This window comes from Nicotiana tomentosiformis, chromosome 11 (assembly GCF_000390325.3).
Source record: "Nicotiana tomentosiformis chromosome 11, ASM39032v3, whole genome shotgun sequence".
Classification (NCBI taxonomy): domain Eukaryota; kingdom Viridiplantae; phylum Streptophyta; class Magnoliopsida; order Solanales; family Solanaceae; genus Nicotiana; species Nicotiana tomentosiformis.
The window spans coordinates 61,874,187-61,946,275 of record NC_090822.1 but is presented as its reverse complement, the minus strand read 5'-3'; the positions used below and the strand labels follow the sequence as shown (position 1 = coordinate 61,946,275).

General features: G+C 40.3%; 3 protein-coding genes and 2 non-coding genes across 5 annotated transcripts; 2 read left to right on the top strand and 3 right to left on the bottom strand.

Annotated features, from left to right (window-relative positions):
* Positions 1-341: 341 nt before the first annotated feature.
* On the bottom strand, positions 342-448 carry LOC117281774 (small nucleolar RNA R71). The gene has a single exon (XR_004512404.1). It is a non-coding gene; the product is annotated as a small nucleolar RNA R71 (small nucleolar RNA).
* A 561-nt stretch (positions 449-1,009) lies between these two features.
* LOC138901551 (uncharacterized) lies at positions 1,010-2,072 on the top strand. The gene is made up of 4 exons (XM_070189323.1): positions 1,010-1,105; positions 1,190-1,415; positions 1,467-1,527; positions 1,676-2,072. The coding sequence occupies exons 1-4, from the start codon at positions 1,010-1,012 to the stop codon at positions 2,070-2,072; spliced, it is 780 nt and encodes a 259-aa protein (XP_070045424.1).
* A 7,957-nt stretch (positions 2,073-10,029) lies between these two features.
* On the bottom strand, positions 10,030-14,016 carry LOC138901550 (uncharacterized). Its single transcript, XM_070189322.1, has 2 exons — positions 13,626-14,016; positions 10,030-10,034 (listed from the first exon to the last, which is right to left on the bottom strand). The coding sequence occupies exons 1-2, from the start codon at positions 14,014-14,016 to the stop codon at positions 10,030-10,032; spliced, it is 396 nt and encodes a 131-aa protein (XP_070045423.1).
* A 34,606-nt stretch (positions 14,017-48,622) lies between these two features.
* On the top strand, positions 48,623-48,997 carry LOC138901549 (uncharacterized). Its single transcript, XM_070189321.1, has one exon. It carries the CDS (start codon positions 48,623-48,625, stop codon positions 48,995-48,997), a length of 375 nt encoding a protein of 124 aa, XP_070045422.1.
* Positions 48,998-52,843: 3,846 nt separating this feature from the next.
* On the bottom strand, positions 52,844-52,950 carry LOC117277593 (small nucleolar RNA R71). Its single transcript, XR_004507902.1, has one exon. It is a non-coding gene; the product is annotated as a small nucleolar RNA R71 (small nucleolar RNA).
* Between the last annotated feature and the right edge of the window lie 19,139 nt (positions 52,951-72,089).

The window sequence follows — 72,089 nt, the reverse complement described above, 5'->3', positions numbered from 1 at the left end:
AATATAGCTCCCGGGCCTAAGAGATCACTTGGTTATTATGCTAGACTAGTATACAATCAAGGATTATCAAGTGTTAGACCACCCCCATTCAGAATTGTTGTGTTTTCAGAGGAAAGATGAACGAAGATCCAAACACACATCTAATGGACTTTGAGGAGATCATGAACATCTTTCAATATAATGGGGTGTCACAAGATGCAGTGTACTTAAGGGCATTCCCCTTTTCACTTAAAGATGATGCAAAGTAGTGGCTTCGAAGCTTGACCACGTGATCGATTAGAGCATGGGATGGGATGAACAGAAAATTTCTTGATAAATATTTCGCCTCAGCTAGGTCGGGCAAGTTTATAAGTGAAATCCATAACTTCTGACAGAAAGAGACTGAAACTGTTTTTGAAGCATAGGAGAGGTTTAAGGAGATAGTTAGAAAGTGTCAACGTAGTGGAATTGAACTCTGGATGCAATTTTAGGACTTTTGGGATAGTTTGACACCGGCCTCGCATAAAATATTGAGCAATGCAGTCGGAGGCCCGTTGATGAAGAAGACTTCAGAGGAGATAGTTACAATTCTTGATGAGTTATCTGAAGATACAAATCAGTGGCCCTCTGAGAGTGCTGAAAGAAGAAGATCAACTGGTATTCACCAAGTTGATGCTAATACATTTGTGCAGGTATAACTTGATGCTATGGCTATGCTAATAAAAGCTGATCTTAGCTGCAATACAAAGTGATCCTCACGCAGCTTGTGATATATGTGGATGAGGACACCCTAATGGGTCAGAAGCACCCTATTTTTTCAAGGAGTTCACGTGGGGTTTCCACAAATGCATGGCAACAAAGCAACCCCAGATTTCAGGGACAAGGAGCTCCTGGATTTATGAATTAGCCAAGACAGCAATTTCAACCTCAACAGCCCAATCAGCCGGGTCTTGAAGATCTCATGAAGGCCCTCATTGTGAAAACTGCTAAATGATTTGAAGTACAAAGGGCATCAATTCGAAATTTAGAGATGCAAGTGGGAAAGATTGCAACAATATTATCTGATAGGGTTCCAGGAACTCTCCCCGCTGATACTGAAAGAAACTCCAATGAAACAGTGAATGATGTAACCTTGAGAAGTGGGCAAGTGTTGAAAGACCCCACCCCGATCTAGAATTTTGTGATACTTAAAAAGGAAAGTGGGGAGCAGCTGAAGAATGATGTTGATAAAAAGAAGAAAGGCCAGAAGAAAGCTGAGAATAAGAGGAGAAAAGAAAATTCGAGAAGGGAGGAACCCGAGTGGAGCGAGCATATGCCTGCTTTACCTTTTTCCCAAATTCCATATAGTGAAAAGATGGACAAGCAGTTTGAGAGATTTCTGGACGTGCTGAAACAAGTTCATGTAAACTTGCTATTCACGGAAGTTGCTGAAACAGGTTCATGTAAACTTGCTCTCACAAATTTCGGCTTATGCTAAATTCTTGAAGGAGATCCTGACAAAGATGAGGAAAATAGAGGAGACCTCAGTGGTCAAGCTCATAGAGCATTGTAGCGCGATATTTCAAAATAAAATCCCACAAAAGTGTGGAGATCCAGGGAGTTTTACTATACCTTGCTCTTTAGGAAATATTAATTTCGATAAGTCATTATGTGATTCTGGTGCCTCAATTAATTTAATGCCTCTAACTATTTACAGGAAGTTGGAGAAGGAGATTGGAAAGATAAGGTCTGCACCAATATCGTTGCAGCTGGCTGACCAAACGACTCTAATACCTGAGGGGATAGTTGAAGATGTGTTAGTTCGGGTGGATAAGTTCGTATTTCCTAAGGATTTTATAGTGGTAAAAATGGAGGAAAACAAGGAGGTCCCCCTCATCCTAGGAAGACCATTCTTAGCGGCGGGCAGAGCTATATTAGATATACAAGAGATAAAACTCATGCTTAGAGTGAGTAAGGAAACTGTAACTTTCAAGATGGAGGTAGAAAAGGGGGTGCAAAAGGACAAATCAGCTGCAAGTGTTGAGTGGAAAGTAAAGGGCGCAAAAGAGAAGGCTGCAGTGAGTGAGAAATATAAGTATGGGGTGTACCCCTAGAAGGCTGAGAAGAAGCTGTCTGCATGGATATGTGCATTAGTCCGGGCGCGAGGAATGGAGCACGACTTTGACTCAGACCCCGACGAGATATTCAGGGAAGTTTCCTTTACCTTATGCTTTTTAATTGTGTGTCATGGGGACATGCCACAACTTAAAGTGTGGGGTGGGGGATATTTGTATGTATGTTTGTATATGTGTTTCTTTTTCGAAGTTTTAGTAGTTAGAGATAGAACATTTTTTTTTAAATTTTTCGATATTTTCCGATGATGGATATTATCGATAGGTTTCTTGAGGGATTAAAATCGAAAGAAAAAAAGGCAAAAAGATTTTCTTTTGTTAGGTAGTGTAATAATTTCCCCTTAGTTTTTCTTTGTTCGACAATTCTTTTTTAAGGGTTTTGTTTGAACCGGGTGTAGTTAGTTTTTCTTTTTGTTAGGAGTAGGAAACCTTGTGCTCTGGTTTGAATGGAAGGCAATATCTCTTGACTTTATTATGCCTTGAGAATAGTGAGTGCTTTAGTTGTGACGCTTAGGCTCAGTATTGACTCTTGTATAAGTACCTTAAATTCTATGATCTTAACTATTTTGACTAGAGTGTCTTGATAATTACGATTTTGAGTGAGCTATATGCCATGTGTGTGTGAGATTTTTGTGTTATTCTGTGCATTGTATTTGATGTCTAGAACTTGCCCCGTGTGTTTGCAAAGCGAAATAGTAGTTTTATTCAGTCTTGGAAGTGATATAGGCCAATTATATGCTTTTACCCACCTAATTGTTATGTATCTTAGTTCACCCCTTTGAGCCTCTAATCATATTTATTTGGCAATCACATTATAAGCCTTATCCATTTGTTTGAATTGACCATCTATTTGAACCTTTTACCTCTTATGAGCACTTGAATTTGTTATGAACTTTGTAAAAGTTAAAGTGTGGGGTGTTGGGTTGGCTTTTGAGTGGAACTATTGAAATAGGAGAAATGTGCTTTGTTTTGAAAAAGTAAGAGCCACTTGAATTGAATAAGAAAAGAAAAAGAAAAATAGTTACATTGTTGTGAAAAATATTTCTTGATAGTGGTAACTCTTGATATATCCGATCTTAATGAAGTTGGGAGTTGACGTATATTGATGTGAAGGTGGAGTTATGGTTTGACATAAGTGTGGGGTTTTGAATGGTTAATTGTATGTATAAAAGTGCTTAGGGAGGTGTAGTCACTCTTATATCTAAATGTATCCTACCCGTCCCACAGCCTACATTACAACCAATTAAAGTTCTACTTGATCCTTGACTGAATGAGCTCAATTAGTAGAGTAGTACACTACGGGCCAGCCTATGATACGTCTTTTGTGGAATATGAATGCTGTTTATGAGAGTGAGCGAATTCTTTCTATCATGAGTTCCTAATTATTTTTAAATTTTATTGTATGTGGAACTACTCTCTATTGTTGTGTGAGGGCACTTGATTAACAAAGGAAAAGTAATGTCGTTGACCTCTGTGTAGAGTAAGTGAGCGGGTTGTGATAATTGCGTGGTGTTTTTTAGTCAAATCTTGAGGCGAGGATGTTACGTTAGAGTGCTTAGTCTGTTTTAATTATTCTTGGTGTGATGAGTTAGGCGAGCTGTTTAAAAATGCCGTGTCTATATGAAGTGTAGTTTGATTGCTCGAGGACGAGCAATGGTTTAAGTGTGGGGTATTGATGACAGTCTATAATCTCGTGTATTAGTTGCTTATTGCACTCTAATTCACTGTACTTTACTTGTGTTGAGCTTTAATTTGTAGTATTTTGCACTTATTGCGTAGTTTATGCCGTGTAGGAATGATTCTGAGTTATGTAGATATTGTGGAGCTAAATCAAATAATAGGAGCTTTGAAGTTTGAGTAAAAGCCAAAGGGAATAGCCGGGATCGTGTTCGGGGGGGCCGAGGATCACTTCTGGACGTCAAAAATCAAGAAAGAAGAAACACTCTAAGGAAATGCACTAATGCGACGCACCATGCGTAGCACAGTGCGACGTATCAGTGCAAATGTGCGTCAGAAATTTGAGAAGTTCAAAGAGTTGTAATTTTTGGGTCTGACAGAAAAATACACTAATGCTAGGCATAGTGCGTGGAATAGTGGTAGCATCAGTACAAAATTTTGTCAAACAAGCTATGTTCAGAGAGTTTACAACCGAGAAAATTACACTAATACTACGCACCCTGCGTAGCTTAGTACGACGCATGAAAAGTAATAAGTTTGCAAGTTTTTCTATTTCGGCTAGGAAAGGGAGGTTTCATCTGGGCCCGACCCTACTTGGTATAAATACATAAAAAAATATTATTTTCTAGACTTTTGACATATTTTGGACCTAAGGAGGCTAAGGAGGAGTTGGAAGGAATAGATTCCAATTTGAGAGAGTTGAAAAAGCACTATCTCGTTGAAAGGTTCTATACATCTGCCGTTTCTCAATGCATTTCTATAGACAAAGACTCCATTTTTTCCTCTTTTCGGATGATAAATCTTTTTCAGAATATGGAGTGTGAATCAAACTCATATTTGAATTGAAATTGAGATACTGATACAAGTTCTCCCCTTCTGAATCAGATAAATTCATATCTGAAAGAGTTTGACAATAAGTTCTTTCAAAATTGACTATTTGCCCCTCTGTTAGTAGAAATATTTGCGATCGAGTAAATAGCTCTACGAATGAATGGATCAGATCGACTTGGAAAATGGAAAGATTTGTACAAGTTATACCTTTCGTCACCGCTTTGTGAAAAATCGTTAGGTATGAATATGTTGGATAAATATGACTCGATTGGTGAAATAGTATCGAACACAAGCACAAGAATTTCATCATTCCTTCCTCACTCAAGACCCGAGTTTGGATCGAATCTATGTTTTCTTACACTTTTATTATATTACTCCATGATTATGGAGTAGTATTTCCATTAAGGTTTGATGGATTTGATGTATTGATGATTTTTTGTGGATTATAACTCTAGTTTTATGTATTGAAGTATTTTTGGATGATTTAGTTGTTTCATCTATATTCACTTGTTCATGTAATCGAGAGAGGCATAACTTGTGATATCTTTGTATTAAATTGTTGGTTGACTTCATTAATTATTTTTAGTAATGAAAAGAAGCTAGTTGAATCATTGATTAAACCTAGTTAGAAGGATAATCGAGAGAGGTTCTTCTAAATACCAATCCATTACGCATTCTTTTATATCTTCACATAGCTTAAATTGGTTCATATCGTGAGATTGAGACTTAATCGAGAGAGGAGTTTCTGTTGAACGTATAAACTAATAATTTAGTGAATTCGAGAGACTCACTTAAACATTAGAAGTGAATTATTTATAGTTAGATCCCAAATAATTATCTTGCACCTATCCTATCAAAATCCTATTTTCTCTTACTGATAACTTTCTTTGCTTATGTGTTTCGATTGTCATTAGTCAATCGCTTTAGACTCTTAGTTAATTTTAGTTAGAAATTATATAAATCTCAATTGTTGATCCTCTTGGATAGCAATCAAGCTAGAAACTATGAGAATACTGTTTAAATCCAATCCATATGGATACGATATTATACTATACTATATTTGATTAGCGAGCATCATTTAAGTGTGTGTTTTGAGCTCGTCAAAATGTATTATGCATAGTTCATATTATATAGTTTTGAAATAACATAGGGAGAACTTTAGTTATGTTCTTTTGTTCATAACTCTTGTCAGGTTATATAATACGATGATAAATTCTTATAACTAAACACAAATTAATAATCAACATGGTTTCTGTTTAAACTACATAATAACGTCGGCACTTTTTGTGTGAAAATCCTATATACATATTGAGGGGTCTCAAGCAAAAAGAATTTTAGTCGGATATGATAAGGAATGTTTTAGTTACAAAAGGACAAAGTTATCATAGAGATATTGTAAAATGAAATGTATTATGTACGTACTTTAGGTTTTTTTACTTATTTATTTTTCTGATTAGGATGGTGAAAAGTTTCGTTGTTCTTTATTATTCAGATTTTGGTATTCCTTTCGTTTTTACTTACTTCTACGATAGTTAAGTTACATAGTTGGAAAGGATTTTTATAAATTTTAATTGATTTTAGAGTCTAAATATTAGAAATTCATACATTATTCTAATAAGAAAATATTTTAACAAACAATATTTTAGTTGATTTCAAAGTCCTAAAATTTAGAAAAAAATTAATGTCACGCCCCAAAACCGAAGAGCGCGGCCGACGCTCAACCGAGTGAACCCGGTCGAGCAAGCCTATTAGATTTCCTTCTACCCAAACTCATTCATGAATAAAGTGAATATATATATATATATATATATATATATATATATATCTTCGTTAATTAAACAATAAAGTGATCACATCTGCAATACCAATTTCTTACCATTAGTTACTTCATTTTTAAAGTCTCAGTTCCACACATTTTTCATAATCTAAAGTGGAAATAGTAATTCAAATACAACATAACGAGTTTTACTTCCCAGCACCAATATACAACCCACACTATGTCTACGGAGCCTCTATAGATAAAGAAGAGTACAATGATAATGCTGGCAATAAGGACCCGGCTATACCTCAAACAGAATACACAAAGTACAAAAGATTCATGACCCCGGGATGAAGTGGGGCTCACCAAGTGAGTTGGGAAGAAGGTGTACTGCTATCACTGATCAATATCTCATGCTGTGGAATCACCTGCATCCATTTAAAGATGCAGCGCCCCCGGCAAAAGGGACGTTAGTACTGTCGAATAGCACTAGTATGTATAACTAAATACCCTCTCAATAGAATGATAAATAATACAAACAAGATTATCATAATGTTAATTGAAGCCTTAATCAACATCAAACCTCAATTTAGGATCAAGACAGTGTTTCAATTAATTTTCATATCTCACATTGGGAGATTTTTAGTATCGATATACCATTGTCCACAATACCATTATTATTCACAATACCAGTACCACCGTACTCTCAGTACGGAGTCTGATCACGACCCGATCGGCTAGACTATCTCATTAGAGACATCAACCATAATTACTCTCAATATCAATACCACCATCTTTAACACAGAGTCCGATCATGACCCGATCGGCTCGGCTATCCATTAGGGACATCGACCACAATCACAATTTCAATTACAATTTCTAGCACAATCACCACCATGTGTGCGGCATGGTGTCCGATCACGACCCGACCGACTAGGTTGTTTATTCGAGACAACCTTTTATATCAATCATCGCATTTCATATTACTATCACATATTTTCATTTCATTGGCACTAACGGCCATAATTATAAGATCATTCTTTGCACGTTGGCCATATTTAATATTTTATGCTCACCTTTTCACTTTCTAACATCAACATCATTAACAACAACAACAACAACAATTCAAATCAAGGAATGTAGTACACATGTGAGCAATTAAGAGTTTAAGACACATAGAGATTCTTCACAAAATTTGGCATAATAGCCTTCGTTTGAAATTAACTTGAAGTAGAACATTTCTAATGCACAACCCAAATTTTTAACACATCCTCAATTGATAACATAACATAAATAATGCATTTGGAATACTTGTTGAACATAAATCTTTCAACCCAATATTACTTGGAATAGCCAATTTTATAATGAACCATTCGGGACTTACATAATTCACATGAATATCGTGGGATCCAATTCTAAGAGAAGAGTTTAGTCAACATACCTTACTTGAGCTTCCTTACACTCTAAATATTCTGGAATTCCTAGAAACTTCAATCTATTTTAGAAATATAACAAGTTGAACCAAAATTAGGATGATGATAATGGTTCTAGCTCATTTGAGCATTTTATCAAATACTAGGTGTGCATTAAGGTTTCAAGGTCCTTTTATGGAGGATTCCATCATCCCACAACCCAATTCTTTTACCATTTTTAGCACAACAATCTTCCTACACCCTTTGATAACACATACATGTAAAATAAACAAATCTCATGCCCAAAAAGTATCTTGCTAATTACCCATTTCTAGACAAAATTAGAAATTGAGGGTTAGGGTGTAGAATCTTACCTCTAGGATGAAGACCTAGTGAGTTTCCCTTCTTAATCTTCCAAAACTTAGGCAAGAGTTGAAGAACAATTATTGAAGAACACCTTCTCACTCTAGGGCAGTCTCTCTCACTCTAAAATGTCAGATTATAGCTCAAAAATGGCGAGACACTAGGTCTAATGAACCCCTTATCAAGCAAATCTTGCAACTGCTCCTTCAATTCTTTCAACTCTGGAGGGGCCATGCCATATGGAAGAATGGAAATAGGGTGAGTGCCCAGAGCCAAATCAATGCAGAAATCAATATCCCTGTCGAGTGGCATCCTCGGCAGGTCTGCAGGAAACACCTCTGGAAACTCACGAACAACCGGCACCGAATCTATGGAAGGAACCTCCGCACTAGAATCGTGGACATAAGCCAAATAAGCTAGACACCCCTTCTCGGCCATATGCCGAGCCTTCACATAAGAGATAACCCTGTTGGAAGAATGGCCAAGATTTCCCCTCCACTCTAATTGAGGAAACCCCTGCAAGGCTAAGGTCACCGTCTTGGCGTGACAATCTAATATAGCATGATAAGGTGACAGCCAATCCATACCCAGTATGACATCAAAATCAACCATGTCAAGAAGTAGAAGATATACACGAGTGTATTTAAGAAACTAGGGTCGGGTTTTAAAAACCCAAAAATGGAGCTCCGGAACAAGGTCAGCGATCACATATGCGATCGCATAATCGATATGCGAGTATATCGGTCGCATAATTGGTGTCCAAAACTGGCAAACATCTGTCTGTGCTTGCGGTCACTATGCAGCCCACCGACCTGTTCTGCGGTCGCATAATGAACCACAGAACAGTTATGCGGTCGCATAGTCGACCGCCGAATTGCATCCAAATTGGCCCTCTCCTGCCTCACTTCTGCGGCCATTATGGGGCCCATAGAGTGATTCTTCAGTCGCATAATGGACCGTAGAAATGCGTTTTTCTTCCAAAAACCTTCCTTTACTTTCCGTTGCATTGTTCAACTCAACAAGTTCGAGTCGTGGCGAGCTTGAAACATTAATTTCTTTTGCAAAATTTTACGGGGCCTTACAATTAAATAACTATTTGGTCTAATGTAAAATTGATTTCTAAAAGGTAAAAAAGGCGAACGATATTTCGCTAACGGCTTTCATGCTATTAATATAACTAATCTTTAGGTACACGCTTTTGTGACGAGCCAATAGATCTTTTTGAGCACTAGGTCTTTTTTCTATGTTTCGAGACCTTCCGTAGTTTCATTTGATTTATGACTTGTGTCCGTGGTTCGTGTCATTTTCCGCAAAGTTTATTTGTGAAATGTTAAAGAAAACGTGATTTTTGACTTAAAATGAGGCTTGAGAACGATCAATGTTCTCAGTAAACAACTGTCATGACCCAAAATTTCCCTCCGACGGGACCGTGATGGCGCCTAACATTTCACTTGCTAGGCAAGCCAACGTTAGAGAATCATTAACCAATTCCTTATTCCCATGCAGTAATTAACAATAATTAACTAAGATGAAATATAATAAGTACGGAATATCATAAAACTGTATTAAATACTACCACCCGGATCTGGAGTCATAATTCACGAACATTCTAGAATTTACTACAAGTAATAGTATGAAAGAAATACAACTATCTAAATAAAAGAAAACAGTAGGACATAAAAGATAGACGGGGACTTCAACGTCAGTGAACGCCGACAGATCTACCTTGAGTCTCCGGACAGCGGACCAGTAGCAAATCTCGATCAACCTGAGCCGGTATCAAAATCTGCACAGAAAGTGCAGAGTGCAGCATCAGTACAACCGACCCCATGTACGGGTAAGTGTCGAGCCTAACCTCGACGAAGTAGTGACGAGGCTAAGGCAAGGCACCTACAAATCAACCTGTACAATTTAACAGTGCATATGCAAATATCAAAAATAAAGAACTAAACAGGAAATGCCGGGAGGGGAACATACTGAGGGGAATACAAGCTAAAGAACTACAACAGAGTGATCACCAGAGCACTTAATATACCATGAATCAATAGGAATATGAATACAGTAAGGAAAAATGTACGGCATCACCCTTCGTACTTTTACTCTCAATCTCACCATAAAATAAATAGAAATGGCACGACATCACCCTTCGTGCATTAACTCTCATATCATGGCACGACATCACCCTTCATGCATTAACACTCACAATATGACACGGCATCACCCTTCGTGCATTAATACTCACAATATGGCATGGCATCACCCTACGTGCATTAACACTCACAATATGGCACGGCATCACCCTTCATGCATTAACACCCTCCCTTACCATAATGCAATATATAAATATCAACAGGGAGATAGAATAACAAGTACAAACCTTACCTCAACATTTGGTTCCATAACATCAATCTCAACTTTAAAATAAAAACTCAATTATCACCAAAAAATACGTAAACATGATAAGAACGATAAATTGAACAACACTAGTATAACACATCGCAATTAGGCATAGGAATGAGACAATATAAGAAAAACTGAGAAACATGGAAAACAGGTAAATTTGGCAGCGCATAAGTACTCATCACCTCACATATACGCCGCTCACATGAATTTCACTTAGTAAGTAATCTAAGGTTTCTAATTCCCTCAAGTCAAGGTTAGACACAACACTTACCTCGCTCCGAAAACCACTTAATTCTCAAGCACAGCTTTTCCTTTGGAATTCACCTTCAAACCACTCGTATCTATTTAAAAAATGACTCAATAATATCAGATATTGCTAAAGGAATCAAATATATTGCATAAATTAAATTTCCCAAACTTTTCTCCAAAAAGTCGAAAAATCGACCCCGGGTCCGCTTGGTCAAAACCCGAGGTTCGGACCAAAATCCTCTTACCCATTCACCCCTGAGCCCGAATATGTAATTAGTTTTGGAATCCCACCTCAAATTGAGGTCTAAATCCCCAAATTCCCGAAATCCCTAGTTTCTACCCTAACCCCTAATTTTACCATGAAAACTCTATATTTTAGGTTGAAAATTCAAGAAATGTAATGGGTAATTGAAAGAAAATGGTTTAGAATCACTTACCAACAATTTGCCTAAAATCCCGTTTTTGGATTCTGTTAAGTGCTGGGCGATAGTGTTCATCGCGTTCGCAAGAGCACTGTCGCGTTCGCGAAGGGTAATGGCTGCCAAGACTTCGCGTTCGCAAGACCCAGCTCGCGATGATTACTCCCCCTGGCCTTCGCGTTCTCGAGACATGGCTCACGTTCACGATGAAGCAACGACCAACCCCCCCCCCCCCCATGTCCCCACATGCTTCGCGTTCGCGAAGGGTAAGTCCCCCATCACTTCACGTTCATGACCAGGCCTTCGCGTTCGCGAAGAAGAAAACTTCAGCTGCCTAGTTTACTCTTCGCGTTCGTGAGAGTATCTTCGCGAACGCGAAGAAGGACATGCCAGAACACAGACTCTCCAGAAAAAACAGATTTCCAAAGTCCAAAACAACTTGTGGCCTATCCGAAACTCACCCAAGCCCTCGGGGCTCCAAACTAAACATGCACACAAGTATAAAAACATCATACGGACCTGCTCGCGCAATCAAATCGCCAAAATAACACCTAGAGCTATGAATTTAGCACCAATTCAAATGAAATTCTCAAGAACACTTTAAAATTTCTATTTTCTCAACTGGACGTCCAAATCATGTCAAATCAATTCCGTTTCTCACCAAATTTCACATACAGGTCTTAAATATCATAACGAACCTGTATCAAAATACGGACCCGATACTAACAATGTCAAATATCAATCAATTCTTAAAACAAATAAATTTCCAAACTTTTAATTTTTATCAAAAATCATAACTTGAGCTAGGGACCTCCGAATTCGATTCCGGGCATACGCCCAGATCCCATAATTCGATACGGACCCACCGGGACTGTCAAAACACGGATACGGGACCGTTTACCAAAAATATTGACCGAAGTCAACTAAAATCAACTTTTAAGGCAAACATTCTTATTTTTATTAGTTTTCAACATAAAAGCTTTTTGGAAACCTGCCCGGACTGTGCACACAAATCGAGGAGGGTAAAAATGAGATTTTAAGGCTTAAGAGCACAGATTCGAGTTCTAAAACATAAAATGACCTTTTGGGTCATCACAATCTCCACCTCTAAAACAATCGTTCGTCCTCGAACGGACATAGAAAAGTGCCTGGGCTGGTGAAAAGATGGGGATATCTACTCCGCATATCGGACTCGGACTCCCAAGTAGCTGCCTAAGTAGGCTGACCTCTCCACTATACTCGAACTGAAGGGTAACTCTGTGATCTTAACTGGCGAACTTGCCGGGCTAGAATTGCCACCGGTGTCTCCTCGTAAGTCAAATCCTTGTCCAACTGGACAGAGCTGAAATCTAACACATGGGATGGATCGCCATGATACTTTTGAAGCATGGATACATGGAATACCGGATGAACAACTGCTAAACTAGGTGGTAACGCAAGCTTGTAAGCCACCTCTCCCACTCTCTCCAGAATCTCAAAAGGTCCGATATACCTAGGGCTCTACTTGCCCTTCTTTCCGAACCTCATTACACCCTTCATGGGTGATACCCGAAGTAACACTCTCTCACCGACCATGAATGCAACATCATGAACTCTACAGTCGGCATAACTCTTCTGCTTGGACTGAGCTGTGCAAAGTTGATCCTGAATAATCTTGACCTTATCCAAGGCATCCTATACTAAGTCTATGCCCAATAACCGAGCATCCCCCGGCTCGAACCACCCAACTGGCGACCAACACCGCCTACCATATAATGCCTCATAGGGAGCCATCTGAATGCTCGACTAGTAGCTGTTGTTGTAGGCTAACTCAGCAAAGGGCAAGAACTGATCCCATGATCCTCCGAAGTCTATAACAAAATCGCGGAGCATATCCTCCAAGATCTGAATAGTACGCTCGAACTGCCCTCCGTCTGGGGATGAAATGTTGTGCTCAACTCAACCCGCGTACCCAACTCACGCTGAACTGCCCTCCAAAAGTGCGAGGTAAACTGCGTACCTCGATCAGAAATGATAGACACGGGCACACCGTGAAGACGGACGATCTCAAGAATATAAATCTCTGCTAACCGCTCCGAGGAATAGGTAACTGCCACAGGAATGAAGTGCGCTGACTTAGTCAGCCTATCCACAATAACCCATACGGCGTTGAACTTCCTCTGAGTCCGTGGGAGTCCAACAACAAAGTCCATAGTGATATGCTCCCATTTCCACTCAGGAATCTCCATCTGCTGACGCAAACCACCGGGTCTCTGATGCTCATATTTTGCCTGCTGACAATTTAGGCACCGACCTACATAAGCAACTATATCTTTCTTCATACTCCTCCACCAATAATGCTGCCGCAGGTCCTGGTACATCTTGGCAGCGCCCGGGTGAATAGAATACCGAGAACTGTGAGCCTCCTTAAGGATCAACTCACGAAGTCCATCCACATTAGGCACACAAATACGACCATGCATCCTCAAAACTCCGTCATATCCAACAGTAACCTTCTTGGTACCACCATGCCGTAGTGTGTCTCTAAGGACAAGTAAATGAGGATCGTCATCCTGCCAATCTCTGATGCGCTCAAACAAAGAAGGCCGAGCAACTGTACAAGCTAGAACACGGCTAGGCTCAGAAACATCAAACCTCACAAACTGGTTGGCCAAGGCCTGACCATCCAATGCAAGCGGTCTCTCACCCACTGGAATATATGCAAGGCTACCCATACTAGCTGATTTTTTACTCAAAGCACCGGCCACCACATTGGCCTTCCCAGGATGATACAATATGGTGATATCATAGTCTTTCAATAGCTCCAACCACATCCTCTGCCTCAAATTGAGTTCCTTCTGCTTGAACAAATACTGCAAGCTCCGATGATCAGTGAATACCTCACATGGCACACCGTAAAGGTAGTGCCTCCAAATCTTCAGCGAGTGAACAATGGCTGCCAGCTCTAGATCATGAATAAGGTAATTCTTCTCCTGAACCTTCAGCTGCTATGAAGCATATGCAATAACCTTGCCACCTTTCATCAATACCGCACCCAGACCAATACGAGATGCGTCACAATATACTGTATAAGATCCAGAACTTGTGGGTCACACCAATACCGGTACCGTGGTCAAAGAAGTCTTGAGCTTCTGAAAGCTCGCTTCACACTCGTCTGACCACCTAAACGGGACACCCTTCTGGGTCAATCTGGTCAACGGGGCTGCTATGGATGAAAACCCCTCAACAAATCGATGGTAATAGCCCGCAAAACCTAGGAAACTACGGATCTCTGTAGCTGATATGGGTCTAGGCCAATTCTTGACTGCCTCAATCTTCTTAGAATCCACCTGAGTACTCTCTGCTGATACAATGTGACCCAAGAAAGCAACTAAACTCAACCAAAACTCGCATTTTGAGAACTTAGCATATAACTGGATGTCTTTCAGAGTCTGAAGAACGATCCGAAGGTGCTGCTCATGCTCCTCTCGACTGTGGGAGTAGATCAAGATATTATCAATAAACAAAACCACAAAGAAATCCAAGTAGGGTTTGAACATCCGGTTCATCAAATACATGAATGCTGCTGGGACATTTGTTAGCCCAAATGACATCACTAGAAACTCATAATGCCCATACCGAATCCGAAAAGCTGTCTTAGGAACATCGGATGCCCTAATCCTAAACTGATGGTAGCCAGATCTCAAATCAATCTTCGAAAACACCTTGGCACCCTGAAGCTGATCAAATAAATCATCAATCCTTGGCAATGGATATTTGTTCTTGATGGTGACTTTGTTCAACTGCCGATAATCTATACACATCCTCATCGATCCATATTTCTTCTTCACGAACAATACAGGTGCACCCCATGGCGAGACACTAGGTCTAATGAACCCCTTATCAAGCAAATCTTGCAACTGCTCCTTCAATTCTTTCAACTCTGGAGGGGCCATGCGATATGGCAGAATGGAAATAGGGTGAGTGCCCAGAGCCAAATCAATGCAGAAATCAATATCCCTATCGAGTGGCATCCTCGGCAGGTCTGCAGGAAACACCTCTGGAAACTCACGAACAACCGGCACTGAATCTATGGAAGGAACCTCCGCACTAGAATCGCGGACATAAGCCAAATAAGCTAGACACGCCTTCTCGGCCATATGCCGAGCCTTCACATAAGAGATAACCCTTTTGGAAGAATGGCCAAGATTTCCCCTCCACTCTAATTGAGGAAACCCCTGCAAGGCTAAGGTCACCATCTTGGCGTGACAATCTAATATAGCATGATAAGGTGACAGCCAATCCATACCTAGTATGACATCAAAATCAACCATGTTAAGAAGTAGAAGATATACACGAGTCTCAAGACTCCCAATGGTGACCACAAAAGAACGATAAATAGAATCTACAATAATAGCATCTCCCACTGGTGTGGACACATACATAGGAGCACTCAAAGAATCACGGGGCACAACCAAATAGGAAGCAAAATAGGATGACACACAGGAGTCAGTAGATCCCGGATCAAATAGAACTGAAGCATCTCTACTGCAAACTGAAACAATATCTGTGATAACAACGTTAGATGACTCAGCCTCAGGCCTGGCAGGGAAAGCATAACACCGGGGCTGGGCCCCACCACTCTCAACTATGTCCCTGGGACGACCTCTAGCTGGCTGGTCTCCACCTCTAACGGCCTGACCTCCACCTCTGGCTGCGTGAACCCTGCCTCTGGCTTGCTGAGCAGGTGGTGCAGCAACTGGTGCCGGAACCATGGTATGAGAACTCTGCTGTTGTGAGTTGCCCGTTGCCCGAGGGTAAAATCTAGCAATGTGCCTCGGATCACCACAAGTATAACATAACCTCGACTGTTGTGCCTGCTGACCCTAAAACTGACCCTATCGACCCGAATAACCACCCTGATAACTCTGGAATGGAGGTGCACTAATAGGAGTTGGTGGTGCACCGTAGGCTAACTGGTCGGAATAATGCATTTGAGGGCCACGACCACCTGAGGCACCGTTGGATGCCTGGAGCGATGAATGAAACGGTCTGGGAGGATGGCCTCTACCAAAAGTTCTCCTGTCTCTAGATGAGGCACTGCTGAACTCACCGGAATGACGAGGCCTCTTGTCAGACCCCTGACCTCCCTGAGTAAGAACCATTTTGATTCGTCTGGCGACATTAGCAGCCGCCTGAAAAGAAATCTCACTCCCAGTCTCCTTAGCCATCTACAATCTGATAGGCTGAGCAAATCCATCAATAAACCTCCTCACCCTCTCTCTCTCGGTGGGAAGCAGAAGAATGGCATGACGGGCCAAATCCACAAAACAGATCTCATACCGAGTAACAGTCATACTGCCCTGCTGAAGACGCTCAAACTGACGGCGACGCTCCTCTCTCAATGTAATAGGCAGAAACTTCTCTATGAAGAGCTGAGAGAACTGGTCCCAAGTAAGAGCAGGCGACCCAGCTGGTCTGGTCAACAAGTAATCTCTCCACCATTTCTTGGCAGAACCAGTCATCTAAAATGCAGCAAAATCGACCCCATTGGTCTCCACTAGTGGCAGCTGTCTCGATACTCTTGGGGATCCTCTGAAGGAGCACCACTGAAGTGAACAGGAAAGAGCTTGGTAAACCTGTCCAATCTCCATAAAGCCTCAGAAGACATAGCTGGCCCATCTCCGACCTGTGTCACAATAACCGGCTGAACTAATCCGACTAGCTGAGCTGCCGGAGCCTGATACTAGGGAGCTATCTATTCCGGAGCGGGAGTGGTGGGAGTCAGGGCTTCTCCTCCAGCCTGAGAGACTATTGGTGCCATGGGAAATGCGCTAGTCTGGGCCACACTCTCCATAAGGCCCACCAAACAGACCAAAGCGTCCTGAAGTACTGGGGTGGCAATGAACCCCTCCGGAACTTGAGCTGGTCCGGCAAGAACAGTCTGGGCTGGAATCTTTTCGTCAAGCTCTATCTGAGCCTCCACTGCTGGGGCTGCTGCTCAAGCCCCGCCCCTGCCTTGGCCTCTGGCACGGCCTCGACCTCTGCCCTGGAGTTGTCAATGGAGGCTCTAGCTGCTACTCAGCTGAGGAAGCGATACGTGTTCTGGCCATCTGCGATAGAATAAGAGTAGAAGAGTTCATTCAGTATTGAGAAAGTAAAATCGCACGACAGAAAAGAAAAGAAGTGAAACTTATTCCTAACTTCATAGCCTCTGGAAGATAAGCACAGACATCTCCGTACCGACCCTCCAGACTCTACTAAGCTTGCTTGTGAATCGTGAGACCTAGGCAACCTAGTGCTCTGATACCAACTGTAACGACCCAAAATTTCCACCGACGGGACCGTGATGGCGCCTAACATTTCACTTGCTAGGCAAGCCAACGTTAGAGAATCATTAACCAATTCCTTATTCCCATTCAGTAATTAACAATAATTAACTAAGATGAAATATAATAAGTGTGAAATATCATAAAATTGTATTAACTACTACCATCCGGATCTGGAGTCACAATTCACGAGCATTCTAGAATTTACTATAAGTAATAGTCTGAAAGAAATACAATTGTTTGAATGAAAGAAAAAAGTAGGACATAAAAGATAGACGGGGACTTCAAGGTCAGTGAACTCCGACAGATCTACCTTGAGTCTCCGGATAGCAGACCAGTAGCAAATCTCGATCAACCTGAGACAGTATCAAAATCTGCACAGAAAGTGCAAAGTGCAGCATCAGTACAACAGACCCCATGTACTGATAAGTGTCGAGCCTAACCTCGACAAAGTAGTGACGAGGCTAATCCAAGGCACCTACAAATCAACATGTACAATTTAACAGTGTATATGATAATAACAGAAATGAAGAACTAAAAAGGGAAATGTCGGGAGGGGAACATACTGAGGGAAATACAAGATAAAGAACTATAACAGAGTGATCACCGGAGCAGTCAATATACCATGAATCAACAGGAATAGTGAATACAATAAGGAAAAATGCACGGTATCACCCTTTGTTCTTTTACTCTCAATCTCACCATAAAATAAATAGAAACGGCACGGCATCACCCTTCGTGCATTAACTCTCATATCATGGCACGGCATCACCCTTCGTGCATTAACACTCACAATATGGCACGGCATCACCCTTCGTGCATTAACACTCACAATATGGCATGACATCACCCTTCATGCATTAACACTCTCCCTTACCATAATGCAATGCATAAATATCAACAGGGAGATAGAATAACAAGTACAAACCTTACCTCAACATTTGGTTCCATAAGGTCAATCTCAACTTTGAAATAAAAACTCAATTTTCACCAGAAAATCCATAAACATGATAAGAACGATAAATTGAACAACACTAGTATAACACATCACAATTAGGCATAGGAATGAGACAATATAAGAAAAACTGAGAAACATGGAAAACAGGTAAATTTGGCGGCGCATTAGTACTCATCACCTCACATATACGCAGCTCACATGAATTTCACTTAGCAAGTAATCTAAGGTTCCTAATTTCCTCAAGTCAGGGTTAGACACAACACTTACCTCGCTCCGAAGGCCACTTAATTCTCAATCACAGCCTTTCCTTTTGAATTCACCTCCAAACCACTCGTATCTATTCAAAATATGACTCAATAATATCAAATATTTCTAAAGGAATCAATTATATTGCATAAATTAAATTTCCCAAATTTTCCTCCAAAAAGTCAAAAAATCAACCCCGGGCTCGCTTAGTCAAAACTCGAGGTTCGGACCAAAATTATTTTACCCATTCACCCCGCGAGCCTGAATATATAATTAGTTTTTGAATCTGACCTCAAATTGAAGTCTAAATCCCCAAATTCCTGAAATTTCTAGTTTCTACCCTAACCCCTAATTCTATCATGAAAACTCAAGATTTTAGGTTGAAAAATCAAGAAATGTAATGGGTAATTGAAAGAAAATGGTTTAGAATCACTTACCAACAATTTGGGGAAGGAATGGCTCTTGAAAATTCGCCTCTCACCATTTGGTTTTTGAGAGAAATGAGTTTTTGGCTAAAATCCCGTTTTTGGATTCTGTTAAGTGCTGGGCGATAGTGTTCATCGCGTTCGCGAGAGCAGTGTTACGTTCGTGAAGGGTAATGGCTGCCAAGCCTTCGCGTTCGCGATACCCAGCTCGCGTTCGTGATGATTACTTCCCCTGGCCTTCGCGTTCACGAGACATGGCTCATGTTCGCGATGAAGCAACGACCAACCCCCCCTCCCCCCACGTCCCCACATGCTTCGCGTTCGCATTGAGCCAGTCGCATTCGCAAAGGATATGTCCCCCATCACTTCGCGTTCGCGAAGAAGAAAACTTCAGCTGCCCAGTTTACTCTTAGCGTTCGCTAGAGTACCTTAGGGAACGTGAAGAAGGACATGCCAGAACACAGACTCTCCAGAAAAACCATATTTCTAAAGTCCAAAACATCCCGTGGCTTATCCGAAACTCACCCGAGCCCTCGGGGCTCCAAACCAAACATGCACACAAGTCTAGAAATATCATACGGACCTGCTCACGTAATCAAATCGCCAAAATAATAACTAGAACTACGAATTTAGCACCAAATCAAATGAAATTCTCAAAAATACTTTAAAATTTCTATTTTCTCAACTGGACGTCCGAATCACGTCAAATCAACTCCGTTTCTCAACAGATTTCACAAACAAGTCTTAAATTTCATAACAAACCGGTACCGGGCTCCGGAACCAAAATGCGGACCCGATACTAACAATGCCGAATATCAATCAATTCTTAAAAATAAATAAATTTCCAAACTTGAGCTAGGGACCTCCGAATTCGATTCCGGGCATACGCCCAGGTCCCATAATTCGATACGGACCCACCGGGACTATCAAAATACGGATGCAGGCCCGTTTACCAACAATGTTGACCGAAGTCAACTAAAATCAATTTTTAAGGTAAAAATTCTTATTTTTATTAGTTTTCAACATAAAAGCTTTCCGGAAACCTTCCCGGCGCACGCAAATCGAGGACAGTAAAAATGAGATTTTTAAAGCTTAAGAGCGCAGATTCGAGTTCTAAAACATAAGATGACCTTTTGGGTCATCACAACAACATCATATTATTGTTTTGACGAATCCGGTAGGTTCGTATGATATTTTAGGACTTGTATGCACGTTTGATTGGGGTTTTGAGTGACCAGAGGGCGTATAGACACATTATATGAAAGTTGGCAAAACTTGAGTTTTAACTTAAAATCCTTGAGTTTTGATTAGCGATTCTTAATGTTTGATGTTATTTTTGTAATTTGAGTGAGCGAACGAGTTTATATGATGTTATTACACTTGAGTGCATGTTCATACTGGAGCCCGATAGGCTCGAGTGAGTTTCAGACGAGCTTTGGTTAATTTTGGAACTGCTAGTGCAAGTATGTTGCTGGTGTCAAGTTGCAGGCCTCGCATTTGGGAGAACCTGATCGCAATTGCGAGCCTCGAATTTGAGATGTCAAGCTCGCAATTGTGAAGAGGGATCTGGGGGCTGGATATCGCTTTTGCGATGAATTCTTTGCATTTGCAGACTAGGAGATTTCCGCATTTGCGACCCTTTTGTCGCTTTTGCGATGACTGGGACTTCCAATCAGCTTCGCAAATGCAAAGCTTGTACCGTATTTACTGTAATTGTGTCCTTCACAAATGCGAGGGAATTGTTGCATTTGCGATTTCATGGACACTGTTGCACTCATTTTACACCATTTCTCAACCTTAGACTCCCTTAAGGCGATTTCTTGAGAGCTTTGTCTTCCCAAATTTATTGGTAAGCAACTCTAATTTATTTTCCATCACTTCCCATTACTTTTTCATGAATTTCTTTATCAAATCTATGAATTACATGGTAGAAATTAGGGGTTTTAGGTAGAATTTAGGAATTTTGTAAAATTGAGATTTAGATCTCAGATTGAGGTCGGATTTCGAAAAAAATCTCATAATCGTACATGGGGGTGAATGGCTAATCAAAATTTGGTCTGAATCTTGGAATTAGGCCAAGCGAGCCCAGAGTTAGCTTTTGTTGATTTTTTCAAATCTGATCAAAATTTAACTTTTTTCATTCATGGGTAGTTTCTAAAGCTTGTTTTGCATTATTGATTGATATTAGGTAGATTCAGATGGTTTGGAGGCTTTTTCTAAAGGAAAAGCCATTTTTGATTGTTGATCTGATATCGAAGGAAGATAAGTGTCGTGTTTAACTTTGACTAGAGGGAATAAGAAATTGGTTGGTATATTTTCTATGTTAATTATGTGTGGGGATGGTGCATATGCAATGTGACGAGTGTATGCGCTACAATGGGTTAATGCATGTATCACGATCACAAATCCCTACCTGTTGTGATGTCTCCTAACACACCGGCTAGGCAAGCTGAAACATGATAATGAAGGCAAACATATTAACGAAATTTATAGAAATAGCATAAGTTTGAAGTATTAATACAATATAACCACTAATACAAAGTAAATCCCCAAAAACAGGTAAATACCGAGTCATGAGATTGTACAATGGAATACAAGTTTGAAACTGAACAATAAATACATTGTTTGAAGTGTAACAACAATATGAAAGGAAAAGACAAGTCAAACTGCGACCAAGTATCCAGCTCTACCTCGCCTCTAGCAGATAGTCCAACAAGCAAACCTACTGCTGATAACTGGTTCCCACACCGAGATCTGCACAATTAAGTGCATAATATGGTATGAGTACAACTAACCCAATGTACTCAATAAGTATCGTAAATAAACACGGCAAGATAAGAGAAACACAAATTATTAAATGATACTAGCTATCACCTGTGTAGATTCATCTTTTAAACTGGTACAAAATAATAATAGAATCAAATCATAAAGTTCAGTAAGAAAACATATGTGTGTGTATGTGTACAGTTTCTCAAAATACCCTGCTCAGTCAATACTCGGCATATAGAGATGATATACAGTTAAATCAGATAAATGATCAACGAAATTGCAAGTAAAGATGAAATGCAAAATCCAAACAAAACACTGGCCAGATTTCCTCAACTTTTCCATATATGTACCAAACCACTCATTAGTTTCCTCAATAACCGCGTGTACACCATCAAGAGAGAAACATGAGTGGGTGACATTAGGGGGATGGATCCATATCCACATGCAAGCACGACCAATTCAACGTGCTACTAGTCCGGCATGGTCACAGGCTCAATATCATAATCCGCCTGGCATGGTCACAGGCATAACAAGACAATCCGCCCAACGTGGTCACAGGCATAACAACACAATCCGCCCGGTGTGGTCACAGGCACAACAACACAATCCGCCCGGCATGGTCATAGGCACCTAGTCCGACCATAACATACATGAGTAAATAAACAAGTATACAGATATGAAATTAGTGAATAACAAATCTCATGCTCCTAGACTAGTATAAACGATATGCTAAAGTGTAGGCATGTGCAAGGTGTACTATCATAGCTCAAACCGGCAATTTCATTATAGAATAACATCTATCAGTTCATTCAGGGATTAAACCCCTATGCAGCCTCAAAAATGGCTCAAATAGTTCACAACAATGTCACAAATGAGCGAAACATAATAGCTTAAGGTTTAACAGTCAATTCTAGGCTCAATATAGATTGGGTACAACCCGAGCATGAATAAATAACCCCGGTGTCAGCACATGGGTTCAATCGCATGTATGTGCGCACCCAATAGCATGTAGCTATCACAATAATTTAGGCAAGTAGTGCCTCAACCGAGTTTAGATAAAATACTTACCTCAAGCAAATCAAATAACTTAGCTAGAAAGCCCTTTCTATGTGTATCAATCTTCGAGAGGCTCGAATCTAGCCAAAAATAACGTAATACTATCAATAAAAGCTATAGGAATTGATTCCAAATGATAAAGCTAAGACCTTTAACCAAAATACAAAAGTCAACCCAAAAATTCAACCCCGAGCCACTGCCTTAGAGCACAATAAAATTCATAAAATTCGAACACCCATTTAACAATGAGTCCCACTATACCAAAATCATCCAATTCCGACCACAAATCGACCCTCAAACCCCCAAATCTTACACTCCAATCCCTAGTCCAAAATCCCCCAAATTGCACCTTAAAAACACATAATCTTGGTGTAGAAATCAATGGGTATTGAATATTATTGGACAAAAGTGATCAAAAATAGCTTACCTCTTGATTTGTAGTGAAATCCCCCTCAAACATCGCCCCTAGCCGAGCTCCCCAAGTCCAAATGTGAAATAATACTCTAACCCTCATTTTTTCTAATTAAATTGTCTGCCCCAGTTTTTCCTCTTCGCAATCGCAGAAAGTCTCTCGCGATGGCGAAGAACAACAAAATGCTACCCTAAATAATATTCTTCGCGAACGCGGTGACTAATCCCCTCAACATGACGCTATTGCGGACACACACATGCGAACACATAGAACAACGCGTTTGACATCCCAAGTCTCCTCTTCCTTCTTCGCACGCACCTCTCACACATTCGAGTAGAACTAACTCCCCAATCTTCGCGACCGCAGACCAATTCTCGCGAAGGGTGCATATATTCTTGATTCCCCATGTGTCTTATTATTATATCATTTATTCATGGGTCTCAGAAAATACGTAAGTTGATAAAGTTTATCCGAAGGCCTAATGATCTTATGACATTCCAAGATATCTTATTGACTTACTTCATTATGCATTGCATTCATTTATCCATGTACATTGACCCATGACCAGATGGCATTATATACACGTATATTATATGTATATGGGGTATGAGGAAAGGTTACATCGTTATATATGCACCACCTCCTGACCAACTGGTATACGTTGATGACTTTGCCCATAGAAGTCGGGGTGATATGATGGGATGCCCTCAAAGACTTGATGATGTTATGTACGCATATACCTATGCATGGCATGACATTTATACATATATGCATGACATTATAAATGTTTCATGATTCACAAAGTTGTTCTAGTTTATAGGTTGAGTCATTTACTTAGTGTTTCTTTCATGTCTTTTATATACTGCTTTTTTAAACTTACATACTTAGTACGTTATCCGTACTGACGTCCCTTTTTCCTGGGGATGCTACATGTCATGCCCACAAGTCCTGATAGTCATGATGGCAGTCTTCCTAGTAGGCTATCAGCTCAGCGTAAGGTATTGGTGCACTTCACTTGTTCCGGAGTTGCCTTTTTGGTCAGTATGCTTTGGATATGTATTGATTAGTATGGCGAAATCCTGTCCCGATCTTTATGATGTTTATGTACTCTTAGAGGCTTGTATACATCATGTATATGGATACTTGTGTAGCCTTTTCGGTTAATGTTTTGTGTGTACAAATAATCATGTCGGCCTTATAGGCCCGTATGTCACATGTATAAGTTTGTATATCATGTTGGGTCATCCTATGTCAAGTATTCCCTTATGTTGTATTCTGGTTATCTCATGACGGACCTTCTGGACCACTTATCCATAATGGTATGATAAAAAAGATATGTTACGTTGGTACTCAGTTGAGTAAGGTACCGGGTACCTGTCGCGGCCCTGCAGGTTGGGTTGTGACAATATCTCATTATGTGCCTTGATTGGTACAATTAAATACTTGATACTTATGCCTTAATATTTATCTGTCACTTATTTGTTACCTATTTCTGTGTATACATTCCTCGATCAATATTTGTATATTATCCTGCATGTATTATTTGAACATCATTTCCACTTCATGCCTTTATTTGCCCTTATTGCCTTCACCTTACCTATTGTATTTTATTATGTTATATCTGGTTGTGTGAGCCCTTAATTATTCTTGTGTTTATGATTTATCAAGGTTAATGAATATGAGATGTTGGTTTTTCTTTGTTTGTACCCGTAGTCCCTTGGTGTTTTGTATGCTTTAGTACTTTTTGTGTTGGAATTTCGGAATTGGTTGTGTTGAGTTGTTTATAATGGTGAATTGATATTGGAAACGGGTTACGCACATCAACAAAATAGAAATGAATTGATAACGAGAACGGGTTGCGCACTACAGTTATTTATATGATATTTGGATAGGATTGCACGCCGCGATAAATATTGAAATGATATTACGATCAGGTTGCGCGCCGCAATGGGGTATGATGTTATTCTGGGGCTCTCTGTTAGTGGACCTTTGGGTCCTGTTCCTATGAGTTTATCCGTTTTCTCTATATTACTATTGTCCTTCTATTTATTATCTGTACATGTTTAGTATGAGTGTCTTGTCATATCCCTCGTCACTACTTCGTCGAGGTTAGGCTCGACACTTACGAAGTACATGGGGTCGAATGTACTTATAGTACAATTTTGCTCTTCTTATGCAGATCCTGGTGTTGGCCCTAGTAGCGCATTGAGGATATTGCTAGGATCTGATCTATCCAGAAGACTTGAGGTAGAGCCGTACGACGTTCGCAGTCCCTGAAGTCTCCTTCCTTATCCTGTTTCACTATTTATCTTGTTTCGAACAACTGTATTTTATTTTAGACTATATTTATAGTATTCTAGTCTCTCTTGTACTTGTGACTCAAAATTTCTGCGATTAGTTTAGACAGTGTTACTTATGGTTTTACTACATGTATACAGAGTATTTCATTCTTTAATTATTAATATTCAGCTTTCAAAACTGTTAAATTGGAAAATTCTTTAGCTAATGTTAGTTTTCCTACCAAGTGGATGTTTGGTGCCATTACGGCTCCGTGGTTGGGATTTTGGGTCTAAAAGTTTGTATTAGAGCACTAGGTTACCTAGGTCTCATGAGTAAAAAGCAGGCTTTGTAGAGTCTTGTTGATCGGCGTGTAGATGTCTTTAGTTATCTTCTAGAGGCTAAAGGGCTTAGGAAATTTCACTTTCTTTATTTCTCTATCGTCGACTTTATTCTATCATTGAGTTTGAATTATTCTATTCGTGTTCTCACAAATGGTGAGGACACGTACAACATCCACCACTGATTAAGAGCCGGAGCCCAAGGTCTCAACCACTACTAAAGGTAGAGGCCAGGGCTGAGGTAGAGCCCAAGGTAGAGGCAGAGCTCAGCTTAGAGCACGCACAACAGAACCTATTGCAGAGCCTCAGATCGAGCAGGATGAGGAGATCCTATTTGGCCATGCCATTAGGACCAACTCAAGTCCCAGAGGGGTTCATTGCTACCTCAGTACATGAGGACGCCCTAGTATGCCTGGTTGACCGTATGGAGAGTGTGGCACAGGCCAGTGTATTCCCTATGGAACCAGTCATCTCTCTGGATGGGGGAGGAGGCTAGACTCCCGCTACTCACACTACGGATCACACGACTCATAGATATCAAACTCTGGCAGTTCTACTAGTTGGAGCAGTTTAGCTTGTTATTACTACATAGTCCGGGGAGGGACCCACGATGTCGTCCGAGGCCTGAAGAGATTAGACAAGTTTACCAAATTATTTCCCCCTCAGTTTAGTGGTTCACCTTCTGAGGACCCCCAGGATATATTAGACGTTGCCGTGAAATATTATGCAACGTGGGTATAGTGGAGACCGACGGAGATTATTTCACAGTTTTTCACATGACTGGTTCTGCCAAGAGGTGGTGGCAGGAATTTATTTGGGGTAGGCCAGCAGGTTCACCTTGTCTCACTTGGGCTCAGTTCTCATAGTTGATATTAGAGAAGTTCATCACATTAACTTAGAGAGAGGACTTTTGTAGTCAGTTTGAGCGCATTTAGTAAGGTAAGATGACTGGTACTGAGTATGAGATAAGATTCATCGATTTATCATGCCATGCAACTATCTTGATACCTACTAAGAGGGAGAGGACGAAGTGGTTTATAGATGGCCTTGCTTATGGCATAATGCTATAGATGTATAGAGAGAGCAAAGATGATATTTGTTTTACTCAGGTTGTAGAGATTGCGAGGCGGATCGAGAGGATTCGTTGCTAGGGTAAAGATGCGACAATTGAGAAGAGGCCTCCTCATGTTGGTGGTTTCAGTGATGTCTCGTCTAAAGGCTGGGGTTCATTTGATAGAGGCCATCTTATCAGGCCGGTTCAGTCAGCACTTCAGGTGTCTCATGGTCCTTCAAGTGGTCATAGTGCGTACGTGTCTTGTTCCAAGAAGCCTGTATTCAATGTACCTTCATATACTGACCTGCATATTTTCCGACCAAATTTGCCGCCTAAAGGGCTACAAACTGAGCCTAACTTGGCTGCCAAAGACAAAGGGCCTTTGCACATGGAGGCAACAATCCCATAGGCTGTCCGGGCCTTCATGGAGGCCGCACTCTACCAGCAAAGTCACATGCAGCACAACTGGGCAGGACCACAACCTGCCAAGACAATCATGGAAGCAACTCACTGCCAGCAAAGTTATGTGCTGCACAGTTGGGTAGGATCACAACCTATCTGGGCAATCATGGAGGCAACTATCTGCCAGCAAGAAATGGGGCACAACAGCTGGACAAGAGCATTGACACATGGGTTGCCAACACATTGATGGAGATCATATGATGCCAGCATAAAGTAGTGCACCACAACTGGACGGGTCCACAGCCAGCCTAGCTGCCTGTGGACATTCATTGTATATATAGACATGTATATGCCTTGTTAGATGACAGATCTCATACACTTGTATTTCCTTCTTTTGTATATGAATTAAATCCAAAAATTGGCCTTGGCCTCCCATCTTTGTGCGTCTTTCATTTCATTGTCTTCCAACCTTTGATTTTGTATGATTTCCTTGGTTCAGGCACGACATTGTGCTTATTATTGGTTAGGAGTGAAGCCAGAGTAATTGTTAGGCTATCTTGCCGTCCTCACGGAGCCCTAACAAAAACGGTCCCGTGACAATTGGTATAAGAGCAAGGTTAGTTGACCATGGTTACTGATGGAGATAATGTTAATTTAGACAACATTCGTGGGAGAGACGAGTCACCAACAAAGAGACCGAAACCAAAGATGAGAGGTACGAGCAAAGCGCGAGATCCCTCCATAGCCATAACAAGTGAGGCGCCAGTTCTTGAGCTACCCCCACAACAAGTTGGTCGTGGTGAAGATTGTGAGTCTTCTACCTCAAATCACTTAGGCGTGAGAATGGATCTCACCGAAGGTGGTTTAGATGCTTTAAATCGGCACATGAAAGTTGTTGAACACAACTTCAGCTCGCTTGAGTCTACTACCCTAGACGGGTTAGGAGACGTCAAAGAGATGTTTGATCAAGTGATTGAAGAGCACAAGGAAGGACTGGCCAACCTTGAGCTTAAGCTGACAAAGGCTGTATCGACGTTGTACCGGGAAATTGAAGCCCTAAAGCAACAACTGCAGGCTGCAAGGTTAGCCAGTGGCACTGGACATGTAACAGTGCGTGAAACCAAAATCCAGGGTCCAAAACCAAAGGATTTTAGGGGCGAACAAAATGCTCAAGATGTAGAGAACTACATCTGGAAGATGGAAGACTACTTTGAGAACCTTAGCATCGTTGATGAGGCTGCCAAGATCCGGGCAGCAAAGATGAATCTTGCCAACACCGCTATGCTTTGGTGGAGGAGGAAGAAAGCCGACATGGAGAAGGGAACTTTCTCCATCAAAAGCTGGGAAAAGTTCAAGTTCGAACTAAAGAGCCAGTTCTACCCCCAAAACATTGTCAAAAAGGCACATAGGAAGTTGAGAGAGCTCAGACAAACAACTTCCATTAGTGAGTACGTGAAGGAATTCACCAAACTCATCTTGCATATTTCGAAAATGGCAAGGGATGACTTGCTATTCACCTTCATAGATGGCCTTCAAAACTGGGCCAAATAGGAATTGCAGTGGTGTCAAGTACAAGACGTCGATGAAGATATCGTGGTGGCTGAGTCCTTAAATGATTATAGAATGGAAGCCAAAAAGGCAACATACACCAACTTCCAACCTAGTGGAGACCATGGACATTAATACAAGGGCAAGCAAGTTGCTGCCCCGGACCGCGATTCCAGAAAAGGAGGCAACAAGGCATCTCATTAGCGCGACCGGTATAACCAAAAGAAGAAGGAAGTTAGTCCTCGCAATGGTTGTTACTTTTGCAAGGACCCTAGTCATGGCTACAAGGATTGTCCTTCTTTGAAGAAACTCGGTGCCTTAATTGCGGCCGAGCGAAGGCTAACAGAAGAGAAAGTCCAAGCTGATGAACAGGCCGAGGAAGCAGTTCAACAACAGCCGGGCATAGCTCATCTTGGTAACATGATACTTGGCGCGGTAGTAGCCAAAATGCCTGCTGTAAAGCCAGCTGCCCAACGGAAGCATGACATTGCCAAACTAGTTCACTCATTGGGCGACGATGTGACTGGCAAGGAGTCCCGATCGAGAGAGCCAGGATCCCTGTTCGTAGATGCAAGATTGAACAGATAATCTGTCTGTATCATGGTAGACACCGGTGCGACACATAACTTTGTGTCAGAAGCAAAGGATAAGTCACTTGGCCTTGCGTTTGGTCCTAGCAATTCCATACTAAAGACGGTAAACGCCAAACCCACCAACATGAAAGGAGTTGCCCGCAATGTGCAGCTCAACTTAGGAGCTTGGTAGGGAAATGTAAGTTTCTTTATCGCTTCCCTGGATGTGTTTGATCTGGTACTGGGGCTGGACTATTGGGATGTAGTGAAGGCCTTCATCTGCCCATATCTCAACTAGATCTACATTTATGACCCGAGGGGTCCATGTGTGGTACCGACAGTTCGGGTGCCGCAAGTTATTATTCAACTTTCCGCGATACAAATCGTGAAAGCTTCAAGGGCGAGGGAGCAATGGTTTTGGCAGTCGGGACAGAGACTAAGGAGGTCAAGGTGGACAAAACCTTGACTCCTTGTGAACAGGAAGTCCTTAAGGAGAAGGACTTCATACCATGGGCGAAGCCACAGGCCATGAGTCCGTACATGGCACCTCCAGAGTTGGAGGATTCAACAAAGCAACCCAAAGAGTTTCTTGAGTCGGGTCCTGTCAGTCCGTTAGAGGCACCTTGTGGAGACAAGGGTGATATGGAGTGGAGGCAATCCAGCCGACCAAATATTTTTGTAACTCCTTCGGTCGACGACAAGGAAGTCGAGGCCATTATCAACCGCCATAGGAGGCATCGTGGGAAAAATATGAGGTGCTATGGCTGTTCAAAGATCAAGTTCACAATTACTTGAACCGTTGTAGTGCCGCGGTCGACGCCATTTCAAGTGGTCTGACCCACATATTTTCTGACCAAATTCGCCGCCTAAAGGGCTACTGACCGAGCCTAACTTTGCTGCCAAAGACGAAAAGGCCTTTGCACATGTAGGCAATAATCCCACATTCTGTCCGAGCCTTCATGGAGGCCACACTCTACCAGCAAAGTCACATGCAGCACAACTGGGAAGGACCACAACCTACTAGGACAATCATGGAAGCAACTCACTGCCGGCAAAGGCATGTGCTGCACAGCTGGGTAGAACCACAGCCTATCTGGGAAATCGTGGAGGCAACTATCTGCCAACAAGAAATGGGGCACAACAGCTTGACAAGACCATTGGCACATGGGCTGCCAACACATTCATGGAGATCACATGATGCCAACATAAAGCAGTGCACCACAGCTGGACGGGTCCACAGCTAGCCTAGCTGCCTGTGGATATTCATTATATATATATAGACATATATATGCCTTGTTAGAAGGCAGATCTCATACACTTGTATTTCCTTCCTTTGTATATGAATTAAACCCGAATATTGCCCTTGGCCTCCCATCTTTGTGTGTCTTTAATTTCATTATCTTCCAACCTTTGAGATTGTGTGATTGCCTTGGTTCAAGCACGACATCGTGCTAATTATTGGTTTGGACTGAAGCAAGAGTAGTAGTCAGGCTATCTTGCTGTCCTCATGAATCCCTCAGAAAAATGGTCCCATGACATTCAGCTCGTATTAGTGCACGACCGCTACAGAGTTACTACAATGGTTATTTAGGTCATCATGAACAGTCTCAAACTTAGTAGTTATGTCAGTCGAGGGGTTGCTTTGAGTGCGGAGATGCATGCCATATAAGGAGGTACTGTCCTAGATTGAGGAGCAGTAAGCCACAATAGGGTACCTCGTGCCTTGGTTTCTGGCACCGGTTGCTCCACCACGCGCACCGCCAGTTAGAGGCGGGGATTATGTAGCCAAAGGTCGAGGTCAGAGATATAGAGATAGAGACATGCAGTGAGAGCCATCCGAGAGGTGGAGGTCGGATTGGTGGGGCTCATCCCCATTGCTATGCATTCCCAGCTAGAACCGAAGCTAAGTCATCTGATGCAGTTATAATAGTTATTATTCCGGTTTGCCATAGAGATGCATTCGTTTTCTTTGATTCGGGTTCTACTTATTCGTATTTTTCACCCTAGTTTTCTTCATATTTGGATATGTCCCGTGATTCTTTGGATACTGCTGCCTATGTGTCTACACCCATTGGGGATTCTATTGTTGTGCATCATGTCTATCGCTCTTGTTTGGTCACTATTGGGGCTTACGATACCATGGTTGATCTTCTGTTATTGGATATGGTAGATTTTGAGTTTATTCTCGGTATGGATCAGCTATCCCCGTATCATATCATGTTATCTTTGATTGTCACGCCAAGACTGTGATGTTAGCTATGCTGGGGTTGCCTAGGGTGGAGTGGAGTGAGAATCTTGGTCACTCCACTAGCAGGGTCATTTCATATGCGAAGGCTCAGCGTATGGTCGAGAACGGGTGTTTGGAGTATTTGGTTTATATCTGTGATTCTAGTACCGATGTTCCATCCATGGATTCGATTCCGGTTGCGCATGAGTTCCTAAATGTTTTTCCTACGGGTTTTTTGGGTATGCCACTCGAGATGGATATCGCCGTTTGCATTGACTTGGTTCCAGGAATAGTCCATTTCTATTCCACCATATCATATGGCTCCAGTTGAGTTGAAAGAATTGAAAAAGCAGCTACAGTATTGCTTGACAAGAGATTCATTAGACCGAATGTCTCGCCTTGAGGTGCACCAGTGTTATTTGTGAAGAAGAAGGATAGATCGCTGAGGATATGAATACATTATCGTCAGTTGAACATAGTCACTATTAAGAACATGTATCCGTTGATGGGGATTGATGAATTATTTGACTAGCTTCAGGGTGCCAAGGTATTTTCCAAGTTTGATTTGAGATATGGCTACCATCAGGTGAAGATTAGGGCATCGTATGTCTCTATTAAAACTTTTCGGACTCGATATGGTCACTACGAGTTCTTTGTGATGTCATTTGGCTTGACTAGTACACCAGTAAGCTTTATGGATTTGATGAACCGGGTGTTCAAGCCTTATCTGAATTCCTTCGTGATTGGTTTCATTGATGATATCTTGGTTTACTCTCGTAGTTGAGAGGAGCATGAGCAATATCAATAGATTATTCAGACTTTGAAGGATCATTCGTTACATGCCATGTTTTTGAAGTGTGAGTTCTGGTTAGACTCAGTTACCTTTTTGGGCCATGTTGTATCTTTCGAGTGTATTAAAGTGGATCCAAAATAAATTGAGGCTGTTCATAACTAGCCTAGACCTATACCAACTACAAATATTTAGAGCTTCGTTGATTTGGTGGGTTATTATCGTCGGTTCATGGAGGGGTTTTAATCTATCTCAGCCCCATTGACCAAGTTGACCCAGAAGTGTTCTCTTTTCAGATGGTCTGATGAGTGTGAGGCGGGCTTTTAGAAGCTCAATACTGCATTGACTAGAGCACCAATGTTGATGTTGCCTACAGGTTCAGGATCTTACACTATGTATTGTGATGCATCGCGTATTGGACATGGCTCGGTATTGATGTAGGACGGTTGGGGATTGCCTACGTCTCATTAGCATCCATTGTTCACGTGTTGAAGATTTGTAGGCACTATCTATACGGTGTTCCATGTGAGGTCGATATCAACCATCAGAGTCTCCAACACCTGTTTAAGTAGAAGGACATTAATTTGCGGCAGCAGAGATGGTTAGAGTTGCTGAAGGACTATGATATCACCATATTATATCATCCGGGGAAGGCCATAGTGGAGAGTCCACTAGCCATTGATGTTCAGGCCTTATCCAATCGGTTCGTGATGTTGGATGTTTCGAAGCCTAGACGGGTTCTCGCTTGTGTTGTTGTGCAGTCATCATTGTTGGAGCGTATCAAGGCTCACCGATTTGACGATCCCCACTTATTGGTGTTGAAGATACGATACATCGCAGTGGTGCTATGGAGGATATGATTGATATGATGGTTCTATGCGGATTCAATGCTGGATTTGTGTTCCAAACGTTGAAGGGTTGAGAGACTCGATCCTTGAGGAGGCTCACAGTTCGTAGTATTCTATTCACCCATGTGTCACGAAGATGTACCGTGACTTGAAACAATACTATTGGTGGCAGAGAATGAAGTAAGATATTATCAGACATGTCTCTCGGTATTGAAACTATCAATGAAGTATGAGCATCAGAAATCAGGTGGGTTGACTCGGAGATTGAAGATACCAGAGTGAAAGTGGGAGCACATCACTATGTATTTTGTGGTAGGCTATCCACATATGTTAAGGAAATATGATGTAGTTTGGGTGATCGTGGAGCGGTTGACTAAGTCCGTACACCTTATTCTGGTGATGACATCATATTCTTTAGCGAGGTTGGCTCAGATTTACATCCAGAGATTATCTTCCTACATGATGTTCCCATTTCCGTAATATCTGACCGGGGCACGTAGTTCACATTGCATTTTTGAGAGTCGTGCAACATGAGTTGGGCATGCGGGTCACGTTGAGTATCGCATTTCACCCTTAGACTGATGGACAGTCTAAGCGCACTATTCATATTCTGAAGGACATGTTGCGGGCATGATCTATGGATTTTGGGGGTCAGAGGGACCAGATTTTACTTCTGGCGCAGTTTTCCTACAACAACAACTATCAGTCGAGCATCCAGATGGCTACATATAAGGCCTTAAATGGGAGGTGATGTCATTCATCGGTTGGTTGGTTTGAGCACGATGAGGCTAGATTGTTGGAACTGATTTGGTTCGTGATGCTTTGGAAAAGGTTAAGCTAATTCAGGAGCGACTTCGCTCATCTCAGTCTAAGAAAAAGATTTATGCAGACCGGAAGGGTCGGTATGTGGCCTACATGGAGGATGAGAAGGTTCTTCTCTAAGTTTCGCCTATGAAGGGCGTGATGTGGTTTGGGAAGAAGGGGAAGTTGTGCCCGACGTTTATTAGCCCATTTGAAATATTGGAGAGAGTTAGGGAGGTTGCTTGTAGACTTGTATTTCCTCCTAGCCTAGCAGAGGTACATTCTATATTTCACGTTTCCATGCTTTGTAAGTACAATGAGGATAGGTCACATGTTTTATTCTTCGGCATGGAGAAACTTGATGAGGATTTGACCTATGAGGAGGAGCCGGTGGCTATTCTAGACCGGTAGGTTCGAAAGTTGAGATCGAAGACATTCCCTTCTATGAAAGTGCATTAGAGAGGTCAGCCGATTAAGGAGGCTATGTGGGAGTCCGATTCCGATATGAGGAGAAGATACCTACACCTTTTTACCCGTCTAGTTACATTTCTATGTCCGTTCGAAGACGAACGATTCTTTTAGAGGTATATAATGTGATGACCCGATAGGTTGTTATGAGCACTAGCACCTTTTTCTATTTTTTGAGACCTTTTGTGGCTTTAATTGATGATATATGACTTATCTGCGTGGTCCGTATCATTTTTGGGGAAAGCTTATATGTGAAACTATCAAGAAAACATGATTTTTGCTTTAAAAATAACTAGAGTAGACCATGGTCAATGTTCTTGGTAAACGACCTCAGATTGGTATTTTGATTATTCCGGTAGGTTCGTGTGATGCTTTTGGACTTGTACGCATGTTTCATTGGGGTCACAGGAGATTCGAAGGCGTTTCAGATCATAATGTGGGAAGTTGGAAAATGAGTTTTAACTTTTGAAAAATCTTGAGTTTTAATGATAGATTCTTGATATTTGATGTTATTTTAATGATTTGAGCTAGCAAGAGAGTTTGTATGATGTTATTATACTTGTGTCAATATTCGCATTTGAGGGGGGGGGGGTGGGGTGGGGTGGTTTGGATACGTTGTGGATTGATTTCAGATAATGTTTGGCCTTGTCTATGCTGGTTTTCTTATGTATCTAAGTGCTTCGCAATCACAAAGCCTCTATCGCAATTGTGAAGGAGAAACTTAGAACTGGGGTCGAGTTACTCTACGAAAACCGAGGGTAAGTTCACGAGCGCGATGTCTTGGGGTACTGTCCTTCAGGAACGTGGCAGTCCTCACGCGAATGCATAGGCTTGGGATGTTTGGGGAGGGCAGATGAGGTCTCCATCGCGAACACAAATTCGTGAATGCGAACGTGGAGGCTTGGCTCGGGTGATGCCTTTGAAAATGCGGTGCGGACCTCGTGAACACGAAGGCCAGTTTGTCTTTGTACTTCGCGAAAGCGGTAGGTACTCCGCGAACGCGAACAACACCTGACACCCAGTTATGTTAAAAGCTAAAATTGGGATTTGGTTATATTTCACCAATTTTGAGAGGTAGAGCACGAATTGGAGATATTTTTGAAGAGACTTTCATCCCAACTTCATAGATTATTGCTTTTCATCTAGTTTTAATTTATTTCCATAAACACCCAATGATTTATATCCTTAAATTTAGTTGTTTAAAGGTAGAAATTATGGGTTTTGGGTAGAATTCAGTAATTTTGTTGAATTGAGATTTAGACCTCAAATTGAGGTTGGATTTCAAAAGAAATTACGTATCCAGGCTCGAGGATGAATAGGTAATCGGGATTTGGTCTGAATCTCGGATTTTGACCAAGCGAGTTCGGGGTTGACTTTTGTTGACTTTTTTAATTTAGTTAAATATTGAACGTTTTTCACTCGTGGGTAGTTTCTAAAGCTTGTTTTGAATTGTTTGATATATATTTGACAAGATTCGATTAGTTTGGAGGTTTGTTCTAAAGGAAACGTCGTGATTGATTGTTAATTTGATTTCGGAAAGAGGTAAGTGTCATGGTTAACTTTGACTTGAGAGAATTAGGACTTGTTTAGTCTATTTGATAAGTGAATTATGTGTGGGAACAACGTATATGCAAAGTGACAATTGTACTTGCGTTGTCATGGGTTAAAGCATGATGGGTGGGTTATTTATCATTATGTCACCATTTATTCCATGGCATATCTCGTTACATGCTTTGATTGCTACATGTCATTTATTGTCATTCAAGCCTTTACTTGTTACCTATCATTAATTGTTGCATGTTTCAATTTATTCTTTCCTTAAATAATATTTTCTTTTACCTACTATATGTTTTCACCTGTGTTAGATGAACGTCTTTACAATTTCACGCCTTTACTTGCCTTTAGTGCCTTACATGTTACTTGTTGCACTTTATTATGTTATATTGTGTTAATGATTTGTCAAGGTTCGTGTTGGCTTACGATGTGAGCATACTTTATGAACTTGAGTTATTGGTTGTTCTCTGTTTGTACTTGTATTTCCTTAGTGGTTTAAACGCTTTAGTCCCCCTTTTTGGTTGTGATTTTTGAATTTATCTTATTGAGTTGTTAATATTAATAAAAAGGTTTAGAAAAGGGTTTGCACTGCAACAGAATGAAACTGAAATTATATTGGGAACGGATTGTGCGCCGCAACAGAATAAAAATAAAATGACATTGGGAATAGGTTGCGTGCCGCAACATAATGAAAATGAAATGATATTGGGATCGGGTTGCTCACCGCAACATATGTTATTTTGGTAATAGGATCCGGTTGTGCGCAACAATGGGAACTGATATGTTGTACTATTTGTAGCCGTGGTATTCTATTCTCTTGTCACGACCCAAAATTCACCTAATTGTGATGACACCTAACCCATTTCTAGATAAGCGTAACATAGAAATAGATAATCCAAGTGAAAGATCAAAACAACAAGAATGATAATAACTTAATTCAATACAACTTCCCAAGGACTGGCAGTATAAGTCATGAGCCACTATGATTTAGATTTAGAAACTGGTATGACGAATAAATACAATGTTTATTTGAAGCTTACATAAATAGAATTTTAAATTCTAAACTACCATGAACAAAAGGTAGATTGAATTTGGAATGCGGGTATGTCTTTAATGCTAGGCTTTCTCTTCCATAGCTACGCTGCCCTCTGCACACAAGGTGTAGGAGTGTAGTATGAGTACTACCGATCCCATGTATTCAATAAGTATCTTGACTAACCTCGGTGAAGTAGATATGAGGTTTAAAGTTAAAAGATACTCACTCAATATTTTAGTTGTGCAGATGATAACAAATAGAGTAATACGAGAAAGAGACACAAAATAATCACGTATAGATTAAACAAGAATACAACTGATAGAGGACCCCAGAATATCATCACTTTCCAGTTTCACAACATAATACGACAACAATAATCAATAGACATAAATCTTCTTTGTTGCGGTGTGCAACCAGATCCCATATATAATATTAACATCGTTGCGTCGTGTATCCCGATCACATATATAATATTAACATCATTGCGGCGTGCAACTCGATCCCATATATAATAACTTCATACATAACTATTACTATTGTACAACAACCAAAGACGGAAAATTTACAACGTAATGCCAAGAAAACTAACACATGGAATTCAACTAGGAAATACAAACTCAACAAAGTAAGATGAGCAACACGGCATCCCAGAGGTAGTCTCCTTCATAAAAAGACAAGGCTTCCTCAAAGAACAAATACACAACTAATCCAAAAGTCACCGAATCCGACTAAGCAAAGAAGTGTAGAACATGAAACGGGTCAAGTAAGAATAGGCATCAATTAGAGGTATGCAATAAGTGAAATCATGTAACAAGTAAAGGCATATAGCAAGTAAGGAAAAATATTAAGTGAAGGCATGTAGTAAGTGAAGGCAGGTAACCAGTCAAGACACCTAATAAGTAAATCACATAAGAAATAGAGTCATGTCGCATGTTTGGGCGTATATCAAGTAAAGGCATGAATTTGAAAGGACATGTAGCAAAAGTAAGTCAAGTACAAACATATGTGTAATAGTAACAAGCAAGGTAGAACATAGATATAATAGTAACATGCCAAATAGGAACACACAGAGGTGACAACATAAGGAAGACAAACATGAAAGTAACATACAAAATGACAAAACATTAATGAAAACCAAAGTATAGGGAATGTATGTTTTTAACGAACGAGTAATCATTATAAGATTCCAACTCCCACTCCTCTCACATGGTAACAACGAATCGACCAATCTTATTTCACACAGCAAAGTAATACTCATTTTACCAATATCATATCAACCGCACCGAAATACTCATCCTCCCAAGCATATCCCTAAGGCCCCAATCATCATCTCCTATTATGGATAATGAAGCTCAAGTAACATGACATTAATAGATATAAATGGGTCTCGAAAAACAATACACTTAAAGCCTTTTAAGATGTCATATATTCTAGCGTGATTTATAACATAGATAATTAAGTTTATTAATCATAGAATTAAATAAAGCATAAGTCAAGGAATCACCAAATTCAACGAAGCACACGAAGTATATAATTCCCCCTCCCGAGCATGGAAACTCTGACACATGCCTATACACTGGTCACCTCGTATATGCATCACCCCCGCATGTAGCAAATAATATCATTTAATAGGAAAAATTCCGTCAACAAATCTAGGCAAGACTCTTATCTCAAAACGTCAACCCATGGCTCGCTCCTTGGAACCCAATAAAATTAACAAATTTCAAACACGCATTCCAATGCAAGTTCAAATATATGTGTTTCGTCGAAATCTGACCTCAAATCGCCTTAAAGTCGTCAATTATGTTTTAGACAGGTTTTTACTAAGATCCCCAATTTTTTCAATTTGATTCATCAAATAATCGCTAAAGTCAAGGTTGGAATCATGAAATATAAACAAATACGAGTAAAAAAATTCTTACCATAATACAAATTGTGAAAATTTCCTCCAAAATCGCCAAAATCTGAGCTCCAAAATCTTTGTGAGAAAAAGTGACCAAATTCCGGAACAAGTAAAAATAATGAAGCAGTTGTTCCATCTCCAATCAGATAATAGATGACCCCCAAACTTACATTTGATAAGCCCAACATAAGCCTTGCGATATTACACTCAAAATAGCCTTTTGAATCACCTAATTTGGCCTTAAAATGCGGGAGATATGATATTTTGAAGTTTTAAAAGAAGTCTGAATTTTAGATTCCTCCTTTAACCTTAACTGATAAGCCTTAGAGCCAAATTTTAACATCCAGGACTCCTTCTAAGATCTGATTCTCGCATAGCACACTGTATCGATCTCAACCAGTTGCAACAAATCATAATTATATTTACAAGATCTAACCAAAAAATGTAGCCCATCTCTCATATGTCCATAGCAATATCCTTGACCACAATAGCTGCCCATTACCAAACCCAGTACCAGTAACAAACCTCATATCAAATAAAACCTTGTTCCAAACCTTCGTACTCTGCCAATGATGAAAGAAACATGTAAAAACGTGTAACCACTCACCCAATCAACAAGTCATGGAGTTCTCCCGTCTGACAAGGACCATCGTTAAATTCTGAGCAGAAATATGGTGTTATTCTTCCTAAAATTCCTTACCTCAATATGGTAGTGCAAATCCCAAGATCAAAATCTTCGTCTCACCCAATACAAGCAGCCCAACTGACAAAACAAACAAAAAGCCACATGGAACCTCACACAACGGGTCCGTACACCTAACAAGCAATAACTCAACTATATCCAAAAAAAGAAAAACAAGGTATGAGGACTATCTGACATGTACAACTGCTAAATCAACAAAAGAATAATTTCATGAACTCATTCCACTAAGGGAAAACAAAAAACACGAAGTAAACACAAGGAAAGGTATTCCACATAACTCCGTTGCGGAGCGCAACCCGATCCCAAACATATCAATATACATAGGGATACCCATCAAGCCATAATGCTCGTGCTCACTAAGAACATGTGCGTCATCATCAAACACGAGAGTGCACAAGTATAAAAGTGGGAAGGTGAGTAGGCATAATACAATGTGGGGAAAAGGGTAAGCACAATTGTGGTGCAATAATCAAACCAACATCTTTAGAGCCATCTTGCTCATTTATCATCACAACGCCTAAACGGGATTACAACATGTGTGCAATAATCAAGTACCCTCACCACCCATCATAGTATAAGAGAGAAGTATATCACATAGATAAAGGTACGAATAACATCCATTATGCCCGATAATATACCTTCAGTAATAGGTGCATAAGAGTAAGCAAACCCGATCTGGTATAGAATATCCAGTCTCATTAGGCCTACAAATAGGCCCCAAACCAATTCCGATTATCCCCAAATAGGTAAGCAACCTTCCAAAAGATCCATAGAAACCGATCCATAACACTTACTATTAACTATCCAATTCTTATCATATCTTCATAGTCCGTAATCACGGAATAGTCTACCTACTTGAACATTCAGTCTCTAAACCTCAAGTATATCGAAATCACCGTATCCGATCCCAAGTCCACAACTTAAATGACTAATATATCACCCATACACAATCATCTTACGGAAAATACTCACATAGTTCTTCTGTGCCATGTAGCAAAACATGAACCTCAGTGGCCCAAAACTAAGCGATTGTTGAAATACTAGTCAAGCATCCACAAGTCAAAACACAATCCGCCTACTAAATTGTGCACTCTACTCAGGAGACATCAAATAATGCTAGTATTATCTTAAACACCTGAAATCGTCCATGCCTTAAAGAACTCATGACCTTCCCTTCGAAACTAAACCGCACCCTTGCCCATGCAAATATCAATCCCACACGGCTCACAGTGACTATCAATGCCAGCTAATGGAAATATAAAAAATCTTATAATCAACTCAGAACCACCAGTAGGATAAACACCCTATCTACCAGGAACTTCCTACTTAACTTAATCCTATAGAACATCACAATGCATCATACCTCTTATATCCGTAGAAGACATCAACCCTGAATCGTGGCTGTAACCATCATGAATTATTCGAAACCCATTAGCATATCATCAAATCATTATGATTGGTTTCCTCTAACTCAACTGAATGACGTAGGATGCCAAACCTTAAAAGTAACTAAACTTGAAATGCTCGCTCTGAAGGGACCTTCTGCAAACCCAAAAAACATTTCTTGCATCTCGCCAATGCTATCATGTAGAGTCAATATCGATATAGAAGTAACGCAAATCCAGACACCATACATTAGCGATCTCAAGCCCTAACCATACACAAATATGAAAATGCTTAAATGCCACATGTGAATCTTGAATTCATCGGCACCTCCTCGATAGTCATTCACCTTGCTCTAATCTCTAATACACAACAAATATGCAGCAAATAACTCGTGCTTTACCAACACATGAATATACAAAGAAGCAGCCTAGCGATTCCTTTTCCTTTCACACTACATCCACCGCGAATAACATTCTCGGGTCATTCCCGAAGTCATCACTTTCAAGAAATAGATAATCCACAAGCGTCCCTTAGTCCAGAAACTGATATAACACATAATCGTATAATCCGATCATTGATAATAGACTCCACCACTTCGCTCGAAGCCATAGAACACATCGTCGGTAACCCACAATACCTTTCCTTCATAGCTTCCACAGTCCCGCACTTTTAGTCAGCTAAATACGTCATAAACATATGTAAGACTAGTCATAAAACACTCTGATGATTCTGCCAAATGCATACTTGTACTTGTGACAATCAAGCCATCTTCCTCAAATGCTCTGAAATGAGAAGATGTGCATTCCACCAAATAGAAGCCTTATAAGAAACACACGACCTCAAATCTTTACGCAGGAGATAACCCACCGACTAGACTCGAATCAACACCTTCCCATGACCGCACCATGGTCACAGAAACTAGGCAACCAAACACATAGAGACAGTGATCAAGCATCCATAGCCCTTTGCAACCCACCTGCAACATCACAAGCGGTCGGTGTACATTGGTGCTTGGTGATCAACTTCTCATACAACCGAATGGAATGAAATTGAAGATGCAAGATTCAAGCTGAAACAAGTTCGTACGATAAGGACTGAATGTAGGAAAGTTTCATAAATGCCCTGTAGCATCTGAAAGATAGGTATGGACAACATCTTAACGATCTGCAAGACTCTACTAGACACTTGCTTATGACTCATAGAATCTTTGAACCTAGTGCTCTGATACCAACTTGTCATGATCCAAAATCTACCTAGTCGTGATATCACCTAACCCAGTGATAGGTACGCCTAACATAGAAATAGATAGCCCAAATGAAAGAACAAAACAACAAGAATAATAATAACTGAATTCTATACAACTTCCAAAGGACTGGTAGTACAAGACATGAACCACTATAATTTCAATTTACAAACTGGTATGAAGAATAAATATAGTATCTATTTAAAGTTTACATAAATAGAATTTAAAATTCTAAACTAGCATGAACAAAATGTAGCTTGAATCTGGAATATGGGTACGTCTTCAATGCTAGGCTTTGTCTTCCATAGCTATGCACCTCCAAGATCTGCACACAACGTGCAAAAGTATTGTATGAGTACAACTGACCTCAGTTCAGTAGAGACGAGGTTTTAAGTTAAAAGATACTCTCTCTCTCTCTCTCTCAATATTGTACCTATGTAGATGATAACAAAGAGAGCAATAGGAGAAAGAGACACAAAATAATCACGTATAGATGAAATAAGAATATAATTGACAGAAGGCCTTGGAGTATCATCATTTCCTAGTTTCATAACACAATATGATAACAGAAAGAAATAGACAAGAATAACCATAATAAATCTTCTCCATTGCAGCGTACAACTCGATCCCATATACAATTTCTTCTTCATTGTGGCTTGCTACCCGATCCCACATATAATATCAATACCATTGTGGTGTGCAACCCGATACCATATATAATGTTAATATCATTGCAACGTGCAACCCGATTGCATATATAATAAATTCCCACATAACTATTGCTATTCTACAACAACCAAACACATGAATTTTACAACGTAATGCCAAGAAAACTAACTCACAGAATTCAACTAGGAAATACAAGCTCAACAAAGTAAGATGAGCAACATAGCATCCCAGAGCTAGACTCCTACATATAAAGACAAGGCTTCCACAAAGAACAAAACATAACCAATCCAAAAGTCACTCAATCTGGCTAAGCAAAGTAGTATAGAACATGAAACGGGAAAAGATGTACGTCAAGTATGAATATGCATCAAGTAGAGGTATGTAATAAGTGAAATCATGTAAGAAGTGATGACATTTGGCAAGTAAGAGCATATAAAAAGTGAAAGCAGGTATTAAGTGAAGGCAGATAACAGGTGAAGACATCAAATTAGTAAATCACATAGCAATAGAGGCACATGCCATGTTTGGGCCAATAACAAGTAAAGGCATGAATTCGAAAGGACATGTAGCAAAAGAAAGTCAAGTACAAACATAGGAGTAATAGCAACATGCAAGGTAGTAACAAAGATATAACAGTAACATGCCAAATAGGAACACACAAAGGAAATAACTTAAGGAACACAAACGGGAAAGTAACATAGAAAACTACAAAACATTTATGTAAACCAAAATATAGGAAATGTAAGTGGTTAACGAACGAGTAATAATATCAAGAATCGAACTCACATTCCTCTCACATGGTTATAATCAACCGGCCAATCTTATTTTACATTGCACGGCAATACTCATCGTGCCAACATCATATCAACCGCATAGAAAAATACCTATTGTGCCAAACATAGCCCTAAGTACCCAATCATCATCTGCTATTACGGATAAAGAAGCTCAAGTAACATGACAATAATATGTATAAATATGTGTTCATGATGCTACGGTCATTCAACTATATAAATAGTCTAAAAAATAATATATTTAAATCCTTTTAAGATGTCATATATTCTAGCGTGATTTCTAACATAGATAATTAGGTTTATTAGTCATAGAATTAAATAAAGCATTAGGCAAGGAATCACCAAGTCCAACAAAGCACAAAGAAGCATATAATTTTCCCTTCCGATCTTGAAAACCCTGGCACATGCCTATATACTTGTCACCTTGTACATGCATCACCCTTACATGTAGCAAATAATATCGATTAGTAGGAAAAATATTTTCAACAAAGTTAGGCAAGACACTTACTTCAAATAAGCTAAAACTACACTCTAAGAAGCCCTTCACGTGCAAATCAACCTCCGTACGGCTCGAATCTAGCCAAAAGAACTTAATTTCATAAATAAAATCCATAGGAAATGATTCCGAATAATAAAGTTTCGATCTTTAAATAAAATCAAAAAGTCAAAACAAAAAGTCAACCCCGGGGTCGCAGCCTGGAACCCGATAAAATGCACAAATTTCGAATGCCCATACTGATACGAGTCCAAATATGTTATTTCATCCAAATCCGGCCTCAAATCGACCCTCAATTCATCAATTTATGTTTTAGAAAAGGTTTTACTAAAATCCCCAATTTCTTCAATTTGATTCATCAAACAATCACTAAATTCAAGGTTGGAACCATTAAATATAAATAAATCCGTATAAAAAATACTTACCCCAATCCAAATCTGAAAATCCCATCCAAAATCTCCCAAACCCGAGTTTCAAAATTTTGTGAGAAAAAGTGACTAAATTGCGGAACAAGTAAAAACATGCAACTGATGTTCTAGCTTGAATCAGATCTTAGATAACCCTGAAACTCACACTTGATAAGACCAACATAATCCTTGCGAGATTACACCCAAGATAGCTTTTTGAATCACCCAATTGGGTCTTAAAACGAGGGAGATATTATGTTTTGAAGTTTTAGATGAAGTTTGACAATTTCAAGGACATAAGTGGTATTTTCGGAATTGTTTGCTCCAGAAAAATCAGCAACGTCAAAAGCTTCATTTTAGCACCCAAAACTCATTGTGAACTTCCCGAACTCAAACCCTATATGCATTTCAACCATAAAATACGCTATGAACCTGACCCACACTCAAAATACCAGAAAGAGATTGTCTTCACTTGATATTGACCATGGTCAAATTCCAAATCCTTAACTTAACAAGTCTCGCAACCAACGATCCAAAACACACCCGAGCCCCTCGAGACCCGCATCCAATCATACCAACAAGTAAAAATACATTATCCAAACTTCTCCAAAGGCTCAAAACACCCACGGGAACATGACAACAAGGAATCGAGGCTCAAACCGAATAGAATTTCACTTAAGTTGTTAAATCTCCATTCCTTCAGAAGAGTGTCCGAATCACAATTACACACTTATGATTACTTCAAAACTTTACACACAAGTTCAATTCAACTATATAGACCTATCCAACATCTTGGAACATCAATTGGAGTCCAATAACATCAAAGTCAACTCTTAATCATACGTATGAACTCTTAAGTTCATCAAATTGCCAACATTCGACAAATAGTGTCGAATCCTTCTAGGAACCTCCAAAATCAAATCCGAAGATACACACATGTCCAAAATCATAATACAAATCTACCAGAATAATATAAACTCAATTCTGAGTCTATTTACCAAAAAGTCGAACCTTGGTAAACTATTTTAACTTAAAGCTTCCAAATCGAGAGTCATTCTACGAAGTCAATCCCGAACCACTAAAAAAAAACAACCATATACGCAAGTCATAATATATTATGTGAAGCTACTCAAAGTACCAAATAACCGAACGAAATGCTAAAGCTCAAAACGACCGATTGGGTCGTTACATTCTCCCCCACTTAAATATGCGTTCGTCCTCGAGCGTGCCAAGAGTCTTTTCAAAGCCATCAAATGTAAGGACCCATAAAATTTCACCTAAAACCCGGGGTTTCGTGGTGCCGAGGTGGGCTAATTCATTTGAGGTCTTTTCAGATGAGCTCCCGGGGTCCCACCAGATAGGGAGCTTGATTTTGGGATTGATCTGATGCCAGGCACACAGCCTATATCTATTCCACCGTACAGAATGGCACCGGCAGAATTGAAAGAACTAAAGGATCAATTGAAGGACTTGCTCAAGAAGGGTTTCATCCGGCCGAGTGTGTCGCCTTGGGGCGCACCGATTCTCTTTGTAAGTAAGAAAGATGGGTCACTGAGAATGTGTATTGACCATCGGCAGCTCCACAAGGTCACGATCAAGAATAAGTACCCACATCCAATGATAGATGATTTGTTTGATCAATTGCAAGGTGCTAAATATTTCTCCAAAATTGATTTGAGATCCGAGTATCACCAATTGACGATCAGGGAGCAGGATATTCCGAAAAATCTTTCAGAACCCGGTATGGGCACTTTGAATTTCTGGTAATATCTTCTGGTCTAACAAATGCCCTGACAACTTTCATGGATCTTATGAACCGCGCTTTCAAGCTATTCCTTAAGTCTTTTGTGATAGTGTTCATTGACGATATTTTGTTGTCTTCACGAAGTCGAGAGGACCATGCCGATACTGTCAAGGCGGTTCTGTAGACTTTGTATCAACACCAGTTGTATGTGAAGTTTTCAAAATGTGAATTTTGTCTTGAATCTGTCACATTCTTGGGTCTTGTTGTCTCTAGAGAAGGAATTAAGGTTGACCCTCAAAAGATTGCAGCGGTGAAGAATTGGCCTAGACCTATAACCCCAACATAGATTCGTAGTTTTTTGGGCTTAGCTGGATATTACAGAAAATTTATGGAGGGGTTCTCTACCCTTGCCTCTCCGTTGACTAAATTGACGCAGAAGGCGGTTAAGTTCCAATGGTCAAATGCTTGTGAAAGAAGCTTCCAGGAGTTGAAATTAAGATTTACTACAACACCAGTTTTGACCCTACCAGAGGGTACATATGGGTTTGTGGTGTACTGTGATGCTTCAAGGATAGGACTTTGGTGTGTATTGATTCAACATGGCAAGATCATCGCTTATGCTTCTAAGCAACTCAAGAATCATGAGAAGAACTATCCAACACATGACTTAGAGCTCGCGACAATAGTTTTTGCATTGAAGATTTGGCGTCATTATTTGTATGGGGTCCATGTGGATATATTCACGGACCATAAGAGCCTTCAATATATTTTTAAGCAGAAGGAATTGAATCTAAGGCAGAAAAGATGGCTTGAGTTACTTAAAGATTATGACATTGATATCCTATATCATCCGGGGAAGGCTAATGTTGTGGTGGATGCTCTTATACGGAAGTCTATGGGCAGTTTGGCTCACTTGGAGGCATATCAAAGACCGTTGGCCAAAGTGATTCATCAGTTGGCAAAATAAGGCTGAAACATCGCTGGTTGTGGAAGTCAAGGAGAAGTAGTACGATGATCCGTTGTTGGTACAGTTGAAGGAGGGAATTTTTAAACATAAGACCATGGATTTTTCTCCTGGCATGGATGATGGTACACCAAGGTACCAAGGGTGACTATGTGTTCCAAAAGTAGATGGTCTCCGGGAAAGAATCATGACAGAAGCTCACACTTCTTGATATTTCGTGCACCCGGGCTCTACAAAGATTTATCAAGATCTTAAATAAGTCTTAGGTGGAATGATATGAAGAGGAATATAGCGGACTTTGTGGCAAGATGTCCAAATTGTCAGCAAGTGAAGGCCGAACACCAAAGGCCCGGTGGGTTGACACATAACATAGAAATTCCGATGTAGAAATGGGAAATGATCAATATTGGTGATTGTGGATCGACTCACAAAATCAGCACACTTCTTACCTGCTAAGGCTACTGACACAGCGGAATAGTATGCTCAGTAGTTTATCAAGGAAATAATCAGTTTGCATGGCACTCCAGTTTCCATCATTTCTGATCGGGGGTCACAGTTCACAGCTAACGTTTGGAAGAAATTTCATCAAGGGTTGGGTACTCAGGTAAATCTTAGTATAGCTTTCCATCCATGGACCGACGGGCAAGCACAACAGACTATTCTGATGCTTGAAGATATGTTGCACACTTGTGTTCTCGACTTCAAGGGTAGCTGGGATGATCATTTGCCACGTATAGAAGTTTCCTACAACAATAGTTATCATGCTAGCATTCAGATGGCGCCGTTCTAGGCTCTATATGACAGGAGATGTAGATCACCCATTGGGAGTTTCGAGATTGGCGAGGCGGAGTTGATAGGGCCAAATCTCGTACATCAGGCTATGGAGAAGGTTAAGATCATTAAGGAATGGTTGAAAACTACCCAGAGTCATTAGAAGTCCTATTCAGATGTACGTCATACGAATTTAGAGTTCCAAGAGGATGATTGGGTATTCTTGAAAGTTTCCCCCATGAAGGGGGTAATGCGATTTGGTAAGAAAGGAAAATTGAGTCTGAGGTATGTCGGACCGTACAAAATCATTCAGATGATTGATCAGGTGGATTACATGCTAGAACTACCTCTAGTGATGTCTGTAGTGCACCCGGTGTTTCATGTATCCATGTTGAGGAAGGTGGTTGGAGATCCATCGTTTATTGTTCCGATTGAGACTGTAGAGGTTGATGAGGAATTGATATATGAAGAGATTCCAGTTGCCATTCTTTATGGAAAAGTTCGAAAGCTGAGAAACAAAGATATTGCCTCCGTAAAAGTGTTATGGCGAAACCAACAAGTCGAAGAGGCCACTTGGGAAGCCAAGGAAGAGATGAAGAAGAAGTATCTTAACTTATTTGAATAGCTATGTAATTGTGTCCATGATGTTAGAAGCTAACTTTCTACAAATTATGTTTCCCATGTACAACTTATGTTAAGTATACTCCTCCTTGGTAATGTAATGTTTATGGCATTGGGGCCGGTGTTGTTTCCATGTTGCTTTACTTCATTGTATTGTGGTTATGTTGTTAGGACTGGTTTTTGGATTCTCTAGTAGCTGGATAGGCCCAATTACAAGGGAGACTCTGGCGAAATTTTTGGAAATTTAGAGAGTTAGTCTAAATTTGGAACTGCTTGTGTGTGAAGTAATAATAGGGTCACATTAGATTCTAATGGTGGACTTTGACCCTCATTCGAGGCCGAATGATCCTAAGCGGGGGGGATGTAAGGCCCTATAAAATTTCACCTAATACCCGAGGTTTTGTGGTGCCGATATGGGCTAATGCATTTGAGGTTGTAGAAAATCTTCGCTGCTCACAACCTCGTAGCGGTACGGACTTTTTGGGTTGAATAGAGCGTTGGGGAGTTGAAGAAAAAATGTTACATAAGAGGGCATTTCTACAATCCATTATGCGATCGTAGAACTGATTGCGGACCGCAGATCAACCATAGAGTGAAGAAAAGAAATCGGCAAATTTTGTAGGTTGTTTTGCTGTCGACTATGAGACCGCATAACCATTTCGCGTGCCGCACATCCATCGCAGAAGCCAACATGAGAAATTTCAGAAGGAGGTTTTGCCGTCCTTTATGCGATCGCATAATTGGTCTGCGGTCACATACCTGCACATAAATGCCCAGTTTCGGAAAGCCATTCCGCGATCCATTTTGCAGATCGCAAAAGTGTTATGCGGTCGCGTATGCTACCGCAGATCTACATCGGGGCTTTATTTTTTCTAATTTTATAACCCGTTACTATTTCGATATATAGTCGCCAGGGACCATTTGTAAAGAGAAAGTCTGATATTTCTACAGAGAGGAAGTGCCATAGAGTGAGAGGGAATGTCCCTAAGCTTATTGCTCATCAATCCTTGCTCAAACGTTAGAGAATTCACAAGGAAAACTCACAAGGTCTTTATTTAAAAGGTAAGATTCTACCCCTAGCCTTCAATTTCAAAATTTGGGTTAGGGAAGAAGGTTTTGAGGGTAAGAGTTGTTATTTATAAATGCATGTGTTAATAAAGGTGGTAGGAAGGTTGTGCAGTGACTGTGGGTGGCCTATTAAAGTGGGGATTTATTGTGGGGTAAAGGAACCCACCATAATAGGACCTACAAACCTTAATGCATACCTAGTGCTTGATAAAATGCTCAAATGAGCTGAAACCCCGAGTATCTTCCTAATTATAGTTAAATTCTATCATGTCTTTAATTAGATTGTAGTCTCTAGGAGTTTTGGAACCTTCTAGTAATTCAAGGAAGCTCAAACAAGGTATGTTGGCTAAACTTCTCTTATAGAATCGATTTCCCTGACGTCCTCATAAGTTGCGATTATGGGTGGCTCAAATTTTTATGTCTCATGTCATGATTCCTTCCCAATAGATTTGATAATTCTAAATAAGTGTTGAGTTGAAAACTGTATGCACCCAAAATGTGTCCCAAATGTTCCTATCATATCATGATTCCCTCCGAGGATGTAATCTAGTATGATCAATGTACCAAAGGTGTTGTGCTTTGAAAATCATGTTTCAATTGCAAGCTAGTATGCCTAATAGTGGAAGAGAAACTCAACGTGCCTAAGACTCGTGTTTGGTCATGTGTGTGCTTAAAGTCTTGATTTGAAATTCTATTATTGATGATAATCCATGGTAACACTTGAAAGTTATAGGGTGCGTATGAAATGTGAAATACGGCTAACGTGCCGAGAATGACCTTAAAATTGTGGCCACTAGTGCCAATGAAATGGAAAGATGTGTGAAAGATTATGAAATGTGTTGTAAACCCTTTATATAATAAATGCTTTGGGAGTATAGTTAAGTCACAGAGGAAGCGTAGGTTGAACTAGCTCTCTGAAGTTTCCCACTAACGCCCCGCCTGGTGCGGCGCCCCATGCGGCACGTATGTATAAATTTTATAGAGTGATTATCCTATTTCGCATAGGAAAAGGTATTTTCGTTTGGGCCCGACCCTATTTGGTATATATACATGGAAAAATGTTATTTTTTGGACTTTTGACACATCTAAGACCTAGGGAGGCTAAGGAGAAGTTGGAGAAGCAAAAGCACAAATTATTCATCATTCAATCCTCACTCAAGACACGAGTTTGGATTGTTTTATGTTTTCCTTTAACTTAAACATATTTGTGATGAATTGCTCCATATCTATGGAGTTATTCTCTTTAGGGTTTGATGGATTTGGTGTATTGATATTTGTTTGTGGATTATAACTCTAGTTTATGAATTGAATCATTTTGGATGATTTAATTGTTGCATCTATATTCACTAGTTCATGTAATCGAGAGAGGCATAACTTGTGATATCTTTGCATTATATTTTGTTGGTTGAATTCATCAATTCTTCTTGCTAATCGAAAGAGGCTAGTTGAATAATTGATGAAACCTTGTTAGGAGGATAATCGAGAGAGGTTCTCCTAACGACCAATCCACTACGAATTCTTGCATATCCTCACGTGCTTAAAATTAGTTCATCTTGTGAGGTTGAGACTTAATCGAGAGAGGAGTTTCTTCTAAATGTGTGAACTAATAATTGAGTGAATTCAAGAGACACACTTGAACATTAGAAGTGAATTATCTAGAGTTAGATCCCAAATAATTATCTTGCACCTATTCCATCAAAACTCTGTTTTCTCCCATTGAAAACCTTCTTTGCTTACTCATTGTTGCGATTGTCATTAGTCAATAGTTTAGACTCTTAGTTAATTTTAGTTTTAAATCACATAATTCTCAAATTTTGATCATCTTGGATAGTAATCTAGCTACAAACTACGATAATATTGTTTAACTCCAATCCATGTGGATACGATATTATATATTACTATATTCGACTACCAAGCATATTTTAGTGTGTGTTTGGCCCTCGTCAAAATTTGGCGCCATTGCCGGAGATTGGCAATCAAGAGTGTTTTTAATTGTTTGTAGCACTAATGCAGGAATTTTTCTTTTTATTTTATTTTTCTCTTTTTACGTTTGGTGTTCTTTAACTGTGCGTAGGCTACATGTTAAATTGGTGCATGACTCGATCTTCTAGAAAGGAAGTGCTACCATACGAACTAGAGATAGAAAAATAACTGCGACAGTTGAGGAAGAAAAGAAATCTCCTGAGAATACAGAGGTTAGGCAATCCTCAACTAAAGAAACTATGGCTAAAGATGATGATAATGTGGATTTGGCTGCAAGAGAGGCAGCCCAACAACGAGAAAAAGCTGCATGAGATGCTGAAGAAGCAACTCTTCGAAATGCACAACTTGTCTATGAAGAAGAGAAGGGTCGGAGAATTACTCAAAATCAACCATTGGTTGTAGATCAGTTATGAAATATAGCTCCCGATACTGGGAGACCACTTGGTGATTATGCTAGACCGGTGTACAACCAAGGACTATCAAGTATTAGACCACCTCCAGTTGCATCTAATAATTTTGAGTTGAAGCAAGGGTTGATCGAAATCCTTCAAAACTGTTGTATCTTCAAAGAAAAGATGAACGAAGATCCAAACAACCATCTAATGGATTTCGACGAGATTATGAACACCTTTTAATACAATGGTGTGTCACAATATGAAGTTTAATTAAGGGCATTCCCCTTCACACTTAAAGATGATGCAAAGTAGCGGCATCGAAGCTTGGTCCAGGGATCAATTAGAACATGGTAGGAGATGACCAAAAATTTCTTGATACATATTTCTCCTCAACTAAGATTGGCAAGTTTAGAAGAAAAATTCATAACTTCTGCCAGAAAGATACTAAAACCGTGTTTGAAGCTTGGGAGAGGTTTAAGGAATTTATTCGAAAGTGTCAACATAGCGGAATTGAACTCTGGATGCAACTCCAGGAATTTTGGGATGGATTGACACCGACCTGACGTAGAATATTGAGTAATGCAGTTGGAAGCTCGTTGATGAAGAAGACTCCAGAAGAGATAGTCACAATATTAGATGAGTTGTCTGAAGATGAAAACTAGTGGCCCTCTGAGAGTGCTGAAAGAAGAAGATCAACCGATGTTCACTAAGTTGATGCTAATACATCTGTGCAGGTACAACTTGATGCTATGGCTATGGAAATACGAAGGCTGACCTTAGCTTCGATACAAAGTGAGCCTCATGCAACATGTAATATATGTGGAGGAGGACACCCTACTCATGAGTGTCAAGCCTCAACTGAGGAAGTGAATGCTATGGGGAATTATAAATTCAATGCAATTGGTCATAAGCACCCCTATTTTTCATGGAGTTCACCTGGGGTACTGCAAATGCATGGCAACAAAACAAACCTAGATTTTAGGGACAAGGAGCTCTTGGTTTTGTGAAACAACCAAGGCCGCAATTTCAGCCTCAACAGTAAAATCTGCCTGGTAACTGATGAGAGGCTAGATGCTCATGGGGCAACAATTCGAAATCTAGAGAAGCAAGTGGGACAAATTGCAACTATATTGTTTGAGAGAATTCCAGGAACTCTCCCAGCTGATACTAAGAGAAATCCCAAGAAACAGTGAATGTTGTGACCTTGAGAAGCGGGCAAGTATTGAAACATCCCACTCCAACCCAAAAAGAGGTTTTACCTGAAAAAGAAAGTGGGGAGAAGCTGAAAATTGAAGTTGATAAGAAGAAGAAAGGCAAGAAGAGAGCCGAGAAAAAGAAAGAGCAAACCTCAAGAAGGGAGGAATCTAATGAGAGCGAGCATATGCGTGCTCTACCGTTTCCCCAAAAGCTATATAGAGAAAAGATGGACAAGCAGTTTAAGAGATTTCTGGATATGCTAAAATAGGTTAATGTAAATTGGCCATTCACTGAAGTCCTCTCACAAATGCCAGGTAATGCAAAATTCTTGAAGGATATCCTTACAAAGAATAGGAAGATAGAAGAGACCTCAGTGGTCAAGCTCACAGAGCATTGCAGTGCAATCTTGCAAAATAAACTTCTGCAAAAGTGTGAAGATTCAGGGAGTTTTACTATACCTTGCTCTTTAGGCACTATTAATTCTGATAAGTCTTTATGTGATTCTGATGCCTCAATTAATCTAGTGCCTTTGTCTATTTATAGGAAACTGGAGAATGAGATTGGAGAGATAAGGTCTGTACTAATATCTTTGCAGATGGCAGACGAAACAACTATAATACCCGATGGGATAGTGGAGATGTCTTAGTCTGGGTAGATATGTTTGTATTCCCTATAGATTTTATTGTGGTGAAAACGGAGGAGAACAAGGAGGCCCCCCTTATCCTAGGAAGACCATTCTTAGCGACTGGTAGAGCAATATTAGACATACATGATAGAAAACTCATGCTTAGAGTGGTTGAGGAGATGGTGACTTTCAAGATGGATATAGAAACGGGGGTAAAAAAGGAGAAGCCAGCTGCAAGTGTTGAATGGAAGGTGAAAGGCGTGAAAGAGAAGGTTGCAGTTAGGGAAAAACACAAGTGTGGGGTGTACCTGAAGAAGGCTGAGAAAAAGCTGTTTGCATGGATGTGTGCACTAGTTCAGGCAAGACGAATGGAGCCCGACTTCAACTCAGACCCCAACTAGAGATTTAGGGAAGTTTCCTCTACCTTATGTTGTATGTATCTCTATTAGTTTCCTTTTGTTAGTTGTAGTAGTTAGAGAGAGAAAAAAATAGAAAAAAAAACGTAAAAATTTTATAATTTTTGATTTATCCCAATGATGGATATCATTCAACAGGTTTCTTGAGGGAATTAAGTCGAAGGAAAATGACAAAAAGGATTTTCTTGTGTAGGTAGTATACTTATTCGCCCATAGCTTTTCTTTGTGCCACAGTTCTTTTTCAAGGGTTTTGTTTGAACCCGGTATAGTTAGTTTTTATTTTTATTAGTAGTAGAAAAACTTGTGCTGTGATTTGAATTGAATGCAATATCTCGTGACTTAGTTATGCCTTGAGAATAGTGAGTGCTTTAGTTGTGATGCTTGGGCTCAGGTTTTGACACTTGTATAAGTACCTTAAATTGTATGATCTTAACTTTGCTTAACTTCTTTGACTAGAGTGTCTTGATGAGTCCGATCCTGAGTGAGTTAGGTGCCATGTGTGTGTGAGGTTTTGTGTTATTTTGTGCATTGCATTTGATGTCTAGAACTTTCCCCGTGTCTTTGCAAAGTGAAATAGTAGTTTTATTCAGTCTTGGAAGTGATATATCTGTTCTCTGCCTTTGAGCCAGTTATATGCCTTTACCCACCCAATTGTTATGTATCTTAGTTAATTTGAGCCTATAATCTTGTTTCTTTGGCAACCACATTACAAGCCTTACCCATATTTTTGAATAGATCATATATTTGAACCTCGTACCTCTCATGAGCACTTGAATTTGTTATGAACTTAATAAAAGTTAAAGTGTGGGTTGTTGGATTGTCTTTTGAGTGGATATAATGAAATAAAGAGAAAGGTGCAATGTCTTGAAAAGGTAAGAGCCACTTGAATTGAAAAAGAAAGAAAAACAATGGTGTATTGTTGTGTAATTATTGTTTGACAGTGGTAACTCTTGATGTAATTATGCTTAAAGAAATAGGGAGTTAATGCATATTGATGTGAAGGTGGAGTTTTGGTTTGACATAAGTGTGGGGTTTGAATGTAAAAGTGTATGTATTAAAGTGCTTAGGGAGGTATAGTCACTCTTATATCTAAATGTATCCTACCCGTCCCACAGCTTACATTACAACCATTTAAAGTCCTATTTGATCCTTGACTGAATGAACTCAATTAGTAGAGTAGTACACTACGGGAACGCATGTGGTGCATCTTTTGTGACATATGAATATTGTTTCTGAGAGTGAGTCATTTATCTCTATCTTGAGTTCCTAACTGTTCTTAAGTTTATGGTGTGTGGAACTACTCTTAATTTTTGTGTGAGGGCACTTGATTCATGAAGGAAATGTAATGTCTTTGACCTCTGTGTTAGAGTAAGTGAGCGGGTTATAAATAATGCGTGGTGCTTTTGAGTCAAATCTTGAGGCTAGGATGTTACACTATTGTGCTTAGTCTATTTTACATATTCTGGGTGTGATGAGTAAGGAGGGTTGTTTAAAAAGGTTGTGTCTTTCTAAAGCATAGTTTGATTGCTCGAGAAGAGCAATGGTTTAAGTCTGGGGTGTTAATGGTAGGCTATAATCTCGTATTTTAGTCGCTTATTGCACTCTAATTTATTGTACTTTAATTGAGTTCGAGCTTTAATCCCCAGTGTTTTGCACTAATTGTGTGTTTTATGCCTTGTAGGAGTGATTCCGAGCTATGAAGATTTTGTGGAATGAATTCGAGTGATTTGGAGATTTGAAGTCTGAGTAAAAGCCCAAGGGATTAAGTCGGGATCGTGTTCGGGGGTTGAGAACCACGTCTGGATATCAAAACATCAAGAAAACTCCGTACTCTAAGAAAACAACACACTCGTGGCCCGTGGGGCAGCACATGGCATGCCGCGCCTATACAAAATCCCTACTGCGTGTTAGAACTAGATCTCTAAAGTTTCCCACTAATGCCCCTCCTGGCGCGTCGCCCCATGCGGCATGCCTGTACAACATTTACAGAGTGATTGTCCAATTTCGCATAGGAAAAGGTATTTTCATTTGGGCCCGACCCTACTTGGTATATATACATGGAAAGACGTTATTTTCAGGACTTTTAACACATCTAAGACCTAGGGAGGCTAAGGAGGAGTTGGAGAAGCAAAAGCACAAGGAATTCATCATTCAATCCTCACTCAAGACACGAGTTTGGGTCGTTTTATGTTTTCCTTTAACTTAAACATATTTGTTAAAAATTTCTCCATATCTATGGAATAGTCCTATTTAGGGTTTGATGGATTTGGTGTATTGATATTTATTTGTGGATTATAACTCTAGTTTATGAATTGAATCATTTTTAATAATTTAATTGTTGCATCTATATTCACTAGTTCATGTAATCGAGAGAGACATAACTTGTGATATCTTTGCATTATATTTTGTTGGTTGAATTCATATATTCTTCTTAGTAATCAAAAGAAGCTAGTTGAATCATTGATTAAATATAGCTAGGAGGATAATCGAGAGAGGTTCTCCTAAAGACCAATCTACTACGAATTCTTGCATATCCTCACGTGCTTAAAATTGGTTCATCTTGTGAGGTTGAGACTTAATCGAGAGAGGAGTTTCTTCTAAACGTGTGAACTAATAATTGAGTGAATTCAAGAGACTCACTTGAACATTAGAAGTGGATTATCTAGAGTTAGATCCCAAACAATTTTCTTGCACCAATTCCATCATAACTCTATTTTCTCCCACTGATAACCTTCTTTGCTTACTCATTGTTGCTATTGTCATAAGTCAATAGTTTAGACTCTTAGTTAATTTTAGTTTTAAATCACATAATTCTCAATTGTTGATCATCTTGGATAACAATCTAGCTACAAACTATGATAATATTGTTTAACTCCAATCCATGTGGATACAATATTATATATTACTATATTCGACTAGCAAGCATATTTAGGTGTTTGTTTTGTGCTCATCAACGTCGACCTACACGACATTGGGGGTAGACGGCTTATATGGTTGGGCTGACATCGGACGTCATGCCACACACATGGTGGTATTATGAGTGTACATCTCGGCTTATATGGTTGGGCTGACATCGGATTCCATGCGAAAAGCACGGTGGTGTATCGGTACTAAAGATCTTCCAACTTTAAATATTGAAACTTACGTGAAATTTATCCTTTTTCCTAACTTGATACTTAAATATTGTTTGAGGCCCTCATTGATTTCATGTTTCTTTCACATTGTACTGTTACTCGTTCTATTGAGAGGGTGTTTAGTTTTTCATAGTAGTACTATTCCAATTGTACTAACGTCCCTTTTGTCGGGGGCGCTGCATCTTTAATGGATGCATGTGGTTCCACAGCAGGAAGCACAGAACAGTGATAGCAATACACCCTCTCCTCGACTGACTTGGTGAGACCCACTTCAATTCGGGGTCTTGTATCTCTTGTCCCTTGTGTATAGCATTTTGAGGTATAGCCGGGGCTTTGTTGTCGGCGTTGTCATAGCAGTCTTTTGCTTCTGTTAGAGGCTTCGTAGACATAGTGTGGGTTGTACCTCGTTTTGGGAATGTTAAACTAAAAGTGTTATAATTGTATCACCTATTCCACTTCAACTATGATTGTATAGTGTACTATTTTTGAGACTTGCTAATGACGCAACTTATGTCAATGAACTGGTGTTGTTCACATGACATCTTACTATCTAATTAATGAAATGTATATTCTCTTTATTCATGGGTGAGTTCGGTAGACGACATTGTCCAGGCTTGCTCGACCGGGGTATCTAGGTTGAACGTCGGTCGCGCTCCCCCGGGTTGAGGCTTGACATCAAATCACTGTATAACCCCACCATACCTATACTCATGGGTGATCCCACGTCACCTCAATCCATAAAAGCCCATCGATGCAATCATGACTGAAGATTCTTCCTTTAACCTTAACCGATAAGCCTTAGAACCAAATTTCAACATCCATGACTCCTTCTGGTTCTCTTATAACACACTGTATCTATCTCAACCAGTTGCAACAAATCATAAATATATTCACAAGATATAACCGCAATACACTTCCTTCATAGCTTCCCCGGTCTCACACTGTTAGTCAGTTGAATACTTCGTAAACATATTCAAGAATAGTAGTAAAACACTCTATACTCGTCCTTGTAATAGTCAAGGCTGCTTCCTCAAATGCTCTGAAATGACAAGATGTGTATTCCTCTGAATAGAAGCCTCATATGAAACACATGACTTCAAATGTTCACGCAAGAGATAACCCACCTGCTAGACTCAAATCAACACCTTCCCATGCCCCCACCATGGTCATGACAACTAGGCAACCAAAAACATCGAGACGATGATCAAGCATCCACCACCCTTCTCAACCCACCTGCAACATCACAAGCTGTCGGTGCATGCTGGTACTTGGTGGTCAACATCACATACAGATGAATGGAAAGAAATTGAAGTTGTAGACTTCAAGATCGGACAATAAGGAATGAAAGAAGGTAAGTTTCCTAAATGCCCTGTAGCCACTCGAATATAGGTATGGACGTCATCATATCAATCCACAAAACTCTACTAGACACTTGCTTATGACTGGTAGAACCTATGAACATAGTGCTCTAATACCACCTTGTCATGACCTAAAATACACATAGTCGTGATGGCACCTAACCCATTGCTAGGTAAGCCTAACATACAAATCGATAACCCTAGTGAAATATTAAAACAACAAGAATGATATAACTGAGTTCTATACAATTTCCCAATGACTTGTAGTACAAGTCATGAGCCACTATGATTTAGATTTACAAACTAGTATAAAGAATAAATACAATATATATTTGAAGTTTACATAAATAGAATTTAAAATTATAAACTACCATGAACAAATGGTATCTTGAATCTGGAATGCGGGTACGTATTCAATGCTAGGCTTTGTCTTCCACAGCTATGCAGCTCCAAGATCTGAACATAAGATGCATAAGTGTAGTATGAGTACAACTGACTCCATGCACTCAGTTGTCATAACCCAAAACCCAAACAGTCGTGATGGCGCCCAACGCACTTGCTAGGCAAGCCGGACATTACAATAAGAACCAAAATATTGGAATTTATAGAAATAACATAAGTCTGAAACCTTAAAATAACATAATAGTGCCAATACATGATAACTCCCTCAAGACTGGTAAATAAAGAGTCATGAGCTCTAATATGAAAATTCAAGTATGAAATGACCAAAATACAATATTGTCTGAAATAAAGACAAGTACATAAGAAAAGAGACATCAAGACTGCAGTCGAGAATGCAGTTCTATCTTGAATCTCAATGATGAGCTCTGCTATAAGCCTCAGCAACAAATGATTGGGTCCGACACCTGGATCTGCAGATTTAAGTGCAAAGTGTAGCATGAGTACCACCGACTCAACCTACTCAGCAAGTATCATAACCAACCTCGGCGAGGCAAAAGAAGCAAGAGTTATAAATGATACTTGCTATAACATGTACAGTTCATATATTTAACAAGTACAGAACAATGATTTAATCAAATCATAGGCACATAAGGAACCATCTATGTGTGTGTGCACAAATACTGAAGTACTCTACTCAGTTAAGGATCCAGCATAAAAAGATGATGTATAAGTAAATCAGGTAAATAACACGGAAATTGCAAGTAAAGATGAAATGCAAAATCCAAAACAGACACTGGCAAGATTTTCCTCAAAACTTCTATGTCCGTACCAAAACACGGATAAGTTTTCCTCAATCCGCTTGTCCACCATAAAGAGTGACACATAAGAGGGTGACTGTCACGGCTAAACCTCGGGGAGCACGACCGACGCTCGACCGAGTAAATCTGGTCGATCAAGCCTGTAGATACTTTCTACCCAACTCTTCCATGACCAAGAGAAGACATGATTTCATTAATTAAACAGTAGGAGGTTCATATATACAATACTAAATTGTCTCATTGGTTACATCATTTTAAAGTCCAAAAATACACACATTCTTGTGATTCGAGTAAAACTATAGATTAAAACACAAGATAATCTATTTGACTTTTCCAGCACCTATGTCCAACCCATATAGTGTCTACAAAGACACTAAAAGATACAAAAGATTCATGATAGTGTCGGCGATAAGGCCCCGTCTATACCTTGAGACATTATAAAAATAGGAACAAAAGATAAAATACGTGACCCCGGGATGAAGTAGGGTTCACCAAGTCTGCTAGGAAGAGGATGTACCACTATCGCTGATCAACACTACCTGCTATAAAACCACCTGCATCCATTTAAAGATGCAGCGCCCCCGGCAAAAGGGAAGTTAGTACTGTCGAATAGTACTAGTATGGAAAACTAAACACCATTTCAATAGAATGAATAATGATACAAGGGGAACAGTCAAGAATTCAATAAGAGCTTCAAATAAACTAAAACATCAAGTTAAGGATCACATAAGTTTTCAAGTCATTTTCCATGTATTTAGGTTGGGTGATCTTTAGTGCCGATATACCATAATTCACAATACCACCGTATTGTTACACGGAGTCCGATCACGACCCGGCCGTCTAGGTCGTCTCATTTGAGACATCAACCATAACCATAAATTCAATTATCATTTCCAGCACAGTCACCACCATGTGTGCGGCATGGCGTCCAATCACGGCCCGATCGGCTAGGCCGTCTCACCCAAGATATTACCTTTTTCAGTCAATCATCTCACATCATATTTCTTTCATATCCTTTCAGTTTATTGGCACTAGTGGCCACAATTATAAAGTCATTCTTGGCACTTGGTCGTATTTCATAATTCCAGTCCCTTTTTTCCATATTCAAACATAATTATCATTATCAACAACAATAAGGCTTTCCATTCAAGACATTAAATTCATATACGAGCAATTTGGGAATCTTAGGTACATATAGGATTTTCATACAAGTTGGCATAACAACCTTTATTTCGTTCTTGACTTGAAGTCTTAACATTTCTAGCACATATTCCACATTTTGAACACGTCCTCAAATGGTAAGATGACATGAAGAAGCATTTAGAATAAATATTGAACATACATCCTTCAACACAAACACATTAGGAATAGCCAATTCTATAATGATCACTTTGGGACTTACACCAATTAAATGAACACCATGTGATTCGATTCTAAGAAAAAGGGGGTTTAGCCAAAATACCTCGATTGAGCTTCCTTAAACTCTTAAAACATTCCAGAATTATCAAAAACTTCAATCTATTTTACAAATACAACAAGTTGAACCAAAATTAGGAAGATGATCATGATTCTAGCTCATTTGAGCATATTATCAAACACTAGGTGTGCATTAAGGTTTTTAAGGCGCTTTTGTGAAAGATTCCACCATTCCCCAACCCATTCTCTACCATTTTTAGCTCACAACCTTATTATACCCTTTGATAACACATGCATGCAAGATGAACAACTCCCATGCCCAAAACGTATCTTACGAATTATCCAATTCTAGACAAAATTTGAAATTGAGGGTTAGGGTATAGAATCTTACCTTTAGGATGAAGACCTAGTGAGTTTTCCTTGTTAATCTTCAACGATTCGAGCAAGAATTTAAGGATAATTTGTTGAAGATCACTCTCTCACTCTCAAAATGTTAGATTTTAGCTAAAAAAATGGGACAAAATGTCTAATTAACGAAGCTCCAGAACAGGGTATGCGGTCGCATATGCAATCGGAGAATGGATATGCGGTCCGCAAATCGGCCGCATAATTTGGTGCCCAAAACTAGAAAAAAATCTGCCTGGGTCTGCGGTAGTTATGCGGCCCACAGACCTGTTATGCAGTCGCATAATGCGGCGTAGAACCTCCCTTCAGAAAAATCCTAATGCTGATTTTGCGACAAAAGTGCGGCCCGCGAAATGGTTATGCGGTCACATAATTGGCCGCAAAATTGACATAACAAATGGCCCAAGTAGCTGCTCCACTCTGCGGCCATTCTGCGGCCCGCAGAGTGATTATGCGGCCGCATAATGGGCCACACAAATGCCTATTCCCGTAAAATATTTTCCTTCAACTCCCCAGCACACCGTTCAATCAAAAAAGTCCGAACCGCGGCGAGCTTGCGAGCGGCGAAGAATTTCTACTATAATTAACCTCTACAGGCCCCCGACATCACGGAACCCTGATTTTTAGGAAAATTTTCACGGGACCTTACAGTGACCCTAGGGGGATGGATCCATATCCACACACAAACACGACCTATTCAATGTGCATCCCGGCGTGATCACAGACATAATAGTACAATCCGCCTGCCATGGTCACAAGCATAACAACATAATCCGCACGGCATTGTCATAGGCATAACAATACTATCCGCCTGGCATGGTCACATGCATAACAATACAATGAGAGTCTACCCCGGCATAACAGAATCTGGGGTTTTAGGAAAAATTTAACGGGGCCTTACATCCTCCCCCACTTAAGATCATTCATCCTTGAATGAGGGTCAAGGTTCACTATTAGCATCTTATGCAACTCAGTTTTCATACCACACACCATCAGTCCCAAATTTGACTAACTCCTTAAATTTCAAAACATTTCGCTAGAGTTTCCCATGTAACTGGGCCTATTCACCAGTCAGAGAGCCCCAGAAACACATCCTCAAAACATACATATAATCCAATTACGCAATATAACACATTAACAACACCTAATGTGTCCTCATGAGTAATATATTACCAGAAATAGAGCACCCTTAACATCAACTGTACAAAAGATACATATTCGTAGAAGGTAACCCTTAGATTTTTCATAGAACACAACTTTATAAATACATGGCTATTCAAACAAATAAGGATACTTTTTCTTCATTTCTTCCTCAGCTTCCCAAGTAGCCTCTTCAATCTGATGTTTCACCATAGTACTTTCACGGATGTAATATCTTTATTTCTTAACTTTCGGCCTTGCCGATCAATAATAGAAACTAGAATTTCTTCATGTGACAGTTCTTCACTAACTTCAATGGTCTCAACCGACACAATAGCTGACGGATCTCCAACTATCTTCTTCAACATAGACACATGGAATACCGGGCGCACTGATGACATTTCGGGTGGTAGCTCAAGCTTGTACACCACCTGATCAATCCTCCAAATGATTTTGTACAGCCCGACGTACCTCGGACTAAATTTCCCTTTCCTTCCAAATCGCATTACACCCTTCATGGGGGAAACATTCAAGAATACCCAATCATCTTCTTTGAACTCTAGGTCTCTGCGACGAACATTCGAATAGGATTTCTGACAACTCTGAGCAGTCTTCAACCGCTCCTTAATGATTTTAACTTTTTATATAGCCTGATGCATGATGTTTGGCCCTATCAACTCAGCTTCCCCAATTTCGAATTACCTAATGGGAGCTCTATATCTCCTACCATATAATGCCTCAAATGGTGCCATTTGAATACTAGCATGAAAGCTGTTCTTATAAGCAAATTCTATGAGTGGCAAATGATCATCCCAGCTACCCTTGAAGTCAAGAACACAAGCACGCAACATGTCCTCAAGCGTCTGAATAGTCCGCTCTGCTTGCCCGTCGGTCTGTGTATGGAAGGTTGTACTAAGATTCACCTAAGTACCCATACCTTGCTGAAATTTCTTCCAAAACATTTTCGTGAATTGAGCGCCTCGATCGGAAATGATAGAAACTGGAGTGCCATGTAGCCTGACTATTTCCTTGATATACATCTGAGCATACTATTCCGCAGTGTCGGTAGATTTAACTGGCAAGAAATGTGCTAATTTCGTGAGTTGATCCACAATCACCCAAATTGAGTCAAACTTGCACGGAGTGCGTGGTAAGCCTACCACAAAGTCCACATTAATCATTTCCCTCTTCCACTTTGGAATTTCTCTGTTCTGTGCCAACCTACCAGGCCGTTGGTGTTCGGCCTTCTCTTGCTGACAATTCAAACACCTTGCCACAAAGTCCTCCACATTCCTTTTCATGTTATTCCACCAATAGACTTACTTGAAATCACAATACATCTTCGTAGAATCTGGGTGCACGGAATACCTAGAATGTGAGCCTCGGTCATGATTCATTCCCGGAGACCATCTACATTTGGAACACATAGCCGCCCTTGGTACCTTAGTGTACCATCATCCATGCCAAGAGTAAAAGCTACAGTTTTATGTTTATGAATCCCCTCCTTCAATTGTACCAACAATGGATCGTCGTATTGCTTCTCTTTGACTTCCACAACGAGCAATGATTCAGCCCGATCCTGCACAATTACCTCTACTTTACTAGAGTCCGCAAGACGAACTCCCAAACTAGCTAACTGGTTAACCTCCCTGGCTAACGGCCTCTGACATACCTCCAAGTGAGCCAAACTTCTTATAGATTTCCAGCTAAGAGCATCCGCCACCACATTGGCTTTTCCCGGGTGATATAGGATATCAATGTAGTAATCCTTGCGTAACTCAATCCACCTTCTCTGCCTCAAATTCTGCTCCTTTCGTGTGAAAATATATTGAAGGCTCTTATGGTCCGTGAATACATCCACATGGACCCCATACAAATAATGACGCCAAATCTTCAATGCAAAAACCACCGCCTCAAGTTCTAACTCATGTGTTGGATAGTTCTTTTCATGATTCTTGAGTTGCCTGGAAGCATAGGATATAACCTTGCCGTGTTGCATTAATACACACCTAAGCACGATCCTTGAAGCATCGCAATATACCACAAACCCATTTGTACCCTCTAGCAAGGTCAACACCATCGCCGTAGTCAATCTTGATTTCAAATCACCATACAAAGTTATTTGAATCATCAAAAGACCATTCTAGAGTCGTGTACACAAAAGTCAAACTCCGGTAAACTCTTTCAACTTAAGCCTCCAACCTTGAGCCTAAATGTCCCAATTCACTCTGAAACATGATCGAACCAAACCAACCACACCGGCAAGTCATAAAACCACAAATGAACATAGAGGAGACAATAAATAGGGGAGCAGTTCAACTTACACAAAATGACCGGCCGGGTTGTTATGTTCTCCCTTATTAAGCAAGCGTTCATTCTCGAACATGTCTAGAATAATACACGGGGTCTCAAAAAGGTGGGTATATCTGGTTCGCATCTCCTGCTCGGTCTCCCAAGTAGCCCCCTCGACCGGCTGGCCTCTCCATTGGGCTTTCTGACTTTAATATTATTTGATCTCAACTTTCAAACCGGCCAATCCAAAATGGCCACCGCTCTAGATCATAAGTCAAATCTCCATCTACCTGAATTGTTCTGAAGTAAATAATATGAGATGGATCACCATATTACTTCTGGAACATCGAAAGATGAAACACGTGGTGAACTCCCGATAGACAAGGTGGCAAGGCAAGTCAATAGGACATCTCTCCAACTCTCTCAAACACCTCAAAATGGCCAATGTACCTAGGGCTCAACTTTCCCTTCTTCTCAAACCTCATCATACCCTTCATGGGCAAACTTCTGAGCAAAACCTTCTGGCCCACCATATAAGAAACATTGCAAACCCTCCTATCAACATAACTCTTCTACCCGGACTATGCTGTAGGGAGCCGCTCCGAGATCAACTTAACCTTCTCCATAGCATCACAGACCATATAAGTACCCAACAACCTATCCTCCCCAGGCTCAAACCAACCAACCAGAGTCTCAGTTATCATTCAGTGTGATGCCAGCACAGAGTTCCTACCGTGCTCCATCTGTTCAGGGTTATGTGAGCAGCTATTTAGGTTTTCAAAATTCCTCCGTGGTGGAATTGTTATGAGTGTGGAGACTTGAGTCATATTAAGAGGGATTGCCCCAAACTACTGAGTAGGATCCCACAGGAGAGCTCTCAGCCTAGGATGTCAGCACTAGGAGCTACACCACCCGCATACCCAGCTAGGGGTGGGACTCAGGCAGTTTGAAGCTGCCCTAGAGGGAGAGGTCCATCAGGTGGTGGTCAGGCCCATTGCTATGCATTTCCAGCTAGACCAGAGGCACTTGCTTCTGATGTCGTGATCATAAGTATTGTTTCAGTGTGCCACAGGGATGCTTCTATATTATTTGACCCTGGTTCTACTTATTCATATGTGTCATCATACTGTGCTCGTTATTTGGGTGTATCTACATCGATGGATGATTCTGTTATTGTGGACCGTGTGTATCAGTCGTGTGTGGTGGCTATTGGGGGATTAGAGATGAGAATTTATCTTTTACTCCTTAGCATGGTGGATTTTGACGTGATTTTAGGCATGGATTGGTTGTCTCCATGTTACTATATTCTGGATTGTCATGCTAAGACCGTGACGTTGGCGATGTCGGGGTTGCCTAGGGTTGACTGGAAAGGTTACCTATATTATGTCCCCAGTAGAGTGATTTCATATTTTAAAGCTCAACAGATGGTTGAGAAGTGATATCTAGCGTATTTGGCCTTCGTGAGGGATGTTAGTGTTGAACTCCTACCGTTGAGTTAGTTCCGGTAGTGAGATACTTCCCATATGTGTTTCCTATAGACCTCCCGGGCATGCCATCTAACAGGGATATTGATTTGGGTATTGACCTGATGACCGACACTCAGCCTATTTCTATTCTTCCATATCGTATGGCACCAGCCGATTTAAAAGAATTGAAAGAGCAACTTCAAGAGTTGCTTCATAAGGGTTTCATCAGGCGTAGTGTATCGTCTTGGGGTGCACCGGTTCTATTTATGAAGAAGAATGATGGTATTATGCGGATGTGTATTGATTACTGGTAGTTGAACAAAGTTACAGTTAAGAACAAGTACCCTTTATCACGCATTAATGACTTATTTGATCAGCTTCAGGGTTGCTAGAGTGTTTTTGAAGATTGATTTGAGGTTGGGGAATCATTAGCTAAAGATTGGAGATTTAGATATTTCTAAGACGACTTTCATGACCCGCTATGGTCACTACGCATTTTTGGTGATGTATTTTGGGCTGACCAATGCCCCAGCAGCCTTTATGCACTTGATGAACAATGTATTCCAGCCATATCTTGTCATAGTATTCATTGACAACATCTTGGTTTACTCTCGTAGCGGGGTGGATCATGAGCTACATCTGAGGGTCGTACTCCAGATTTTGAGGGAGAAGAAGTTGTATGCTATATTCTCCATGTGTGAGTTTTGGCTTGACTCTGTGGCATTCTTGGGGCACGTGGTATCCAGTGAAGGGATCAAGGTAAGTCCGAAGAAGATTGAGCCAGTTCAGAGTTGGCTTAGACCATCTTCAGCTACAGAGATTTGGAGCGTCTTTGGTTTGGCAGGTTATTATCACCGTTTTGTGGAGCGTTTCTTGTCCATTGCTTCACCTTTGACTAGATTTACCCAAAAGTGTGCCCCATTCAGGAGGTCTAAGGAGTGTGAGGATAGATTTCATAAGCTCAAGCGTGCATTGACTACAGCCCCGATGTTGGTATTGCATACGGGTTCGGGATCATACATTGTGTATTGTGATGCAGGATAGAATGGTGATTGTCTATGCATCTCGACAGCTGAAGGTTCATGAGAAGAATTAACATGTGCATGATTTAGAGTTGGCATCTATTGTTCACACATTGAAGATTTAGAGCCACTATCTGTATAGTCTTCCAAACCATCGGAGTCTCCAACACCTGTTCAAGCAAAAAGATCTTAATCTACGACAGCGGAGATGGTTAGAGTTGCTGAAAGACTATGATATCACTATTTTTATCATCCGCGGAAGACCAATATGGTGGCCGATGCATTGAGTAGAAAGGCAGAGAGTATGGGAAGTTTGGCATATTTATCGGTAGCAGAGATGACACTAGCCATGGATGTTCAGACTTTGGCCAATTAGTTTGTGAGATTGGATGTTTCGAAGCATATTCGGGTTCGTGCTTGTGTTATGGCTCAGTTATCATTGTTGGAGCATATTAAGGATCGCCAATTTGATGATTTTCCCTTGTTGGTATTAAATCCACAGTGTAGCGGGGTGGTGCCAAGGAGGTTATGATTGGTTATGATGGTGCTATTACATTTGATCCTTGAGGAGGCTCACAATTCACGCTATTACATTCACCCAGGTGTCACGAAGATGTACCGTGACTTGAAACATCACTATTGGTGGTGGATATGATGAATGATATTGTTGCTTGTGTCTCTTGGTGTTTGAATTGTCAACAGGTGAAGTATGAGCATCAGAAATCGGGAGGGTTGATTCGGAGATTGGAGATACTGTAGTGGAAGTGGGAGAACATCACTATGGATTTTGTGGTAGGCTTACCACGAACCTTGAAGAAATATGATACAGTTTGGGTTATTGTGGACCGGTTGACTAAGTCCTCATACTTCATTCCGCTGACTTCTTATTCGTCAGAGAGGTTATCTCAGATCTACATCTAGGAGATTATCCGCCTGCAAGTTATGCCCATTTGCATCATTTCTGATTGAGGCACACAGTTCACATCGTAGTTTTGGAGAGCAATGCAGTGATAGTTGGGCACACAGGATTGCGTTGAGTACAATATTTCATCCCCAGATGGATAAACAGTCTGAGCGCACTATTCAAATCATGGAGGACATGTTACGTGCTTGTGTTATGGATTTCAGAGGTTCATAGGTTCATTTTTTACCGCTCGGAGAGTTTTCCTATAACAATAACTATCAGTCCATCATCCATATGGCTCCTTATGAGGCCTTATATGAAATGAGATGTCGGCATGTACAGTAGGAGTTGTGGCTAATTGAAGAACCATTAGGAACATGGATAGCTGCCTGAATGGGTCTAGAAGAATGACCTCTACTAAAATATTATTGTCCTCTAGATAAGGCACTACTAAAACCACATGAACTACGAGGCCTCTTGGCCTCCTGCTCCTCATGCTCCATCCTGCCAACTTGCTCTAAGAGTCTAGCAATCTCGACCAACTAGTAAAACCTAGCATCCGTCGTAACCTCTCGAGCCATACTAAAACGTAAACCATACTTGAGGCCAACAATGAACCTCCTAATCCTCTCCCTCTCAGTGTGAACCAACCATACTACATGACAAGCCAAATCTGCAAACCTCGTCTCATACTGAGTCACTATCATACCCTCTTGGCATAGCTGCTCAATCTACCTACGCAACAACTCTCTACGAGTCTGTGGGACAACTTCTCTAAGAAGAGAACTGAGAACTCATGCCATGTAAGTGGTATTATGTCGGCTGTCTTGCTCAACTCAAAAGTCTGCCACCATCTGTAAATTACCCCTGTCAGCTGAAAAGTAGTAAATGCAAGCCCACTAGTGTCCAAAATATATGTTGTGCGAAGAATCCACCGACACCTATCTAGAAAATCCTGAGCATCTTCTGACTCTACTCCACTGCACTCTGGAGGCTTAACCCTCCCAAATGGCTTTAACCTCTTCTGCTCCTCATTGCTCAAAGGTGGCCATCCTTGGCCCAAGTTGAATTGGTATTACACCCGGCGTCTTGTGACCCTAAGCTAGCTGCTCTGGAATATGGGCGGTAGGGGTCTGGGCACCTCCCCCAGACTATGAGGTAGCTGGTGCATCTGGAACTGAAAAGACCTGAGCCAGGTGCATGCACACAGTCAACACCTGAGCCAAGGCATCCTAAAGACTAGGAATAATGATAGGCACTGCTGGAGCTAGAGCTGGTCCCACAGGCTCAATAATATCTAGTACCTGCTTTTAGCTGGAGCAACTAGTCGCTTTACAGGTGCTGCTCTTGCTATAGTGCGAGCCCCACCTCGGTCCCACCATCTGAGAAAGAATAGAAGAGTAAAGGCTCAAACTTCAGAAATAACAAATCCGCACGACAAGAATGCAAGAAAGTGAAGTTTTCCAAAAGGTTCTGTAGCCTCTTGAAGATAAGTACAGACGTCTCTGTGCCGATCAAAAAGACCTTACTAAACTTGCTCATGACTCATAATATCTATTACCTTGGACTTTGATACCAACTTGTTACGGCCCAAAACCCAGCCAGTCATGATGGCGCCTAACACACTTGCTAGGCAAGCCAGACATAACAATAAAGAACCAAAATAGTGGAATTTATATAAATAACATAAGTTTAAAACCTCAAAATAACATAATCGTGGTAATACATGATAACTCGCTCGGGACTGGTAAACACATATTCAAGAGCTCTAATACTGAAATACAAGTCTGAAATGACCAAAATACAATACTTTCTGATCAGCTCTGATACAAGCCTTTGCTAATAATGACTGGGTCCAACACCTGCACAATTAAGTGAAAAGTGTAGCATAATTACAACCGACCGAATACACTTAGAAAGTATCATAAACAACCTCGGCGAGGTAAAAAAAGAAAGAATCATAAATGCTACTTGTTGTAACATGTACAATTCATAAATTCAACAAGTACAGAACAATGATATAATCAACTCGTAAGCATAGAAGGAACTATCTCTGTGTGTGCACATTTCCTCAAGTACTATACTCAGTCAAGAATCCAGCATATAAAGATGATGTGCAAGTAAATAAAGTAAATAACACAGAAATTGCAAGTAAAGACAAAATATTAAATCCAAAACAGACACTGGCAAGATTTTTTAGAATACTTCCATATCCGTACCAAACCACTGATCAGTTTTTCTCAATCCGCGTGTATACCATAAAGAGAGAAACATAAGAGGGTGACACTAGGGGGATGGATCCATATCCACACACAAGCATGGCCAATCCAACATGCTACCAGCCTGGCATGATCACATGCATAAGGTACTATCGACCCGGCATGGTCACAGTCAAAACAACACAATCCGCCAGGCGTGGTAACAGGCATAAAAACACTATCCGCTCTGCGTGGTCACGCGCATTACAACATAATCCGCCAGGCATGGTCACATTCATAACAACTCAATTCGCTTGTCATGGTCACATGCATAACAACACAATCCACCCGGCGTGGCTGCAGGCATAACGCAATCCGCCCGGTGTGGTCACATGCATAACAACTCAATCCGCCATGCGTGTTCACATGAGTAACAACTCAATCCGCCCGGTGTGTTCACATGCATCCAGTCCAAATAATATCACACAAAAGCAAATATACAATAATGCATGTAAATGATAAATGAATAACTGATTTCATACTTTTTAACTGGTATAAATGACATGTTAAAGTGTAGGCATATGCAAAGAGCGCTATCATAGCTCAAATAAGCAATTTCATCAAAGAATAACAATTATCAAGTTCATTCAGGGATTTAGCCTCTATGTAACGTCTAGCATCCATAAAATAGTTCACAACAAGGTTACAAATATGAGAAAAATCAAAGCTTAAAGCTTAACTATCAATACAAGGAATATTATAGCCTAAGCACTACCCCGGGCATGGATAAAAACACAGGTGCTCGCACATGGGTTCAAACCCCAAACATGTGTGCACCCATAGCACATAGCTATCAC

What these genes read in the sequence shown, in the direction of transcription:
- LOC138901551 (XM_070189323.1), top strand. Translation starts at nt 1,010, where the DNA reads ATGCAAGTGGGAAAGATTGCAACAATATTATCTGATAGGGTTCCAGGA. An exon ending in CACGGAAGTTGCTGAAACAG is followed by an intron (nt 1,416 to 1,466) that starts GTTCATGTAAAC and finishes AAATTCTTGAAG; the next exon opens with GAGATCCTGACAAAGATGAG. An exon ending in GGTCAAGCTCATAGAGCATT is followed by an intron (nt 1,528 to 1,675) that starts GTAGCGCGATAT and finishes AACTATTTACAG; the next exon opens with GAAGTTGGAGAAGGAGATTG.
- LOC138901550 (XM_070189322.1), bottom strand. Translation starts at nt 14,016, where the DNA reads ATGTGGTTGGAGCTATTGAAAGACTATGATATCACCATATTGTATCAT.
- LOC138901549 (XM_070189321.1), top strand. Translation starts at nt 48,623, where the DNA reads ATGCGATTTGGTAAGAAAGGAAAATTGAGTCTGAGGTATGTCGGACCG.